Here is a 72,089-nt window from a genome sequence, read left to right on the forward strand (position 1 = left end):
TCCTATTTTTGATAGCTCATGGGTAAGGCCAGTTCAATGTGTTCCTAAGAAAAGGGGGATGATTGTGGTTGCCAATGACAATAATGAGTTTTTTCCAACAAGAATTGTGGTAGGATGGAGAGTTTGCATGGACTATTACAAGCTCAACAAAGCTACAAGAAAAGATCATTTTCCTTTCCCATTCATTGATCAAATGTTGGATCGCCTGGTTGGTAAGGAATATTATTGTTTTCTAGATGGTTATTCTAGTTATAACCAAATTGCTATTGCCCCTGACGATCAAGCAAAGACTACATTTACATATGTTTATGGCACCTTTGCTCTTAGAATGAATGCCATTTAGATTATGAAATTTACCTGCCACATTTTAGAGATGTATGATGGCCATCTTCACAACATGGTGGAGAAATGTTTAGATGTATTTATGGATGACTTTTCTGTCTTTGGAAATAATTTTGATGTTTGTCTTCTAAATCTTGCTAAAGTACTTAAGAGATGTAAAGAAATAAATTTGGTGCTCAACTAGGAAAATGTCACTTCATGATGCAAGAAGGTATTGTTCTTAGGCACAAGATTTCTAGTAGCAACATTGAGGTAGATAAAGCAAAAATTGAAACAATTGAGAAACTACCACCTCAAATAAATGTCAAATGTATTAAAAGTTTTTTTGGTCATGCTGGTTTTTATAAAAGATTTATTAAGGACTTTTCAATAATTTCCAAACCACTTTGTAATTATTGGAAAATGATGTGCCATTTAACTTTGATAATGACTGTCTTGTTGCTTTTGATGAATTAAAGAAAAAATTAATTTCTGCATCTATCATAATTAGTCTCAATTGGACTCTCCCCTTTGAACTAATGTGTGATGCAAGTGATTATGCGGTGGGAGTCGTTTAGGGACAAAGGAAGGATAAACTCTTTCATTCCATCTATTATACTAGCAAAACTTTGAATGAGGCACAAAAAAAAAATTATACCACAACAGAAAATGAGCTTTTGGCTGTTGTTTTTGCTTTTGACAAATTTCGTTCTTATCTCATGGGGAGAAAGGTGATAGTGTACATTGACCATTCAGTTATCAAATATTTGATTGCCAAGAAATATGTTAAGCCAAGATTGATAAAGTGGATTCTTTTGCTACAAGAGTTTGATCTAGAGATTTGTAACAGAAAAGGAATAAAAAATCAAATGGCAGACCACCTCTCAAGATTAAAGATTAAAGCTCAAGGTAAAGATTTAACCTTAATCAAAGAGACTTTTCTTGTTGAACAAATCCTTCAAGTTTGTAAGAAATCACTTCCTTGGTATGCTGATTTTGTGAATTATTTGGTAAGCAATATTATTCCCCATAATTTAAATTTCATCAGGTCAAAGAAAATTTTTGCATGATGTTAAATTTTTTAGATGAGCCTTTCTTGTTTAAGCAGTGTAAAGACCCGATTTTTAAAAAATGTGTCCCAGAGGAAGAAACTCAAAGCATGGTTCACCATTGTCATTTTTCATATTATGGAGGACACTTTGGAGGAACAACGACTGCTATGAAAGTCCTCCAATCAGTTTTGTATTGGCCTACATTATTTAAAGATGCTTATAATTTTGTCTTGCATTGTGACAAGTGCTAAAGAATAGGTAATATCTCAAGGTGAAATAAGATGCCTTTTAGAAACATCCTTGAGATAGAAATTTTTATGTGTGGGGTATTGACTTCATGGGTCCATTCATATCTTCATATAACAATAAATACATTTTGTTTGCAATGGATTATGTCTCCAAGTGGGTTGAAACGACAATCTTTCCTCACAATGATTCCAAGGTAGCGATGAATTTCATCAAGAAGAACATTTTCACTTGATTTGGCACTCATAGGGCAATTATTAGTGATGAGGGGAGTCACTTTTGCAACAAGTATTTTGATGCACTTCTGGCAAAATATGGAGTTAAACACAAGGTTACAACTGCGTATCATCCTCAAACTAGTGGCCAAGTAGAAGGGTCCAATAGAAAAATCAAGAGGATTTTGGAGATTGAGCAAGAAGATTGGATGATGCACTGTGGGCATATCGGACTATTTACAAGACCCCAATTGGCATGTCTCCATACAAGTTGGTTGTTGGCAAAGCTTGTCACTTATTGGTGGAACTTGAGTACAATGCTTATTGGGTTGTGAAGAAGTTAAATTTTGATTTACAAGCGGCGGGTGAGCAAAGGTTGTTACAATTAAATGAACTTGATGAATTTCGCCTTCAAGCTTATGGGAATGCCAAACTCTATTAGGAGAAAACAAAGGAATGACATGATAAAAAGATAGTCGAAAGAAGCTTTGAGTAGGGTCAATTGGTGTTACTTTACAATTCTCACTTGAAATTATTTTCGGGGAAGCTTAAATTAAGGTGTTTTGGTCCTTTCATTGTTAATGAAGTCAATGGACAAAGATTGAAGTATTATTGGGGAGGTGAAATTGATCGTCAAAAGTCCTTAATACACTTACTTGATATGGCCTAGAGTCCAAGTCAGTCTTGCCAAAGATTATAAATGAAGTGCTTTTTGGGAGACAATCCAAGCTCCTTAACATTACTCATTTTAATCTTTATTTTGTTTAATTTTTAAGTTACAATTTATTTCTTTTGATTTTTTTATTATTTTATTTAGTTTATGTTTTCTTTTGCAGGTGTTTGTTTTTTGCAAATAAAATAAATTTTTAATAAAAATAAAAAAATCAAAGCCACGACCTTCACATTTAGGGCTGCGACCCTGAAAAGTGGGACAAATAAGGAAATAAGTTGAAATAGATTGTTTTAGCACCGTGACACTTAAAAGGAGTTGTGGCACTGCATTGAAGGGTTAAACATCTTGTAAACAAATTGTTTGAGCGTCGCAGCTTTCAAACCTAAGCGTCACAGTGCTACAACTCGAAGTGGGCTGTTTCGGGTTCAAAATAACTGAAAGCCACAGCCCTCACAAGTAAGGGCCGCAATACTGGATCGGGGCCTAACCCCACCCCTATAAAACCCTTCCTTTTGGCTGCACCCAAACTCATTCTTCTTCTCCAGTCATCTCCCTTTTTTTTTTTTCTCTTTCAAGTTTTTTCTTCCCTCCCTCATATTCACATATATAAAAAAAATAATAGTTGCATTTTTTTTTCTTCTTCAATTAGGTTTTGTCTTGCATTCACTCCTCTATCAAGGTAAGTTCCCTCAATCTCTCTAACAAATATTTGGGTTTCCCTTATTTTCCGCTTTTGTGTAGTGAAAGAATGATTTTGTGTTGGAAAGCAATGCCATTGTGAAATTTTATAATCTTTGCACATTGAATCACTCCATTGTGCATAAATGTTAATGGGTTTTAAACTTTTCTCATTGATTATGTTTGGCGTGTAGTAAATTTTAGTATTTAGAGATAAATTCTTATTTCCAATGGGTAGGTTTTTATATATTTTTTTAATTTGTTGCACCTTTACTTGTCAAATGCTTGATTCATGTGAATGGTTTATAGTTGATGGGTATTTCCATGTTTATGAATATTTGATTAAGTACTTGGACATATGTCTAGGACATTTTGGTGCCAATTGCAATCATTGATAATTTTGGATGAGTACTATTTCATAGAATTTTATTTTTTTGGAATGATGAGTATGCGAAATTTATAATGATTAGTTTGGAATATGATTGTTGTAAGGAGTAGATAAATTCTTGAAGATGGTGGTGTGAGATTGCCAATTTTTAAGAAGCGGCTGTGGAATTGTTGAGTTGAGTTTATTGAATTGGAAACCAATTAATTAAATTAGTGCATTTGGATTTTTAATATTTTCCGTGGTTGTTGCACGTAACATTACTTGCTCACTCGTACTTTGGATTTGTTTTGATTGTTTGAATTTCTTTTGTAAGAATGGCACCAAAACGATCTAAACAAAGTTCTAGTGACGCTTGTGATCATTCCAAATTCATGTCAGCTGATGCATCTACAAGATATCATACTTTGCTGATCTACAAAGTGCTCATTCTTGAACATGGGATAAATATTCCCATCATCCATTATGAGGAGATTCATCATATGGTATGAGAAAGGCGTTGGCAACTATTTTGTGACCAACCTGAAGTTACAATTTTGCCAATGGGAAGAAAGTTTTATGCTAATGTGGTTGAGCATGTTGATAGCGTTGCTTTTGTACATGGTAAGCAAGTTCTATTTCACAGTCAAGCCATCAACATACTTTTCGAAACTCCTAATATTGAGAATGATGCATATGGGCAGTACTTGGGCGATCATTAGGATTTTAATGAGATTATATCGACACTTTATATTGAGGGAGCCCAATGGAAGACATCACATGGCCAGCTTGTTTCATTTAGATGAAATGCCATGAAAAAGGAGTTGAAAGTGTAATTGCACTTTGTGGCGGTGAGATTACTTTATTCAACTCATATTAACGATCTCACGAAGGATCGTGCAGTTCTCATTTATACCATCGTGACGCATAAATCAATTGACATTGGTAAGGTTATCTTTTATGCCATACTACATACGAGCCGAACTAAATGAGATGGTATAAGATTTCCTTCCTTGATAATTGCTTTATGTGCAAAACTTGGTGTGCATTGGAGCGATAAATAGAAGCTGCAACAACCGAAAGTCCCCATCACCATGGGCATTCTCAAGCGATTGGAAGAGTTTGCTCTGGTAGCTAGTAGTTCTTCACCACCGACCCCCCCACCTTCACAATTGGTTTCCACAAGTAGTGTTGCTCAATGGATAGAGCGCGTTGATCGTTGTTTGGATTGTCACGAGAGGTAAAACCAGGTAAATTTCCCAAATGATGCGAGCTTATGTAGAATATATTGGGATGGACATGACTACTTTTCCCTTATTGCCTACGGATTTAGACTCTGATGATGATTTTGGTGGAGATGATGAGAGGGCCCAATAGACTGCAGCTTCAGAGTTAAGGGAGTATTTTTGTCCTTTTTCTCTAATTTTCTTTTATCACATTGATGATAATGTTTTGTTCAAAGTTTGGGGGAGTCTTTTTGTTATGTTAGGTTTATTTAATTTTATTTGTTTTTATTTTAAGTTAGCTTTTAGTTTAAATTATGTTTTGCATGTGTTATTTGTGTTAAAAAAATTTTTTTTTGAGATAATTTGCACCTTATCCATGATTGTTCCAATCCTAGGATGATAATTTGATTATCTTGTAATTTTTAGCTTTTGAGAAACATATAGTTTGATTTAATTTTATGTGATAGTCTTATGTTAGCTTTATTTTAAAATGTGACTTATAATAATTTGAGCACCATATTTATTTACTTAGAATTTTTATGTGATTTAGAGAAAGTTTATGTTGATACAAAGTATAGCGAAGTCAAGAATTCTAAAATTTGTTTGATTCTCTCTTGATGTGAAATCTTAGATAACACTTAGGATAGGAAGTGATTTAAGCCATATTTGGATCATTTGAGCCTTACTGAGCTACCTTGTTATATATTTATCCTTAATCACCTGTTTTGAGCTTAATTTACTTTTTCTTTATATATACACAACAATATTAGCCTTCGTGTTTTTATTTAATTTCAACAATTTGAACATTTTACCCTTAAATTTTTTTATCTTTCTATGAAGTGTATTAAGCTTAAAGATAAATTGAGGGAGAAAGGTGAAAAAAAAGGTGATGGGTGCTTGAAATTTACCCATTTTTCAGAATTGTCAAAAATAAGTTGGAGGTGTAAAAAAAACGAGAAAAGAAATAAAATGTGTTGCACAAAGGAAATTTTACTTCAAGTTTGGGGTGTTATAAAATTTTATTGAGCTCTTCATAGTCCTAGATTGATTAAGTGTTTAGGGTGAATTTGAGTCTAAAAATATCTTTTATCATACCTTGACCCTAGCCTTACCATACCTTGACCCTAGCCTTACATTATAAGCTTAATAAAGACCTATTGATTTTTGAATAAGTGTTATTCTACATTAGCGAAGAGAGAGATGAAAAACAAACTTATGAGATCCTAGTACTAACTTATGCTTAGATTTGGCATAAACTAATCTGAATTGCATGATATATTTTGTAAAAGATTATTCACACACACATAGGAAGTCCTTTCGAAAAATAAGTTTTCACTTGAATTGATGCATGACTTTAAGGATTAATTGTATTTTACCTTAAGCTGGAATTGGGATAATTTCTAAGGGAAAAATTGAGAAATCATGATTTGGTAGTTCTATCTCACCTTCAAGTATTTTTATGCTCAGTTTTCTTTTTATTATTTTTTTTTCTTGAAAACTAGCAAAATCTTAAGTTTGAGGTTGTGATAATTCTATTTTGTAGAATTATTTTCGTCCAATTTTGTTATTAAGTATTAGCTAAGTTCTTAATTTTCAATTATAATTTAGTTATTTTTAGTTATTTTTATAATTAGTTTATTTTTAAGTGAGTTATTTTAATTTTATGTTTATTTCCTTTAATTTGGTTATTATTTATTAGTTTTTATGTTTTTGTAGGAATTAAGGGAATTAGGCTTAATTTTGGAAAATTTCATTCCCAGTATTTAATGAAAGCTTATTTATGACTTTAAAAATAACATATATTGTGCATATTTAATTATGAAGCAAACCAAGAACCACCTAAGCACCTTTTGAGTTTTTTTCCTTTTATTAAAAAATGATGTTTTGAATCCAATGTTTTTAGATAAAAAAAAATTATATAATTATTTTGAATCAAATATTTAAATATTTCTTTGAGTTACTTTTAAGTAAAAAGGAGTTTTATGAAATACATAACTTAAAGGAGGGAGCTTTTAACTTTAATTGAACTAGTTATATTTATGAGGGCCCAATAACCCATAAAGGAGTCCAGCCCATTCGGTTTACTTATTGGCCATTCAAGCCATTTAATTGACAATGGTTTTTTTTTTTCAAGAAAAAAAACGTAGGCATCAACTAGAGAAAAATGAGAGTGTTGCATTAAATAAGAAAAAATGAAGAATTTGTCCTTTGTAGTGATAGCAAGAGAAAAATAAATCGAAATATTGATTGTATTGTGAAGGAGTTAACGACAAGAAGTAAGAGCTCCCTAGGAGGGCTTCCTTACTGTAAGTTGCGAATGAGGGGTTGAGAGGTGAGGCCTTGTTGCATGGTATGAAGGCATGTGGTTGTCTTAGGAATGGAAGCTAATGAGAAGATAAGGTGAGAAGAGTACTAACGGTTGGGGAAAGAGGGTTCATGCTTTTAGGGAGGATCTTTTTGTAGGTAGTGGAAGAGAAAATAAGAGGAGGTGGAATTTATGGTATGCTTTTGATGAGGTCAAATGAGGTCTGATTGGCATGGTTAAGGGAAGAAAGAGTTGGAATGATTGAGAAGGTAGGGAAAATGAGCATATTCTCACAAGGCGGCATATGAGGTGTGTCATAGTTTTAGAAAGAAACTGTGAATCCCACATCGATTGTATACTAGAGTGAGACTGAGTTTTTAAGTATTTACACTATCTTTAAGTTATAAGGTGTCTTTTGTGAGATAAAATCATGAGGTTTAATAGGCCAAAGTGAAAAATACCTTACAAGTTGGTGAAATTTTCGACAATTGGTATTAGAGTCCACTTTATGGGTACTAGTGATGTGCTATTAATGACAGTGGAACTTTGTTGAAGTGGGGGAAGATGTGCACCAAATTGCTTTTCTTACTCGATATGGGCATTATGAGTTCCTTATGATGCTTTTTGGGTTGAAAAATGCTCTAATTGCTTTTATGGGCTTGATGAATAGGGTATCTAATCTTGATTTGGATAAATTTGTAGTTGTTTTTATTGATGCTATTTTAGTTTACTCATTTAGCTCAACAGATCATTTAACTCAACTTTGAGGCAAAAACAGCTGTTTGCTAAATTGAAGAAATGTGAGTTTTACCTTTTTAGTGTTGCTTTTTGATCACTTTATTTTATAGAGTTATTTGGTCTTAATTTTCAATATATTTTGTCTAAGTTCTTGAGATTTAATTTAAATATTAAGAGTTTTTAGCCATTTATTTTATTTTATTTTATTATATTGGGTTCAATTGTGATAAGTTATTTTATGATGTTTTATTTTAAGTTTAGTTATTATTTAGGTTAAGTTTTATGTTTTTGTAGGTGTACTTTGAAATGTGGGCCTATTTTGTGAAGGAGATACAATTTAGATGCAAACTTCAACTACACATGTTATGGTTTTTTGAGCATATCTTTCACTATAGAAGTTTAATTGATATGATTCTTAAACCATTGGAAATCTAAGAGGCATAACTACAACTTTTATGTTTACCACTTTGCTCAGTTCAACCTTAAAGGGGGTCAAAAATCATGTCAAATTCAAAATAGTGTAGTAGAGTCTGAAGAAGCAACGTACAGCTTTGAATGCTGTGGCCATGGAAGGAGTCAACGCCACGGTACCTTAACTAAGAAGAACGCTTCAAGGCATATATGAGCCTTGGTGCAGTGGCCACCAAGCACCCAGCACCGTGGCGCCTAAAAGAAGATTTTGAAAAAATATAAGAAGTGCACAGCGCCATAGCGCCCAAGCAAGGCAAGTTGCAACGTCCAATGAAGAAAGAAGAGTTTCTAAGCTATTTAACTTCTATTTTGCCTTGAACTCAAGCTTTATTTAATTCCTTTTTCAATAGAATGAGAAAACAAGTTTCAAGTAAGATTTTTCTAAAGAAAAATAGGCATTAAAGCTAGCAAGGAAGCAAAGAAAGCAAGAAAGATTGCAGATTGAAGATTTGATAAGTATTAGAGTTCTTTCTTTTCTTGTTATCTTTACACTTCCTTGTTTAGTTTTGATGGTTAAATTTCTTTTTGGGATGATGTTTACATACATTATGTTGAGCTAAGTTTTTAATCTAAAATTGCAATTAACTCAATACATAGTCCAAATTTTTAATATTCGTTCTTGCTTATGTTGATAATGTTTGAGTTGTTTATTTTAATCTTATTCTTAATGTGTTTGATTGTCTGATCACCAATTAGATTGATTTGGAAACCTAAATGGAACTAGAAGAAGGAGTTTAGAGTAAGCGATGGATGAAATAGCATATGTTCAATATCAATTGTATAAGATGATTGATTGGATTCACGTGTAGGGTAGGAATACACTTACATGTCATATGTTGCATTAGAGTCTAATCGTAATGAGCCTGTTTTCAGTTTGCATAAGAATATAGTAAATTGGTTAAAAAAGATATTTTTATAAGAACATCGAAAGAGACTTATAAATAAATTAGAACCCTAGGTTAACAACTCAACTATCTTGTAGGTAGGGAGAGAATATAAGAAATTCAGATGAAACATTAAGGGGATACTGTTGTTCTAGACTTTTGATTAATTGATTAATTGATTAATTAGTTAAATTGATAATTTTAGTTTTAGTTTTAGTTTTAATTTTAGTTTATTTAATTTTAAGTAGTTTTAAATTTGGTTGTTTGGACAAGATTGGGTTGTTTTAAATTTAATAATTAGCAAAAAGATTTGGTCAATTCTCTGTGGGAGCGAACTTTACTTTCATTACATTACTTATTAATGATATGTGCACTTGCGTGGTTTATCTAACAAACACTTTTCTTAGGTATGTGGTCTCAAAGGATGGGATTTTTATAGACCTAACGAAAGTTGAAGTGGTGTGGATTGGAAGAGATTGAATAATGTCTTTGAGATTTGTAGTTTTTTAAGTTTAACAAGGTACTATAGGCGATTTATGGAGGACTTTTTTGCATTGCCTTTGGCTGGATTGATACAAAAGGAAGTTCATTTTTAATGGTTGAATGATGGGGAAAAAAGTTTTGACGAGTTAAAGAAAATGTTAGTATCTGCTCTTATTCTTACTATACATGTTGGTGGGAAAGGTTTTAACATTTATAGTGATGCTTCTGAGAAAGGACTTGAGAGTGTTTTTATGTAAAATTACAAGGTGATGACCTATGCTTCTAGGCAATTGAAACCTTATGAGGAGAATTATCCAACCCATTATTTAAAGTTGGCAGTAGTAGTTTTTGCCTTGAAAATTTAGAGACGTCATTTGTATGGTGAGCCTTGTGAGGTTTTTACAGATTATAAGAGTTTGAAGTATTTATTCACATAGAGGCGTTGAATATGTGGCAAAAGAAATGGTTAAGTTGTTGAAAGATTATGACTTGACCATTAGTTATCACCCTGGTAAGGTGAATAGAGTAGCTAATGCCTTGAGTAAAAAAACTTTGAGGAACACGATTGTGACAATTACTTCCCAAAGATAGATTTTAGAAGGCTTGCGAAGAATGGATATCAATGTATGGGCACATGGTTTTAGAGTAATATTGGCTAACATACAAGTTTAGCCAACTTTAATTCAAAGGATGAAAATTGCTCAAGCAAATGATCCTTAACTCCAACACATGAAATTTGAGGTTAAATTTGGTTTAAAACAAAACTTTAGTTTTCATGATGATGGCTCTTTGAGGTTTACTGATAGAATTTATGTTTCGAATGATTTGGAATTGAAGAAGGAAATTTTGGAGGAAGCTCATTATAGTAACTATACAATCCATCTTAGTGTTACAAAGATGTACAAAGATTTAAGGAACACTTCCTTAATGTAGTGGTTAAAGAGCACATTTAAGAATCTTTATGATGTAATACCCCCACTTTTTTTAATCCATCTTGTTATATTGCAACTATGACCCTTGGGGTCTATTTATGAAGAAATAATAAAAGAAAGGGTTTTTGGAAAAAAAGGTGGTTATAACATTTATTTGTTTTCTTTCTATATCAATAGGCAAAAAAATTAGAAGGTTAGTAAAAGTTAAACCCAAGAAAAGAAAAAGAAAGGCAAATCTACTCAAGAAAGCACTTTTTAAGGTATGATTAGGTATCGAATCATGAAAATTTTGTATTTTTTATAGCTTGGATGCAAAAGCTCTAGATTATTTGATGTTTCTTCATTTGCTGTCCAAATTTGGTAATGTTCTGATGACTTTCTGTAAATATGGTTTTTGTGATAGGGAAAGGAAGCATTGCAAACAAGTGAAAGGATGTATCAGAGGTAACGAAGAAGAAGATCAGAGCAGTTCCTAAAGTACTAAGTATTGTGGAAAAAGAAGGAGAATAAAAAGAGAAACGGTAGATAATTAGAAAGTAGAAGATAATTAAAAAGAGAAGTTAGAGAGACAAGCTCTGGGTGAGAATCTTATAGCTTTGAAAAAAAAGATCCCTAAATGAATTATGAAGTTTCTATGTATAGTGCAAAAAGTGATGGTTACTCAAGAATAGGTTTTAATGCGCGTAATGAATGACATTATTATTAAGAGCGTTAATATGAGTAGCATTACTATAACCCATTATGTGAATATTAAAATGGTGATTTATTACACATAATGAGTAACGGTTAGAAACTCATTATGTTACCATTGAAGTAATTGGTCATAATAATATTTTTTCTCGAGTAAAAGGTAATCGAGAACAAGTTAAGAGAAAAAAGTATAGGTGAAAAGGTACAAGAGAAGAAGGTGTAAGTGAACATGTACAAAAGAACAAGGTAAGAGGACGAAACACTTATACTTCAAGAAAAAAATATAAGAGGAAGACCTCTTAACTACCTTTATATCTGAGCCACCAAACCAAACTCTTTAGAGCATCCCAAAATGAAATAATTCGTGAACCCTGCCACTTAGTTCAAGTTACTTTTACTGCTATCCGTGTGAATTGATTATTTTATGGTAAGTAGTTATTCCACTTGTATTAGCTGTTCCGCATGGAGTAGTGTTCCATTTATTCTAGTTGTTCAGTGTGAAGTAATGCATCACTTATTATTACTGCATGAAGTAGTGTTTTACTTATTCTAGTTGTTCTGCGTGAAATAGTGTTTCACTTATTCAAGTTGTTCTCATTATTCTCTGTACAACATTACGCTATAAAACAATTCTAAAGTGAATAGGTAGTAACCAAAATCAATTATCTACACTTTCTGACAGCATGATAGGTACCAATGGAAAGGTTTTCAAAAGATCTTTCTAATAATTTTTGTAGCACCCCATTTGGTTGAGTAATTAGGGAGATATAAATTTTTTAAATTTGTTGGAAATCCATTTTTACATATTCAACTACCCAACTTTGAGTCACCGTAATTCCACAATCCAGTGACGTTTTGAGTCCATTCTTTAAGGGTTTTTGTAGTATGAAATTGGTTTTTAATTTAGTGTCAAGGGCTTTTTGTGTTAACAAAATGGAAGGCTGAAAGTTGGTTCGTTGATATTGGAAACTTAAGAATTTGAATATGTTTGGGATGGTTTTCAAACTTTTGCCTTTTGGAACTTGTGAATTTTGTAATTTTTTTCATCAAAAAAAATTTTAATGTTATAGTATAACATGAATACTTCAAATTGGTCTTGCGTTTATCACTAGAAACAATTTGGATTAGTAGTTATAAGAGTTCAAAGTAGCTTGAATGACCATTCAGTTTCTGAAAATTTTAGATTTTTTTTATCAATTTGAAGTATTCATGTTATACTATAACATTAAAATTTGTTTTGATGAAAAAGATTACAAAATTCATAAGTTCCAAAAATCAAAAGTTAGAAAATCATCACAGACATACTCAAATTTTTGGGTTTCTAGTATTAACAAACTAACTTTAAGCCTTCGATTCTCTTAACACAAAAACCTTTCACACTAAATTAAAGACCACATTTCATACTACAAAAAACCAAAGAATGGACTCAAAACATCACCGGAATGTGAAGTTCCAGTCACCCAAAGTTAGGTCGTTAAATATGTCAGAATGGGTTTCCAACCAACTTCAAAAATTTATATCTCTCTAATTACTCAACCAAATAAAGTGTTACAAAAACCATTAGAAAGATTTTTTCAAGACCTTTCCATTGGTACCCATCATGTAGCTGGAAAGTCATCAGAACAGTACTAGATTTGGATGGAAATTGAAGAAACATAAAATAACCTAGGGCTTTTGCATTCAAACAATGAAAAGTACAAAATTCTCATAATTTGAAGCCTAATCATATCTTAAACAATGCTTTCTTGAGTAGATTTTCCTTTCCTTTGCCTTTCTTCTTTTTCTCTAGGGTTAGCTTCTTCTAACTCTTTTATTTTTATGCCTATTGATATAAAAAGAAAAGACATAAATGTTATAACCCCTCTTTTTGCCAAAAGCTCTTTCTTTTTATTATTGCTTCAAAAATAAACCCCTAGGGTCATAATTGCAATCTAATAAGATGGATTAAAAAAAGTGGAGTATTACATTTTCCCCTCCTTAAAAAGAAGTTTAATCCTTTAAACTCTTACCTTGGTCCTTAAAAAGGTGGGGATACTTCTCCTTGACATTTTTTTCGAAATCCCAAGTTGCCTCTTATTTTATGGGATTACTTCACTGTACCTTAACATAAGAAATAGTTCATTTTCTCAAAACTTGCTCATTTCTATCCACAAAGCATACAGGATACTCCTCATAAGACAAATCTTCTCTAAGTCTCAAAAGAACTAACTCTACTACATGGCTAGGGTCTAGAACATATTTTCTCAATACAGAAACATGGAACACATTATGCACTTTGAATAAAGCAAGTGGAAGTGCCAGTCTTCAACCCACACCATCGACCCTATCTAAAATCTCAAATGGACCCATATAACAAGGACTAAGTTTTTGTCACAGCCCAAATCTTGGGCCATGATCGATGCATGGGCCCAATGGGCATAGCCTACTAAGCCCAAGTAAGCCTTTTTTTATGCAATCCCGATCATCATTCCCAACCATCATTTCTAAACCACATATTGTAATTCTCTACTAAAAATAGTTTAGTAAAATTTTATAGTGACCCAATACTCACCATTTTATTATGTCAAAATAATGTCACCCGTTTGCCAACTCATAGTGGCATCAGTAATCAAATATATATATTTGACTTATAACATGAATCCTAGCGGATTACATTACATATATGTGTTCACAAGTAACAGACTCTTGACCGTCAGCGGAGTGACCGTGGGTGAAGGTACAACTACTGAGATGCCATAGTACCTACCAAGAAGGTGAGCATACGTGGACAACTCAATCTAGGTCCCAACTACCTCTGAATCTGAAAACATTAAGTTTAAAAGAGTGAGTATAAAAATCATTGAATGAACATAAGAAGGGAACAAGCAATCGATAAAGAGAACTTGGAAATCATGATGCACTTGTTTCAAAAATAATGCAATTGATTTAATTTCTTACTAAAAACCCTTCATTTCGAACTTTGATTAATAACCTCATAGTGTTACAAAAACCCATGATCAATCTATGAAGTTAAATGGGTGAAAATATGTCAAAATCAGGCAAGGTAGCAAGCATGACAGCAAGTTTCTCGCTGCAGCGAAGAAACATTCTCGGTTTGCATATGTTTTAGTTTTTAAAGAATATCTCCCACTACAAAAATCTAATTGATATGATTTTTGGACCATTAGAAAGCTAAGAGGCTGGGCTATAACTTTTATGTTTATTACTTTTCCAGTTCTAATGGGAAGGTAGCCAAAATCCATATCAAAGAAAAGGCACTGCACTAGAAAATTTTAGAACCACCCGAGAGTTTCTCGCTGCAGTGAGAAGCTTCAGTAAATTTCTCGCTGCAACGAGAATCAAGCCAGTGCAACCCCCCTCCAACCCAAGAGTTTCTCGCTGCATCGAGAATGAATCTGGCTGCAGCGAGAAATAAGGCAACTTAGTTAAAAAGGGTCTTGTTACATCAAAAGCCATTTTCTTGCTAAAATGAGAAGCAATTTTGGAGCAATTAACAATGCCAACATATAACACAATCACAATTATCTTCATAAACTTTCTATAACATATATATATTTGTACATACATACATCATCATGCATACGATCCCGCCACACTCAGCTTATGTGCAACCCCCACATCGCGCACATAGGTGGAGTCATCGTGTGCATCCCCCACATTGTGCACAACTAATACCGCCGTGTGCATCCCCCACATCGGTCACAGGCAATATCATCATCCACTCTCTTGCGCCTGTCATCACCGGTATGTGCTCTCCCACATCACGCACATGCTCGGTTATAATTACAAACAATATTACTATCAATAAATATCATACATATATATATATATATATATATATATATATATATATATATATATCAACATAACACAGGGCACATGGATTCATCACAATCTCATTCCACAACGCAAAACATTTCATTAAAAGCTTGTTCCCATGAATATTTTAGAGAAAAATAGATAAAACATTTCAATGGATTTAGTCAAATACATATGCCCTAATCCCAAAACATTTTAATGCAAGTTTACTCACCGGTATTTGTTGAATCTTTACTCGACTCCAACTTCGACTATTGCTCCAAATAAAAATGTGAGGTCTTGTTGGAACCTATCACACACCAACATCACAACCAACCCAATCTGCATAAATACAATTCTAAAAGTTATTTCTTAAATCAAGCCCCACTAGTTATTCCTAACTAGCTTCCAATTACCATTTGACTGGCTATCTATTCTCTCTACTCTAGTAACACTAGAAATAAATAAACAAACCTCAACAATAAAACAACTCACAACTTCAATTACTAGCCATTATCAACAACCTAAAATCAATCCTCATTCATTACTCACCTTGGTGGATTTGTAGTTGAATTCCTTCTCAAGAATACTCAAGCTATCATGGAAAGTCTCTCTCTTTCTGTCTCTCTCTCTCTCTCTCTTTAAAATGTCCAGCTAATGATGAAAAGTGTTAAGGAAAGACTTTTGAGGGTTTTAAGGTGAGAGAGTGAAAAAGCAAAAGGTTTTATGAAAAAGTGCTTAAAAGCATGAAAATTGAAGCTAGAGAGAGAGAGAGAGAGTTATGGAAGCTTTAAGGGAGGCTTCCATGGAAGATGAAGAAACATGAGATGGGAGGAAGAAAAAGAAGAAGCTGCTAGAAAAATGAGGAAACTGCTGGAGAAATGAGATATTTATAGCCTAAGCTTATCCAAACTTCACTTAAATTACGAAAATGCCCTTAACAAGTTGGCTTTGTCTTCCTCCAATCCTTTATGCAATCTTTTTACTCTTTTGACACTAAGATAAAGTCCATAATAGTCTAGAAGTATTCGGATTCATGAAAACTTAAAAATTTCTGCTCGAGATGAAAAATGATCATTTTACCCCTACCTTGGAAATCATCATTATTTCTATTTTCTTCAACATTTTATCCTTATTTTCATCATTCATTTATGTCTTAGGCTTACTTAGGCCTTAATAACATTAGAAAGCTACTTTTAGGAGCTCACTATGAGAAATGACAAAATTACCCCTAGTCAGTGATATCGCGTCTACTTCTATAAAAATCAAGGTTTCACAGTTTTTCTCTTATCCCAAATTGCATTACTCCTCTAGTCGGCGAAACTTGCAAAAGTACATTATCTTTAACCTCAAACTCTAACTTCCTTCTTTTATTCTTTTTACAAATTGTGATTTGGTCAAATACACAAAAAATTTTGGAGAATGGCATTTCATGATCTAGCATATGAATTTGAAATACTTTAGGGTTGTTTAAATATTGTGATCTTTGAACTATTTTAAACTAGTTTATTCAGACCTTTATCTTGACATTTTATCTTCACAGTTCATTGGGAACTTAATTTTGAACATTGTTAAATTATGACCTTTTGAACTCAGTAGACAGATTTAGTTTTTACAGATCATTACATTTTCAAATATTTTGGCTTTTTTAGTAAATTGTATAAGATGTATGTTTTTGAGCCTTAAATGTCTATAGGATTATATCTTATAGGTGTGTGGTGTCTTTCATGCCTCGGGGTCTGAGGCTTGACAGATTAGGAGCTAAGAATTCTACATCGATTGTATACTAGAGTAAAATTGTGTATTTAAGTGTTCACACCATCTTTAACCTACGAGGTCTTTTTCTTAAACAAAACCGTGAGACCTAATAAACCAAAGCAAACAATACCTATGCAAATTGCTGTGGACCTTGACAAGATGCATGGGAGTCTCTTATGAACAGTGCAAGTTGGTGTGGACCATGACAAGGTGCATGGGAGTCTCTTATGAATGGGGTAATGTTGTGAAGGCATTTAAAGTAAAGATGAATGTTTAGAGAAAAGGAGTTGCAGGCAGAGGTGAACTTAGGAATTTTTTTTAATAGTGTCATAACTAAATCTACTGACTTGGAGTTTTTGACTCCAATCTCTACAAAATTATAAAAAATTAATGGGTTCATTAGCATCATTAACTACATAAAACTTTAGCATTTGTAATATAATTAGTAGAGATTTTTGACACTTCAATGGTGTCATTTGACACCACTCCACTCTATATCTGTCCACCCTTGGTTGTAGGTTGACTGTAGAGATTTAAGAAGCAAAAGTTAAGTGAAAGTTGTCTCCACGACAAGCAAAGCCATCAAGGGGGAAAAAAAGGAAAAAAAATAGAAAAAAGGAAAAGAAATCATAAAAGAAAAATAAGAAATGAACAATAGTCAATTATTTCTATACGTGTGTTTGTGTTCTATAATTATGATACAACAAAAATAATGTTTAAAGTATATTAGCTGTAATTTAATAATTAAAATATATAACTTTGGTAAGCAATATTGATAACTTTTTCCGAACTTCTTGGCTTTCTTTTTTCTCTTTGAAACTTCCTACTCTGTCTAAAAACCATTTTTCTTTATTTCTAGGAAATGCATTCATTGTATTTGGTCATATTGCTAAAATTGTTTTGATGTTTATGAACATTGCTAGTATATGTATATATACACACACATGGACAATGCACTTAATTAATTGCAAACACAATAAGAGAAGGCCACATACAATCCCTTACTGGTACCTTAACAGTTAAAATTTTAAATTTCAATTTTAAGATTTTACATTAATTTGAATTTTAGAATAAAATAGAATTTATATGATAAAAAAGAATTATATTTATTATAATTCAAAATTTTATGTAAAAAGTAAAAAACACGAAAAAGGATACATATACCTCACAGGTGAAGACAGTCCAAATGGACAAATAATATGCCCCAAAACATTAGCAGTACATCCATATATGTCAAATAGGAAACACCTAAAGTGTATTGAAGTGAATCGATCATAAACATATATGTATATGGATAATGGATAATACTTAGTAGGAAGCTAGTTGACTAAGGGCGTTGCTTCTCCTTACAAAATACTATATGGATCAAGACGTATATGTGTCTCACGCAAGCAAATTAAATACTAATCCAAGTCGAGATCTGATACGAAACCTAATGCTGCTTCTTGAAAACGATTATTCACAATATTCATTATAGAAAAGACACTCTCTTTATACAAAAGTGACAAATGACAAATTAAAATAAATTACATAGATTACATATCTCCTTTATGTCGAACCTCATATTTGGTACACATCTGTGTAAACCTTTATACCCATAGGGGAATGGGGTCAAAGTACAGAAATTGATAATTAAAATTAAAAATTAAAAAGTTTATTAATAATAAGATATAGTCAATATTGCCCTCATTCAACATCAGTAGGTAGTGCCGCTGCCCCTGATTTTTTAAATTTTAATGTCTGTCCCCAAGTCCTACCCCACTTTGTGCTTCAACTCTTGCAAGGTGTCATGTGTCTTTTTTTAATTACTAATTAATACTTATTTTATTTTAATTTTTATTCTTTCTCTCTTGTATTTTCTCTTTACCTCTCACAAATCAATTACAGACAATATTTGGGTTTCATTGGTCTTATAGCAAAATGTGATCCCTTTTTCTTGAAAGATCACTTCCTTGCTTCTCCTTGTTGTCTTTCTTTATTTTTTTTCTTGATTTCTTCAGCTTCTGTTTGGGTTTCTTTATTTTTTTTTCTAATTGAAAGTCAAAAGAAAATCTAATCTTGCATCAATGAGGATCAGGAAAAAAAAAGGTTTCACCTTTCTATTCTATTTCACCTACCTCTTCTAGCAAATCCCAACTTTAATTAGTCTCCTGTGGTGCAATTCCTGCTACAGCAGCAGCCTCCTCTACCCACTCCTTGCTTTGATCCTCACCTGTCATCTGATTGTGCTAATCACCCGATCGAACAACTACCAACCCAAGGCCATTATTCATTTGTTTTTCTTGCTAGAACAACAACAAGCATAGGAAGACAAAAAGATTACCAACCATCTAATAATAAAGAAAGATGGTAAAAGATATGAGAGAGAAAGAGAAAAAAGTAAAATCAAAATAAGAGGAAGAAAAAAAAATTAAAACAAAATAAGTATTAATTAGTAATACAAAATAGACACATGATCCCTTGTGAGAGTTGGAGCACAAAATGGGACACGGATTGGTACCAGGGGATTTGGATTCTGATTTTTTATATTCAAATCTCACGTAATTAATTACATAGTTAATACTTAAAATAACATTGAAAAATTAAATGTAGAAAAAGCACAACAAAAAAAAGCCTATTTTCGACGGAATTTTCCTTTGGAAAAAGGCTGATTTTCGTTAGAAATACGTTTTTCCAACAGATTTTCAATGAAATAATTCGTTAAAAATTTCATCGGTAAAAGCCTCGTCGGTAATATTTTTCGTTAGAAATCCATTAGAAATTTTCAACGAAAAATTTCGTTGGAAAAAATATGATTTTTGTTGGTTATCTCATTGGAATTCCGTTCGAAATTCTGTTAGAAACGACTGTGAAAAGAATTCCTTTGGGAAAAAAATTTCGATGGAAAATTCCATTGGAAATAATTCTGTAGGAAATGAATTTTCAACGGAATTATGTTGGAATTTTTTTTATGACGGAAAATTCCGTTGGAAATAATTTCGTATGAAATGATTTTCCAACGGAATTCCAATGAAAAATTCCATTGGAAAAGCATTCCCAATGGAGAATTTCGTTGGAAATTTCCAACGAAATTTTCGTTTGGTGATGTATTTCTAACGAAAATTCTTTTACTAATTTTTATTGCATATCCTTTAGTAATGCTTTTCCATAAAAAAATTACCAATTTTCATTTCGATAATAAATTATCGATTCACATCCACATTTGACTTTCAAAATATATAAAACAACCACACATTAAAAAGCGAGATTCAAAATCAAATTCATACCATTAAAAATTACCTTAAACACATAATATCTAAAAAAGCTAAACACATATGAATATAAAGCTAAATGTGTTATTAAACAGCTATACTAAAAAGTATCCAAGTGTAGCACTGAAAAATAGACATCATATCATGAAATATTGTGCTCTTACTTGTCAAGATTTTAGCTTGAAGGTCCTGCATTTCTTTATTTTGAAAGTGCATTAGTCATGATCATGGTTTTCATACGTGCCATAAATTCACTCATGCTTTTCGCCATTGCATTCTTAATTTCTTCATGTATTTCCTCACATATCTTACCTAAGTTTTCTGAAAGATTTTCCACTTTTTCTTCCAATGCAATTACGAGACTGGTAGCGTTTGAGTTGATAGGACCACACGTAGACTCAGATGTTGCTACATTGTTGTGTGTTCTAGTAAGTAAAGCTGTAACAGGCACTCGAGAACCAAACCTATACACGTGAGTTCGTGTAGTCTCCATCCCTCCAATTGCTTTAGTCCAAGTATGCGAATTGAATTCTGGCTAAGAAGATGAATCCTCACCATACTTCTACGATAGTACAGAATTATATATTTCTTACATAAAAAATTAAATAAGATTATTATTCAACTAGATCGTCAACTTAATTAATTTTGTATGTACACTCGTAGACTTAGACTTGTTATCTATAAAATCACTATGACCCCCAAATGCTTATGAAAGTGGTTGAACACTTCCAAAAAGCTAACATCTTGTTTCATCTCAATTGTTTGCATTTGTTTACAACTATATATACTTAATCATAATCGATATATATAAATAACATGTAAAGAAAAACCAAAGTCAAATTACTAAACATACAATTTAAATTTAGTTTGGAAGAAAACCACACATATAAATGCGAAGTAAGATTAATTCATACGGTCCTTTTTGCATGAACCACAAATGGAGCTGAATCGCTAGTGTGCTTTGGAATGCTTCCTTTCTTTGACGTTAAACGATTTTACCTTGTTTTTCTCAATTTGTTTTGCCATTCTTCTGTACCCCATACCGTATCAATAACGGTATCCCAAATTTCATTTATGATCCATTCCCTTGACATGCCTTTACAATCCGTAATGTTGTTTGTTTTGGCTTTTGTCATTGCTTTATTCCTTTCTTTTGAAAGCATGTCTCTTAACCGATCGAAACAAATTTTATCCCATATTCGTCGAACCAAAACATCTTGATTTGCAGACCAAACACATTTTTCCTATAGCAAAATAATAGAGTAACTAAAAAAATTGATACAGATTAATTGAAAACAAAAAGTTATAATTTAATTGAATAACAAACATAGTACCTGAAATTTTTGAAACATTAACTTCTTTATATCATTAGAGACTTTCCTCCATGTCGACCATGGACCATGTAAGTGATTTTTGATAATCTTTGTCATTGTAGCTATAACCTCTCACTCAAAAAAGTACTTGTGGTATATAAAAGAAAATTTTAATATATTAAAATTTATAACAAATATAACAATTTCATTATAATACAAGATAACATATCTTTCCCCAATAGGAGTTATACGCTATCTATCGGATGGATCTACAAGAGTCTGTAATCCTACACTAAGCCCTTTACCCCTTGACCTTGAGGATGTATCATCCACACTTGCACCTAAATCAATAGATGGGGATCTACGAGAATCGTAAGTAGATGTCTCATTTTCTACTTGCTCTGCAGATGCACCTAACAAAAAAGGTGGCTTAGAGGGCACATCATTATTGATATTCTGCATCTGTGGTTGAATGGATAGATCAGCAAACGCACTAGCATTTATAGGCAAGGACATACTTCTAGAGGCATTTGTTGATCTAGGTCTCTGTTTTGAATGTTTCCCTTTAACCATTGTTCTTGTAATATTTTTTTGTTAAAATGCATACACTAATTATTTCCAATAAAATTGAAACAAAGTATAAAAATTATCAATTTACAACAATCACAAGTAATTTTTAATCATTTGTACAATCAAAGATGCAATTATATAGTATTAATTTCAACATTTATAAATATAAACTATAATTTATAATTTTTTAACATATCAAGATCTTTCAATATTATAAAATTAAAGTTAAACAACTATGTAACAAAAAATATAAAACCAATATCATATATGTCTACCATCATCAATCACTTTCAGAATAAGTAAACTCACGTTCTTCATTATTATCACTATCATCACTAAAAGTTTCGCAGTCGTCGTCTTCATCTTTGTTTTCATCTCCTTCCATGTCATCTTCTTCATCTTCATCTCTTTGCATGTCATTTTCTTCATCCTCAATCAAAAGATTAACCTCTTCATAATCACCACTTGCGAAAACTACAAAGTTATCAAGTTCTTCCGATAGAGTGCTATTAATTGAAATAGACACATCTTATTGGTATACTTCTTCATTCAAATCAATTTCATTTTCTCTATCTTCACTACTAGGAATGTGAAATCTACTCTTAGCTTTTGTTTTAAATACTGCCCACCAATTACGTCGATCTCTTTTGGTTGATGGATAACTACTATAATAAACTTGGGGAGCTTGTGCAGCTAAAACAAATGGTTCATTAGTGGCAAGTATTGAGTTGTATTTAATTTCAATAAGACCATGAAAATGATCTACCTTAATACCTTTTTCAGTGTCAAACCAATGACACTTAAATAGCATAGCTCTGTTTCTAATACCAAAATACTCCAACTCGATTATATCCACTAAAATACCATAAAAGTCATGCTCATAATCATTATAAAAACTCCCTTTTATGCAGACCCCACTATTTATTGTCTTACGATTTTAGCTGTAATCTAAGGTGTGAAACTTGAAACCATTTACAAAGTATCTTTTGTAACACCTTATCATACGTCCTGGACCATGGGAGATTTCAAGTATACGTGGGTCAATTTCATCTTTACGTTTTGCAACCTACGAACATGACATACAAGATCAAAAATTAATAATTACATAATTAATGCCTCAATGTTATTAAAAGTTCACTTCTAATTTACATAAACTTACATAATTTTTAAATCATTTCACGAATCTTGCATCACATACTTTCTCCAATTCATCTTCTGATATATGCACAACATCTCTCTTCACCATTTCATCAAATATCCTATCATATTCACAATTTATGGATTAAATTCATTCTTATGATCAATCAATTAAGTTTATGGTAGAATGGGAGTTACTTAATATATGAAAGCATCTCTTCACAATTCATTAAAACATATAGCTCAACAGTATAAAACTCATCATCATCTAAATATCGAGATTTATCTAATGGACCAAAAGCTCACCCAAGATAAGTGAAAATTGAAAGACGACCAAGAAAGTCCACGTTTCCCCCATCATCATTACGTGGCACTTGATTTAATCTTATTCGCATAGTAGGTTCAAAATACCATGAGCAAAACGAGAAGATTTTCTCGATAATATAAGCCTCACATATAGATCCTTTAACAAAGGCTTGATTTTTTACTTTCTTCAAATGTTGCAAAACCTAAAAATCACAATATTCATCAAACTTAAAAAGTACCTTAAACTCTTGTAATAAACTATTTGAAAACAAATAACAATTATAGTACCTCTCAAATGGATACATCCATTGATACTGGATGGGTCCACCAACCTTTGCCTTGTAAGGTAAATGAATCGGCAAATGCTCCATAGAGTTAAAGAAACCGAGAGAAAAAATCTTTTCTAGTTTGCATATAATTTCACATATTTTTCCTTACAAGGCTTCCATATGATCTACAAGTATTTCAGTTACGCACAAATCCCTAAAAAATGAGATATCTTAGTAATCGCATCCCAAATTGAGTGAGGCACCATATCACGAAAGACAATTGAGAGCAATCGTTGCAAAAAAACATGACAATCATGGCTTTTCATCCCATGAAATTTGCAATCAATCTCATTAACACACCGAGATATGTTCGATGCAAACCCATCAAGTAATCTCAATTGTTTCACCCAAGCATAAACATTTTTTATTTTCTCCTTATTTAAGGTGTACGCAGCTTAGGCTTGAAAATTTTTCTATTATTTTTCACTAATTCCAATTCTGGCCGCTTGCAATACACCTTCAAATCTTGTCGTGCCTTTAAGTTGTCTTTCGTCTTTCCCTTAACATCCATCATTGTGTTGAATATATTCTCAAATACATTAAGTTCAATATGTATCACATCTAGATTGTGACGAATTAGAAGCGTATGCCAATAAGGCAGATCTCAAAATATACTCTTCTTCACCCAATTATGATTTACACCATAACTTGAAATCTTCTACTCACCACATTTTGTTCCGAATGGGAGATGAGGAAGTGAATTCAAACGTGACAATATTTCCTCACCTGATAATCGAGGAAATGGTAAGTCATGCTCAACTCTTTTTTTAATAAATTTGTCTCTCTACCTCCTAAAAGGATGATTAAGTCACAAGAATTGCCAATGACAATAAAAAAACACGATTTCCTACCATGATCCAATATAAAAGACTTAGAATGTTCCATGCAATAGAGACACGATAATCGTCCATGAGTACTCCACCTTGACAACATACTGTAAGCAGGAAAATCATTAATTGTCCATAATAATGTTGCCCTCATATGAAAATTTTGTTTCCTATATGCATCATATGTGACAACACCTTTGGTCCACAATACTCTCAGCTCATCTATCAAAGGCCTCAAGAAAACATTTATGTTTTGACTTGGATTTTTCTTCCCCAGAATAACCATATTAAGAAACATATATTATTGTTTCATACACATCCATGAGGATAAATTGTACACACAAAGCATTACTGGTCAAACAGAATAAGGTTTCGCAATCGATCCAAAAGGATTGAAACCGTCAACACATAACCATAGTTTGATATTTCAAGGTTCCATTGCAAATAACTCATATGTGCGGTTGAAGTGTTGCCAAGCCTCACCATCAACAGGGTGTCTGAGGACTTTATCATCACTTTGGTTTTGCGCATGCCACGTCATATGTTTAGTAATTTTGCATGACATATAAAGCTTTTAAAGCCTGGGTATAAGTGGCAAGTAACGCAAAATCTTGTAAGGTATTTTATTTTGCCTTTTCACACTTGATTTCCTCAGTTTATACCGAGGATGCCCACATATCATACAATGCTCAAAATTAGCAATTTCCTCATAAAATAACATGCAATTATTTTTGCAAGTATGAATTTTGATATATCCCAGTCCAAGTTTTGCTACCTTTATTTTCATTCTATAAAAGTCAATAGGTAAAGTTTCATCTAATGGTAACATATTCTTTATTATATCCAACAGCCGATCAAAACATGATTCACTCAAATTAAACTCTGACTTAACATTTAGAAGTTGCGACACAGCTGAAAGCGTTGTCTGCTCTATGCAACCTAACCACAAAGTTTCCTTTGCATTACTTAACAAAGAGTAAAAGCTAGTTGCATTTGGATTTGGATCTTCTTCCACAAACCTTGATTGATTATCATGACTATAATTGGAAACAACTTCTGGACCCATAGCATCCCTAACCATTCTAGTATATGGATTTTCTATTTCCTCTTCATATGTGTGTTCACCATATTCCCCATGTTCATCATTACTAGCATATGATTCAACTCTATCTCTACATCTTGATGATTATCCAATATCATGTTCCCCATGTAAACTCCAAATTGTGTAAGCATCAGTAAAACCCTTTTTAAGGATGTGCTCTATCACCTTATCCGAATTCAGAAACTTGTTATTACTACATCGAGAACAAAGACATCTGATTTTATTCTCCTGCATAAATGTTGAGTTAGAACGTGCAAAATGAATGAATTCATTTACTCCATTTACAAATTCATCTTTAATGAATCCATCTGAAGTTAAACGACAGTACATCCAAGATCGATCTCCCGTCATTTTGTAATCCTAAGTGTCATAAAACATAACAATCAAGAATAATTTTCACTGTTGTTTAAAATAAAATTTGTTAATAACTACATTCTAATATGAAAAACTAAGTTAAACATTTTAAATATAAATTTAAAAAAGTAATCACATGTCAAGATAGTAAAAATGATTCCATACAAGAATAATAAAAAAAAAAAGACGCTATATAAGTTTAACTTCATAAACGAGTAGATAAATTCATATTCACAAGCTTTTCTATATATTAATGAGTACAAAATCCTATAAAACCAAGTGATTGAGAAATGGCCAAAACTCTTTTGCTTTTCCTTTTGGATTAAAAATTAAGAACTATGAATTTTTAAAGCAAGGATTTTTTATATTTTTATTATATATATTTTATAAAAAATAAAAATATTTACATACAAAAGTAAATAGTAAATTTGCAAAAAAAAGTAAATAGTACATTTTTTAAAATTTATATATATAATTTTTAAATTTTTCATATTTTATTTGATTTACATATTCTTCAGTTCAAAGCAGCTTAAAGAGAAGTGACCAATTAATGTCATGACTTGACCAATTAATGAATATGAAAATAAAAAGTCTCAAGTCTTCTTTGGTTATCATGGAGACAACACGTTTGGCTTTATTACATCTCTTTGACCATGGCTAAAAGATAAATAAGCAATCAATTCTTACTATTTATGGGAAGCAAAAATAATGAGGTGGGGAGCGGGGTAAAAAGTACTTGTGTTGAGTAATAGTGACAGAGAGTGTCGGAAGATGTTGACAATAACAGCACAAGATGCAGAGATGAAAGAACACAAGCCCAAAAAGTGATTTAACCCTAAAAATCAACATTGAAAGAGAATATTGACAAATCAAGACCTTAACAAAGGTTAAAAGTAGTATGACAAGCTAAACCAAATTGACCAACAGAATCAGTAGTTCATGATTACAAACTCCATCATCTGGGAAGCTACTACCATGAATGAACGTGATCTAGGCACACCGAGAATTAAAGGCACTTGGTGGACGAAACTAGATTAAAAAACAGCTCCAATAAGAAGAATAATAAATAGATGCAGGGAAAATAATTGAAGATTCTACAATATAAATGGTGGTGTTAATTGTATCAGAAAAGAATATAAGAGTTAAACTCCAAAACTCTGAAAGAGCTGAAACCTAGAACTAGAGGAAAGAATACATGTAAGTGCAAGCAAGACAATATAAGAAAAAGAAAGTACTCTGCTTGGTAGCTGAGGGAACTTGTTAAATATTATATTGTGTCTATTGGTTATGGAGACATAAAACCTCTTAATTCCAAGTAAATCATTTAGACTAATGGGTCTGATGCCATTTGGAGGCTCTTCAAACTAATGCTTTGTGTCCCTGCCCGTTCCAAATACTTGGAAACTGAAAAGCTTAAAAACTGCTTTTACATAAAAATGTTCTTTACACTCATTTTGAGGAATTGACTTCGCAACATGCATATATGTCTTCGATCCTTGCCCTGTTACGATACTTTCTTATATAGCAATATTGTGGCTCAATGATCCATCATTTATGTAAAAGCATGCAAAGAATTAATTACATGTCATCATCCAAAACATTTCGGTGCTTTCAAATTTGATGGCTAAAGCCACCCAACTCGCCAAAAAAAAAAAGCAATGCTGATGAGATGCTGAGTCAGATTTGTGTAGGGACATTCAAACCAAGCCTTGGTCAAAACCTGGTTTCAAAAGGGATGGGTAACTTGTAAACTCTGAATAAATAATATGTTCAACACATTTTTTTGAAAAGGCGAAGAAAGAATTATTTATTATCAATTCCTTTACAAAACTACTAGGCATGTAGCAGTGAGCAAAAAATAGAAAACAGCCTGTAGTCTCGGCATAAGAAGGCTCGATTTGGGGAAAGTGAGCGACACACGGAGAAGGGTAGCAAACAGCCTCTATTAGTTCCTCTATTACTCATTTATTCAATACTGCATTAATAGCTTGATAGAATAAAAGTTATCCTCTTCAGATGCCAGAGACCAAACCCATGGGTTCTTCAACAACAACGAAGTCATCTTGGCTCAATGGAACAAGCTCCACTTGTCCTTTAATAGGTCCTAATTATACTAGTTTGATTGGATAGAATTGTCAGGGGTACTTTCAACCTCTATGTATTAGAATTATCATAGATCTTTAGCTTTAAATTGGGTCTCATTCCAAAATCTGTTGATTTTATGCACAGCATAAGTTTGGTGTTTGCCTATTTATATTTACTCTTGTGGAGAATGTAGATTTGGATTATCAAGAGACAATCTGTGATTGAATGATTAAATAGCTTCTCTCGTTCTTTTTTGGTCTTCTTATATTTCTGCATCTACAAGAACTCGTATTTTTCACTCATTTCATTATTTGCATCTATAGCAGATCAAGTTACTGTCACAGCACAAAAGAGCACTTGTAAACCTACTCTACTCTACTTTGCTACCACTCACAACTCACAGCAAATAAATTTCTCAATTCATGCCACTCTATTGTTCTTTAACCGTAACTAGTAATGGAGGAAAATAGTAATTCAATTACTAATCCTAAACACCATTATCTATTACCACAAACCAAAGAAAAGCCTGAGTAGACAGACATCCTTGAATCTGTCGAATCTCATCAGCATTCAAAACCTCTGCAATATAGGCAAATTACGTTTCTAACAATCCCCAGCTATCAACATAAACAACAACCATAAAGAAATAGTGCAGGTATCAATCCATAATTTTGAGATGTTTTACAACTACTGCAAGTTTTTTTTTAATTTTTTTAAAAAAGATTGCTACCTATTTACAACTCACCACAACAAAACAGATTTGGGGAAAGTGAGCGACGCACGAAGAAGGGCAGCAAACAGCCTCTGGTCTCAGCACAAGAAGGCTCGATTTGGGGAAAGTGAGCGACGCACGGAGAAGGGCAGCAAACAGCTTTTGGTCTCGGCACAAGAAGAGAGATTTGGGGAAAGTGAGCGACGCAAGGAGAAAGGCAGCAAACAGCCTCTGGCCTCGGCACAAGGAGGCTCGATTTGGGAAAATTCAGCGACGCACGAAGAAGGGCAGCAAACAGCCTCTGGTCTCGACACAAAAAGAGAGATTTAGGGAAAGTGAGCGACGCACGGAGAAGGGCAGCAAACAACCTTTGGTCTTGGCACAAGAAGGCTCGATTCGTTTAAAATTAATTTGGGGAGTTTTAAAATTGGTTTGTGCAGGTGATAGACTTGGTTAAAGCTTAATTCATTCTTTCATTTGGTTACAACAGGTTCAAGTTTTTGTAGTAACACAAATTTAAATATTTTTAATTTTATTAATAAATTAATTTTTTTATATTACTTAATATAAAATATAATGTTATATTATTAAATTTATTATATATATATATATATATTAACGACACGTTATAATTTGATGTATATTACAAAATTTGTATAATTACTTATCAATATAATTTTATAAAAAATATGATGATAACTAATAAAATTAATAACTATAATCATATAAATAAAATTTACTATAAGCTTACATATAAAACATATTAATATATATATGTAGGATATTTTAATATCTCATATACATACATACATATATATATATTAGCTTATAAAGTTATATCAATTAAATAATATAACTTGTAGTTTCATATTAATACAATAGGTTATATATTTTTTTTGTGAATAATGCAAGTTTATATATATATATTCTATAGCTATGATTCTAATTTGTACATAGATATAATAAACTAATGTATTATTAATATATTATATTAATAATTTTATTATATATCTATCTTCTTAATTTATATATATTAACTAATTAATATTAAAACGTACATAAAATATTATTATTATTTAATTAATTTATTATTATATCTGATCATGTATTTTTATAAAATTAAAAAATTTATTTTATTCTTTTTATCAATTTTTTAATGTTATAAAATTAATGAATTTGAAATTATTAATTTATAATGTCACGTCCCGAAACTTCCCTTAGGCCCATGACAACCGCCGCGATGTCCCGATTGACACTCATTGTTCGGAATGCCAATTGGAACCTCGCAAGGCTTACATATCAGTTTTAAATAATTTTCAATCGTTTTCGGTTCAAGTAAATCAAAAGATAAAAATATAGTATTTTTATATAAAACAATATTTATAGAAACACGTGTAAGTAATCTTTTGTAACTTAGAAGTAAAATAAATTCATACATACAATAATTTACAAAGTTATAATGTACAATAATAATTACAATGACAAGTGGCCCCTAAGTACACCAAGTGTTGGTGATAGTAACCTACTATCCGTGAGATAGAGGGGTCAACTGGAATCCTCGACAAAATCGGTATCTACAAGCTACCACAGACTTGAAATATTTGTAAAAAAGGTGGGTAAGATTTCGCAATCTCAATGAATAAACAGACATTATCATAAATATCTAAAGCCGAGTAACATGAAGGTAAGTTTGAACAACAAATTACAAACCATTTCATAAGGTTTTCAATTTATTTCTTAAACTATAAAACATTTGTAATTTACTAAAACAGTTGTTAAGACTTCTGACTTTTATTAAAAACAAGGCTTAAGAAAACTAATCCTTGGAGATACCTTAGCCGAGGCATCTAACCGAGTCTGCCAAGGTTGTTAAGATATTTACATGTGAAACACATTTTTTATTTTTAAAACAAGTCGTTCCTTGGCGTTAGCCGAGTTACAAATTCACGTGGGGGTTCGACGTGAAGTGAGCTCTAACACTACCCCGGGAGTTACCCTCATCGCCTCTACTACCAGAGTAACTATATAACCGGGTTTACCGTGCCCCTCTAATAGGCAATCCATGAAAACCCGTCACTGTAGTGACTAAACCCACCAACTTTAATAAAATTTCGACAGTATAACGTGACTTTTATTTATTTACCCAACCTATATAGCAAAAGACAACTTACATAAATTCCCAATATAATTATCAAATATAGCCACATATATACTCATATATCATAAGCCATTCATAGGAAAATATATTTTTCAAGATAATTAGTAACCTCTAATTACTCAATTTCATGATTAAAAGTTTCTTATTTCAGATAAGCAACACAATGAATTTATTTGGCACATTTATTTCTAAAACATCAAAAGTCTCATTTTAATCTCATTTTCGTTTCATAAAATACATAAAGATCATTTAAAAATAAACTCTAGATAATTTACAATAATAATAGGTTTGCTCACCGTTTGTACAAACTAATTGTTTTTTAGGTGCCCCGATCACTGTTCGTCGGGTAAGACTTCTTTGCCTTTACCGGAAGGCTCTCCTCCTAGACACATTGCAAAAATTACACAATTCACCACATTGATGCTAAATCACTATATAATTTACTTAAATCCTATACTAATGCATGGTATGAAATGCAATAGCCTAAAACGGCTTAAATGCAGTATTAACCTATTTTTGGCACTTTACCCGATAAATTGCTAACGCACTCCATTTTAGCTCTAAATTGTCCTATTTTTTCTCCAACATTTCTAGCCATTAAATATCAGCCAATAACCTTCTAAAATCATCAAAATCAGCTCACTTTCTTCCTTGAAAAATTTGGTCAAAAACGAGACATTTACTCGGTTAATTTTCCACTTTGTTTTTCTATCACATTTAACCATTTTTCATCATTTTCTCTTCATTTCTCTTACAATAAAATCAGTTCATCATCATTGTACATCAATGCATATTCTGCCAAGGGTGGGTATTGTGAAAATTTCATGCTTTCTTGCCTAATTTGATTTCTATACACATTTAACTAACTAAAACTATCAATTTAACTAAAAATCAAAACATAAAAATTTCAAATTCCTCCCCCTTGAATTTCGTCCAGCCCTTGATATCACTTTTTGATCTCTCTCCTCAAGCATGCTAAATGGAAACAAAGGCATAAGAAAGGTAGAAATCAAGCTAAAGTTGAAAAATCTTACCGTTAGATACGTAAACGGTCGAAAAACGTAATTTTTCCTTTGAATTTTCTAGTTTTCCTTTGGTTTTTCTCTTTTCTTCCTTTCCTCTCTATTTTTCTCTCTTGTTCTCTCCTTATGGCCTGCCATCACTTAATATGGGGTTTAAATGGGCTGACTTGTCATTAAAATAATATTAAATCATTAAAAAAATGCCATGTGTCAATTTCCCGTTGGCCGATTTTTAAAATTGTCTTTTAAACTTCAATTTTTCACCACTTAAAATACCATAATTATTCATACAAAAAATAAATAAATCCTATGATTTTGACAAGTTTTGGGTGGTGAAAATTACGGTTTTTACCTCGGGGTGACAAAATTACCGTTTTGCCCTTATGTTCCGAAAATTGCCGAAATTGAAAATTTTCACTTCCTATCATTAAATTATACTCCAAATAGTTAATCTTGGTCAAAAATTTCACTCCACGATCAAATTATTATTTTAGGTGTCAAAATAACGATTTTGTCCCTAAATATCAAAATTTTCAATTTTTTTCCAAATGAACCCTCGAACTCCGAACAATCATTTTTAGTCATTCCTGGACTGTAAAATATTAAGTTTCATCCTACGATTCCTATTTGAGCTAGTTCGAGATTAAATCAACTCAAGTGTACCGTTAGGTACAATATCGAGTTTCGTCTATTCTTAGGACTTTCCTAACATAATAACATGCTACTCAGTTCATGTATGTCATGACATATGTTTATAGAGTCGGGTTTTATATATAATTTATGATTCAATAAATTTTTCAAAAATGTAAAAAAATAAGCAAAGGAAAGCATATTTAAACATTTAAATATTATAAACTTCAATATGTATATATATGCTTTTATTAATATCTCTTTTTTATAAAGGATTAATAAAATTTATAAGAAGTTTAAAATATTTGAAGACAAAAAATGCACTTCTACTATTTCCAACGGAATTTTTTAATGGAATGTTCCGTTGGAAAATTTCCATTAGTAACAGCTTTTTTCAATGGAAAATTCCGTTGAAAACGTTAGCGGGCTTTCAAATTTTTTTGGGTCCTTAAACTTTCCAATAGATAATTTTCCGTTGGAAAATTGCAACGGAAATCTGTTGAAAATTCCGTTGGAAAATTTGGTGGGAGAAATTTTTTTTGGTGCTAAAAAATTCTCCAATGGATTTTCAACGGAAATATTCCGTTGGTATATTTCCGTTGAAAATTTGTCGGAAATCGGTCGGAAAAAATAACAACATTTTTTGTTAAAATTCCGTTGGAAATCTAACGGAATTTTTTCTGTAAGAAAAAATCTGTTTTCTTGTGGTGAAATACACTGAAATATAATACAACTTTGAATAAAGAAACGTTGTTTTACAATTTGTTTCCATAATTGAATTTATTCTCAATCGTTTTTATTAGTGGTACTACATCAATTTTCTTTTACAATTTTACAAATTTCTTTTGCAATGGGATGATCCTAGGTTGAATTTCGAGTTTCTGTTGTACAGTGACGAAACAAGACTGATTTATGGTTTTTGGGGGTGATCCTGATGGTAACCAGGCCTTGAGTAGCTCTTGTTTACATGTGGAACAAATCATGATAGGGTTTTCTTGAATCCTGTTGATATTTTTATGTTTTGCTACCACGCCTGGATAGTACTTTTTGTAAATCATTCATCAGTAATGAAACCATTACAAATACTTTTCAAAAAAAAAATTTATCTCATATCAATTAAAATAGTATAGTACAAAATGTTGCAAGTAGTTCAAGTAGATGGATTATACAATAATTTTTTTTAACATAATACTTAAAAAAAATTCTTACACTATTTAATAAAATTCAAATAAGTTCTTATTTTTTTATTATATTCAATCAAATTTTTATATTTTTATTTTACATCAAATAAATCTTTATAGCTAATAGTTAACAAATTATTATTAGTTACAATGTCACTTGTCATTAAATGTTTCTTGATGTTGAGTTTTTTTCTAAAAAAAATCACATTACATTGACGTAACATACTGACATATCATAATGAATAATAACATAACATTTTGATATGGCATAATGACATAATCACATGATATTTTTCACCTTCTACATCACTATATGGATATAAAATGATAAATGATATTTTGATTAATGACCAAGAGCGGATGGTAGTATATTTATGGGCCCTCAAAATTTTTACTATATACTTGCTACATTGTCAAGAACATTTTCTAACTTTTGATAAATTAATTGATTGAATGATGCTCAAAGTTGGGCACCATAGTCTGTCCTTTCAAATTAAGGGATCTAGGACTTAAAGCTTGTAATATAATTTTTATTGGTCTTTGATCATCCTCCTTTTTAGTTCTCATTTAAGGAATTAAACAGTATATAGTTGAATAAATTATTCTTGACTTTGTGGATACAGTATATAATTTGATCATGAACGGTCATAGATAATTGTGTTCTAATAGTTATTTTACATTATGCTTGTCGTGTAACATATTGATGTTAGTGAACATGATATATGATTTGTTGGAAGACAATTTTTTGTAATTTTGTTAGAGTACCCCTTTCTCAATGCTATATGGTATTTGTTTATATGAAGTCTTCTTTGTCTTTGGCCCCCAAACAAAATTGATTAACTCTGTCTCTACAAATGATAATTACTTATCAACCGTTAGTTATAAAAACATATTTAATCAAAAATAAAAGTATAAGAATTTAATTAATTATAATAAAAGAATAAATGTTTATTTGAATTTTTTTGAATGATTCATTAACTTTTTTAAACATTATGTCATTGATTTTCAAGTAAGAATACATTTGTACTATCAAGTAAGAATACATTTGTACTATCAAGTAACTATCTATATATGAGATAATTATTACAATTAGTACAACAAATCAATGAACAAAATAAACTAAAATTTATATACTTAGAAAAATATTTAACAGAAAATTGAATCAAATTCACATGTAACGTATATTATAGCAATAACAAAAAAAAGTATAGCTCGTAGGTGACAATAAAGTGAAAAGAGAGAATTTCAATAAGTAACAAACTAAATTTTTAATTTTTAGAAGGTTATAAATGCGATTAATAAAACATCACTATAAATACATGTAAAAAATTCTTTAAACTCAGAACGTAATATATACCCTTAATGAAAAGAAATTACTAAAACTTGTCAAGTTAAAATGTAAAAGTGAAGATGAAACTTATTATTTGACTCTCTTCTTAATTAACTTGACAAATAATTTTAGTGGTGTCAACATAAGAAATATACTATTTTTTTTATTAATACATATATTTTATATATATTATTCATATTCAAAAGTTGAGTGGGATCAATTAACCCCACTCATCATAACATTCCATTCTAGAGATTTTCTACTGCCAATTTTTGGTTTTTTGGATGATGCTTGCTTAACATGATATTAGAATCCAAAATTTTCATGGTTTTTTTTTTTTTTTAAAGTTTGACGTGTTTGTCCACTCTACTTTGTTGCCCTTGAGAAACTTTGCAGTTAATATACACTAGAGTTATACCCCGTGTGTTGCACGGACCAAAAATCCACTTGTCAAAAGATGGAAAACCCAACAAACCTATAATAAAACCCCTCTGACTCCCAACCCATCACATGTCAAGCACCTTCCTAGAGTTTTAAAACTCCTTCTTCAAGTCTCGGCATGAATACCCTCTTAACTGACACGAGATAAAATGAGAAGAGTTTTCTTTCAAGTATGTAATAGATATAGTACAATTATCGTTCTCTCCAGAGGCATGAAACAAAATAAAAAGTTGAGCAATGAGATGGTCGTTTTCCGTTTTCGTTGTTTCAATTCCCAGCTGCCTGGAAAACAAAATCCAGTTAAACTCCCGGGGCAATAATCCTGTTATATATTATCCCTCTTTGCTATACAGGGTACCCCCTACCTTGCTTCTCCCCAGAGCTCTAACTAATTGCTAATAGCCAGCCTTCGTTTACACGCTATGGCAGGTACCGCGTGAAGCATAAGCTAACCTTATAACATAATTATACACCAACAGCTAGGGGAAAAAATTTTGTTTATTGACGACTTTGACTTTTTTTTTTGTAATAATTTAATCAAGTGGTTTGGATAACTTATAGTATTACTTCCGTCCCAAAAATTTTATCATATTTTGAATTTTTTGTTGGTCAAAAATTTTTAAATTTGACTTCTTATATAATTGGAGCGGAGAGATTGAAAATTTACATTCTAAAAAGCTTTATCGAAGTTATCTGTTGGAGAGAGACTTGCATATATATTAAGTGATGTAGCTGTCTTGCTACCAGGTCTATATAAGTGCAGTAGCCTTGGGCAACAGGGCCTTATTCACGATTTAACATAGGCCAAAACATGAAGCTCGAGGTTGAAGTCATATCCGAAGAGATTATCAAGCCATCCTCCCCAACCCCTCATCAATTTTGCCATTATCAACTCTCTTCACTTGATCAATTAGCACCCCAAGTTTATAACCATCTGGTCCTGTTCTTCCCGACTAGAAGCGATGTCCAAATCGACAAGATCAAAAATACTCTTGACCACCTTAAGCTGTCCGTATCCAATGCCTTAACCTATTTCTACCCTATAGCTGGACGCATTAAAGATGACTTGTTCGTAGACTGCAATGATGAGGGAATCCCCTTTAAGGAAGCCCAAGTCAAGTGCCAACTTTCATAGTTTCTACAAAATCCAGTCCCTAGAGAACTCAACAAATTGTTTCCTTTTGCCCTTAATGATGCTGTGGAACTGCCAATGGGAATCCAATTCAACACTTTTGATTTTGGAGGAATAGGAATTGGCTTGTGTATTTCTCACAAAATTGGAGATGCCCTATCATACTTTACGTTTCTGAATACTTGGGCAGCCATTGCTCGTGGGGATCAGAAGAATGTAGTGTCACCAGAATTTCTATCAGCTGTGCTCTTCCCCCCACGGATCATGTCATCACTACCTGAACCAGAGGTTGACACAAATAAAAAAGCATAGCGACAAAAAGGTTTGTGTTTAGTGCCTCTAAAATAGAGGAAATTAGAGAAAAATATGCTGACAGCAGAAGCTTAGGACACCAAAAACGCCCTTAACGTATTGAGGCCCTGTCAGCTTTCATATGGAGCTGTTTCATTGCCACCATTAAGGAAAAATCAAACCCCGACAACTTCTACATGATTATTCATACAGTAAACTTACGCACAAGATTTGAGCCGGCGCTGCCTCAACAATCTTTGGAAATATTTACCGACTCGCAATAACTGTTCCATCTATGGACACGGAAAGAGATTGTTATAGTAATCTTGTTAGCCAGATGAGAGACTCTATAAGAAAAATCGACAAAGAATACGTGAGGAAACTTCAAGTTGGAGAGGATTTATTTGACTCCATCAACGAAGTAAATGAAAGTTCAAATAAGGAAGAGACGGTTCCCTTTGTCTTCACTAGTTTATGCAGGTTTCCTGCATACGAAGCTGATTTTGGTTGGGGGAAACCTATATGGGTCAGTTCTGCTAGCTTGACTACCAAGAATCTAGTTGTTTTTATGGACACTGCATCTGGTGATGGCATAGAGGCTTGGATTAATCTAAAGGAGGAAGACATAGCTGTATTTGGAAGCGACAAGGAACTTTTGCTTGCAACACTTAAAAGCTGCTAAATAAGATAACTGCCCTCAATAATTTTTCTTCTCTTTTCCCGCCTTCTCCCATTAATTCTACTTTCTTTTTTCCTGATGGGTACAGGGTTCTTTTTGTTATTAATGGTTGGATATCCCCTTTCGTTATTTTTCTAATTGCCCTATAAGTATGAATTTCAATTTTACATTTTAAATTAAATTTTAATCTAGAAATTTACCACTTTTTTATTGAAAGTAATTTCCCTAAGTTTTATCTTTAAAGGAAAATTACATTTACTACGTACATTATAGGAAAAACAAGCTTTATCAGTATTATCTTATCTTCAATGCTTAAGCAAAGGTATCCTTGATCAGAGCTGTTTTTTGTTTCTTTTATTATGAAGATCTTATCATGGATTGCCCGGGGACTCTATACATCATCCAAATGCAGCATTCTGAGGAAGCTTATTTTGAAACACAAGGCGGAAATGCTATTAATTCAAGCAAAGAAGCTTGAAAGGCTATGCAAGATTCAGATGAGTAACTTGAGTGTAACAAATGATTAGGAATGGTTTTTGGGCCCGTTAAATGGCTCTTCATGGGGCTTGTTATGTATTTGGAATAATAAAAAATGGTGGAGCAGCATCTTCAAGTTTGTTATTTCAAACTTTGCAAAATTATATGCTGTTAAGCGCTTGTGGTCAATTAGAAATCACTCATTATCATTTTTGTGGATTTTGATTGGTTGGTGGAATTTATCTTGTCTGGATTGTGGTTCCTTTTATGTTTACTTTATTGTGATCTTTTGGGTTACAGGTGCTGTGGAGTGTTTTTATGAGATTTTACAAGGTCATCTTTTGTGTATATGATGTAGCATTAGGAATCTCCTGATGTATAGATATAGATTTTTGATTGGGTTTATCTATGAGATTGGGAATTATACCTTTATTTTGGGTGAGAGGCATTCATATCAAATTCAGGGACTTGTTTTATAAGTATTTTGACGGGGTGATATCTCTTCCTCCAATGAAATTCTATTTTTTTTTTTAAAAATTCACTCATTATCGAGTCTGACTCATTAATTGTTACCACTTGGCTCTTGAATCCAATAAAGTGACCTTGGAAACTTTGGAGAACTTTCCAATTGATTGATGAGCTGTGTGAGATCATTGGTTGTATCTTCTTTTGGCACACCCTTTGGGATGTTAAGTGCTAACCACTGTGCTGTCACGTTTGCAAAGCTTGTGGTTGATAAAGATGGAATGCTCATTGCTTGGATATGAATAGACTATTTTCCTAGCTATTCGATTCTATTTTGTACATGATTGTTGTGTCAAATCTGAAAAATTGGGTGGTTATGGTTTGGATTTCAATCTCTTTTAATCTCATTGGGCATGTGGAGAAGTAAGAAGTGGAACAAGCCTGCAGGTTATGTTTGTCTTTCTTACTTTTCTTATTTCAAAGTGAACTTGCGAACTGCTTTTGAGCCTGATTGTTTTGTGTTTCCCAAAGTTGAATAGATTTTGAGGTAATAGGTTAGATTTTTTGAATCCTGTCTCCTTTCACTGGTTCTGCTGATGGCTGTTTTTTGTAAGCCATTTTGAGGTTAGTAACTTGGCTACTTTCTTTCCAAATGAGTTTTACCTCTCTTTTCTGAATGTAAGGATTTTCCTTCTTTGTAATGAATCCAACCTAAGTTTTTTTTTTTTTGTTTTTTAAAAATAGCTTTTCTACGCTGATCATGGTTGTTAGTTAGGATTGTTAAAGATGAGATGCTTCTTTCTTAGATTTGATTAGGTCATTATCTCGACCTATATGATTCTATTTCATGCATGATTGTTGTTGTAAGCTTCTATGGTTTTTATGCATAGTGTCATGAGTCAACCTTGTATAGGGTTATGATAGGGTAGAACTGCTTAGGTGATTAAGTCTTTTATACCCTTAGGAGGGATGTCCCCCTTTTAAATATTTTAATGACACTTGGTGACATCTTTAGAAATGCTTGTTAAGTCCTAAGGGGAAAAGCCCTTAAAGAAATGAATGTCCCCATCTCATGCCTTGTAATGGTTCTCAGTGAAATACTTGTAAAACCTCGTAAATTTTTTATAGAGGATGAGCAATTAGCAAATTGTTGGGCTACCTCACTAGTAAATGTATATTTGTAGCTAACCATCTAGGGCCGCATTTATGGCCCGATGATGGCATGTCTTGGTTCCTTTTTACTTAATTCGATATTAATAAAACATTTTCTTTATGTAGCTCTAATGGTTGCATATATGGCATTCGTTATGCCCTATGATTTCGATGTTGCATTGCCTTAAACTAATTTGTGGCTATTATTGATATTTGTTCAAATATAAATGAGTCATTGGCTAACTTGTGTGGAAGCATTCATTCAAGCACCACACGGACTATCGCATACTTAAGCGAAGGAACATAGTTCATAACAATTGATATCATAACATGAGCAAGATGTGCTAAGTGAAAGAGTAAACACGATGACCATGCGAAGTGGACTAGAGGGCATCGGAGAATTGATGAGTTAGAGGCCGCAGTGGCCGTAATAAAAGCTTAGATGGTGTTATGTGAGTGGATAGATGAAATTGAGATAGTCTAGTAAAAACTGTCCAAGATAACAAATAACTTAAGTGATGAGACCAAGGATATGTTGAGCAGCACTCTTCAAGGCAAGTTTGGAAAACTGAAAGCTCATGTATATTTCTTAATTATTGTTGCAAGTTCTACTAGTGCAAACTCAGGAGATAGAGGGAAAGGGCGCTAAAGTTCTAGAGCCCAAGTGATATGAAGGGGACAAAGATGCAAAAAAGTTAGAGAACTTCCTTTTTGATATTAAACAAATACTTCCAAGCTGTGCATACGGAGTTGGAAGAAGACAAGGTGGCAATTACCGCAATGTATCTTGTAGGGGATGCAAAATTATAGTGGTGTTCTAAATTTGTCGATAGTCAGTGCCACATCTAAACTTAGGTGGACTTTAAGCAAGAATTGAAGAATCAATCTTTCCATGAGAATGTAGAGTACATGGCTCGGTGGAAGTTGGAAGAGTTGACGCAAACCAGATTAGTATGGAAATTTGTGAGAAACATCTCTATCTTAATGCTAAATATTAGGGACATGATCGAGAAAGATAAGTAGTTCTATTTTCTCAAAGGTCTGAAGCCATGAGCGACAAAAGATACAAGACGTCACTTCAACAATAGTGGTTGCTAAACGTCTTATTGATTATAGTGATAACTCAAATAAACATGACTCTCTTTTAAGAATTTGTAGCTTGAGCTCCAACAGTGGGGCAAAATTTCCAAAAGTTAACAAAACCTCGAATGAGGAAGGAAAAAAAAGACCTCCTGTTAGGGACACACCCCAGCCAAGAACAACTAAGTCTTGAGACTTCAAACCTCAAGCTTTCTCTACAATGAACCTCATTGGGTAGTTGATTGCCCTCATCGAGTAGCTTTTAATGTGATATGTACTATTAATGTGGAAACACATTAAGCTCAAACCCCAAATGAGGAAGTTGAGGAAGAGCCAGCCGATATGGGTTCAATTCGGTTCCTTAGTGCCTTACAAGCGCAATTAAAAAAGATGAAGAAAGAGTGTTAACGAGGTCTCATGCATGTGGATGTGTTGTTGGAAAATAAAAAGACCAAAGCCATGCTCGACATGTGAGCCTTTGATACATTCACCACCCTAAGAGAGCCAAAGAGATGTGGTCTCAAGGTTAAGAAAGACTTCGGGTAGATGAAAATAGTCAACTTGACAGCCTCTGCTGTTATGGGGAACTCTAAAGACGCAAAAATTAAGATTGGTTCTTGGGAGGGAAATATGAACATGACTATGACCACTATAGATGATTTTAATATTGTTCTGAGCTTGGATTTTATGACGAAAGCACAGGCCATCCATTACCTATTATGAGTTGCTTAATGTTTTTAAAAGAACAACCTTGTGAGGTACTAGCTATAGTTTTATTGAAAAGTGAGAAAGGGATTATATCAACTATCTAGTTCAAGAAAAGGATTACAAAGGAAGAGCCTTCCTACATGGCTATGCCCATCTACAAAGACGAAGATAGCACAAATCCAATAGCCGATGAAGTGAAGTTGATTTTGGGAGAATTTTAGGATATGATGCCAAAACAGCTATCTAGGGTTTAACCACTTCGACTGGCTATTGATCATGAGATAAAATTACTCTTGGGCGTCAAGCCACTTGTAAAGAGGCCATACAACATGGCTTCTTTAGAGCTAACGGAGTTAAGAAAACTATTAGATGAGCTAATAAAAGCAGGATTCATCCCACCTCAAAAGCACCTTTTAGGGCTCTGGTACGTTTCCAAAAAAACCAAGATGGGAGTTTGTAGTTATGCGTGGACTATAGGGCTCCGGACAAAGTCATAATAAAAAATAAATATTCAATTCCCCTTATAGTAGATCATATTGATAAGCTAAGTCATACAAAGTACTTCTCTAAATTAGATATGAGATCGGGCTACCATCAAGTAAGAGTTGCCGATGAAGATGAATTGAAAACCACATATGTAACATGGTATGGTATGTTTGAATTTCTTTTTATGCCTTTTGGACTAACCAATGGTCTTGCCACTTTTTGCACATTGATGAATCAGGTTTTCCATGATTATCTGGACAAGTTCGTGGTAATCTACTTGGACGATATTGTGGTGTATAGTTCAACCTTAAAGGAGCATTAAAGGCACTTGCGGTAGGTTTTTCAAAGGTTACGAGATAACCAGTTGTATGTGAAAATAGAGAAATGCGCATTTGCATAAACCCGAATTCAATTCCTTGGCCATATAATTGAACAAAGGCATATCCGAATGGATATGTAGAAGGTGAAGACTAGGCTATCAAAGAGCCATAAGAATACAATTGTACTTCGCTCTTTCTTAGGGTTAGCCAACTATTATCGAAGATTTGTGAGAGGTATTAAAAAAAATGATGGTACTTACAAAGCTGCTTAAAAAGGGACAGAAATATGATTAAACACCTTAATGTCAACAAGCTTTCAAAGATTTGAAGAAAGTAATGATGACGAATCTTGTCCTGTCACTCTCAGATATTAAAAAACCTTTTGAGGTATAGACAAATGCATCAGACTTTGCTCTTGGAGGGGTGTTATTGCAAGAGGGACATCCAATCGCATTTGAAAGTCAAAAGCTGAACGAAGATGAAATTAGATACACAATATAAGAAAAAGAGTTCTTAGCTGTGATTCATTTCTTACGATGTGGCGACACTACTTATTAGTGTCTCAGTTCATGGTTAAGACAAATAATACTACAGTTAGTCACTTTCTCATTCAGTTGAAACTTACAGCTAAACATGTGAGATGATAAGAGTTCTTAGCCAAGTTTGATTTCTAGTTCAAACACAAGTCCGAAAGGCTAATTAAGCAATAAACGCCCTCAGCAGAAAGGATGAATTCGTAGCTCTCAAAGTTATAGCTCCGATCATAGCCAGCAAAGTAACTACGAATATTCACAACCTTATTGAAAAGAACTTAAAAAGAGACCCCTAAGCCATTGCCATCATGAAATTAATAGAGAATGGGAAGTCTAAATATTTTTGGTAGAAAATGGACTTTTACTAACAAAAGGACCACGGATATTTATTTCGAGAGTTAGAGAGTTAAGACAAAAATTGATGTGGGAACGTCATGACACTCCGTGGGCAGGACATCCAGGTTAGTAGCACATGGTGGCATTATTGAAACAAGGTTATCATTAGCACCATATGCGGCAAGATATGATGGATTATACCTACACATGCCTTATTTGCCAATAGGACAAAGTGGAAAGACAAAAATAAACAAGAATGCTTGAACTGCTACCAATGTCGAGCAGGTAATGGGAAAACATTTCTCTTGACTTCATAGTAAAGCTCCCTAAAGTGGGAGATTCGATAGCAATTCTAGTGATAATGGATTGTTCTTCAAAGTATGCTACATTTATCCAGTGTGAAAGTTTGGCTCAACAAAAGAAACAACCTATACAGTTTTCAAACATGTGGTAAAATACTTGGGCGTACCTAAGAGCATTATCAACGATAAAGATCCACGGTCTACTGATTTCTTTTAGAAAGAGCTTTTCAAGCTATTGGGTCAAAACTCAACATCTCCTCTAATTATTATCCACAAATAGATGGTCAAACAAAACGCTTCAATAGATTGTTGAAGGAATGTCTACGACACTTCGTACAAGCAAATAAGAAGAATTGGTCTAATCTATTAGATGTGGCTTAATTATGTTTCAATTTGCAAAAAAGTTCAACCACAAACAAAAGCCTTTTTAAGGTTGTCACTGGGCAACAACCTAGACTTCCCCACACATTAGTGGAATCTTATAGCGAGAAGGGCCCTCAAGCATTTAACTTTGCTAAAGAGTGGAAACAGAATACTAAGATCGTTGAGCATATTTAGAGAAAGCCTTTAGTCACATGAAGAAGTGGGCAAACAAAGGTCAAAGAGAGCAACACTTTAATGTGGAGGACTTTGTGCTAGTGAAATTGCGACCCAAACAACTCAGATTCTTAAGAAAAAGAGATAGATGACTAGTGTGGAAGTATAGAGGCTTCGTACAGATTACGGTGAAGGTGGGGAAAACCTCTTACAAGATTGATCCACCTAAGTGGATGAAGGTGCATCCAGTGTTTCACGTTAGCAACCTGAAGCTGTTCCATGCAAATCTAGCAGATGCAAGCAAGAGTCAAGCCACAAGAGCTACCATCACCACTAAGCCACCATCACAATACCAAGCAGAGGAAATTCTTGCAGAGAAGATTATCATAATCAATCGACAACCAACATAGGAGTATTTGGTGAAATAGAAACGCTTGGGAACAGATGAAATCACTTGAGAGAAAGAAGTTGATCTTCGTGTCTTCAAGTAAAAGATTGACGAGCTCCAAGTGAACCAGTTAATGAGGACATCGACAAATTGAGTAGGGGAGAATGTCATGAGCCAACTTTGTATAAGGCTATGACAGGGCAAAACTACTTAGGAGATTAAGTCTTTTGTACCCTTAAGAGAGATATCTCCCTTTTAAACATTGTAATGGCACTTGGTGATATCTTTAGACATGCTTATTAACTCCTTCAAGGAAACACCCTTTAGGAAAGAAATGTCCCCATCTCACATCTTGTAACGGTTCTTGGTGAAATACTTGTAAAACCTCGTAAACTCTTTTTATGGAGTGAGTAGGCCACGAATTGTTGGGTTGCCTCACTAGTAAATGTATGTTTGTAGCTAATCATCTAGTGCTGCTCTTATGACTCGATGATGGCATGTCTTGGTCCCTTTATATTTATTTTGATATTAAGAAACTATTTTCTTTATGTGGCTCCAGTGGTTACGTATATGACATTTGTTATACCCTATGATTTCGATGTTGAGTTGCCTTAAACTAATTTGTAACTATTATTTATATTTGTTCAAATATAAACGAGTTATTGGCTGACTTGTATGAAAGCATCCATTCAAGCATTGTACAAACTATCATATACTTAAATGAAAGAACGTAGGCTGTGACATACAACGTAGTAGCTGAAGGAATGTTAAGTGATTTGGAGGTGAATTGTTTTACTTCAGTTTTGCTAATTTTTCTGTCTATTTTGAAACAAGTCTCTGTTTTTTCAGTAGCTTGTCTAATTATATTATTGATCTTTTATTAATAAAAATTACCTACTGGCTTTGAAAAAATTTAAATAGCTCAATAAATCAAAGATGAAAAAAACAAAGACATTATCTTTCCAACCGATACAGGGAATCCTGCCGTTGCTCAGTAAATCAACGACTGAGATGGGTGAGTCCCTCTGGAGTAGGAATGCGGTTGGCATGAATCTTACTGGCGTGTTTGAATGAGACCCATGCGGGCCATGCCATTATCCAATGTGATTTGATGTCTGTCTCTTTACCTGCCCTTTGGGTTCTCCTACAGGTACACGACACACGTGAGATTCAAAATTCAAGATTCAAGCAGACTTCGAGTATGGAATTATTGCGTATAATAAGGTTTTTTTTAGTTCACATGATAAGATTACAAAAAATTGATAAAACTCATATGTGGGATGGAAATGCTATAGAGATCAGATGGTAGGAGCTATGGATTGGAAAAGGCTTTGTTTCTCCGCACAAGTTACGAATCATTGGCCAGACATGTTGAATTTTTCAGCATTTAAATTTCAGTACCACCGATAAACAAATGCAATAAAAAGAATATCAACGTCAGATATACATACGACGCAACAAGTCAAGACAAAAACCAATGTTTCTGGTTGTCCATTCCTCTGTTCTCTTTCAATACCTGTATAAGTTTCGAGACAAAAACAACAAGTCAATTTCAATACAAAACAACAATTCAATTACAATTTCTTGCATTATTACTTTCTTTTTAATTACTTATAACTACCATTGATTTTCTACGTTTCTACCAAATTGCTACATAAATTGTAGGACTAATTTACTCGACAGTAGCAACTCTGTATAAGCATGATTGCATGGTCCACTGGGCAACACAAAACCTCGTTTTTAGCTTGACTTACATCATGAAGCTTGAGGTTGAAGTGATATCCAAAGAGATTGTCCTGCCATCCTCTCCAACGCCGGACCGGCTTCGTCGCTACCAACTCTCTTTCCTTGATCAACAACTCTCACAATTTATAACCCTTTGGTCCTGTTCTACCCGGAAATATGTGATTCCCAAGCCAACAAAATCAAGACTTCTGATCAGCTTAAACAGTCCATTTCCAACAACCTAACCTATTTCCACCCACAAGCCGGACGCATTATATGCAACTTGTATGTTGATTGCAACGATGAGGGCATACCTTTATTGGAAGCCAGAGTCAAGTGCCAACTTTTAGATGCCATAAAAAATCCTGTCCCTTATGAACTTAACAAATTACTTCCATTTGAAGTACATGATCCTGAAGAATTTCTTCTAGGAATTCAATTCAACATCTTTGACTGTGGAGGAATTGGTGTTCGTGTGTGCATTTCTCACAAAGTCGGAGATGCCCTGTCATTTTTCACGTTTGTGAATATGTGGGCAGCCATTGCTCGCGGGAAGAGCAAAGTGATGGCCCCAGAATTTGGTTCAGCCTCGCTTTTCCCACGACGGAGCCTTTCAGGGGGTATAGCCCAAGCATTCCCCGACCGAAAGAAACAATCATAACAAAAAGGTTTGTGTTTACTGCCTCTAAAATAGAGGAAATCAGAGGAAAAATATGCCGATTATTCCAGCTTAGAAACCCAAACACGCCCAACTTGCATTGAGGCCTTATCAGCTTTCATTTGGAGCCGTTTTGCTGCTGCCACTGACGTAAGATCAAGGCCTGATACGCTTTGCGCAATTTTTCATATGGTAAACTTACGTACAAGAATAGATCCGCCTCTGCCAGAGTATTCTGTTGGGGAATCTTTATAGCTTTGCAATGCCAGTTCCATCCACGGACAGTACTGGAGAAAGCTGTCATTATCTAGTTACCCAGATAAGAGACTCCATCAAAAAAATCAACAAAGAATTCGTGAGGGAGCTCCAAGGTGGATATGATCACTTGGACCATATCAAAGAGATGGCTGTTAGGTATACCAAAGGAGAGATGGTTTCCTTTACTTTCACTAGCTTATGCAGGTTCCTCTGTACGAAGCTGATTTGGTTGGGGCAAACCCGTTTGGGTAGGTTCCGCTGCTCGAAATATTAAAAACGTAGTTACTTTCATGGATACCGTATATGAGAATGGAATAGAGGCTTGGATTAGCCTACAGGAGGAGGAGATGTCAAAATTTGATTCTAACGAGGAATTGCTTGCATATATTGCTCCAAAAAGCTTGTAAAGGATATTATAACGAGAAAATTGTGAGAAATGGACCTTCTGATATAGTGATTTCAAAAATAACCATTCATATAAAATTATTTGTTTCTAGTCAAAAAGAAGCATGAGTAGACCAAAATGCCTTTAAAAATATCATTTCAAATTAGGGTCCCGATATCTCCCTTTCGCCAGAGAGAAAATAAAAATAAATAAATAAATACTCAGCTGTTTGAGCTCGCTCATCTTTCTCTCTCAGCTCTCTGAACTGTCTCAACTATGTCAACTCTCCGTTGAGCACCATCGTCATCAGCTCTCTCAGCTCGCTGAACTGTATGAGCTCTATCAACTATTTGTTGAGCACCATAGTCATCGAGCTGTAGTTTATCTCTCGGCATCTGGCCATATTGTCGTAGATTAACAAACCCTATAGTAGAGATGACATCAAGGTATGTTATTGGGTTTATTGCTGCAACACTTAAATTTTTGAAACATTTGGTGTAAATTAGAACATGGATTAGAAACATTGCTCAGAGTTGTTACACGCCATGCATTTATAACATGTGTTAACATTATTTTAGCGTGTCATGACATTGGTTATTTTAGGCAGTTCGTGTAACGAGTCAGTAATTACACTGATTGACGTATCACACGTCATGGGTATTTTAGGCCAATTCGTGTAAGGACACAGTAATTATAGTGATTGGCGTGTCAGCGTTGGCGTGTTACAACATTTGACTTGATACGCATGGTGTGTTACAACATTTTATGTTATACGCATGGCGTGTTACAACATTTTATGTTATATGCATGACGTGTTATAACATTTTATGTTATATGCATGACGTGCTACAACATTTTACGTTATATGCATCGCGTGTTACCATATTTTACTTTATATGCATGGCATGCTACTATTAAGGACGATCAGGATATTGCATTAATTTTGCTAGAACAAAGGAATGTTTTGGCTGCATATGTTAGCATCAAGGGACACCAAACAAATGTTATATCACATGAAAAAGCTGAACAACATGGTAATTAGCTCAATCAAAATGAGATATACAATGCTTCACATATACCACAATATTCGATCCGTAACCCACAACAATGGCAATTGACGTATGCACAAGAGTTTGTGTAGCCTGGTAGACACATGACATTCACAGAACAGTTGGCTGCACAATTTCGATCAAGATGTGCATCGAACCAATTAGTTACTTGTGTCCAACAAATGCAACGATCGGATGAAACTGTACAGGGTGTAATAGCATTTTCAAATGAAAATGTGACACTTGAGGATAACACTGCGACGTTGGAGGGTGACAATGCTACGCTCGAGGATAATACTACATTTGATGAGCGAAATGAGGATTTGTTCCCTGCCGGTGAAGATAGATTTGATGACAATTCGGATGATGGGCTTGATGAATGGCATGATGAGAGTTCAGATGAGGCTAGCTTTATGACAGTGACATTCCAATTTGCAACAATGTTGAAGGCGAAACAGAACCTGTTGGAGGTGTTGATGTAGGAGATATTCAGTGTGATGACCCCATATACAATAATGCCATCGCTGATGAGAACGGAGATTCGTTCCCCTGGTACATTGCTCCATGATAGTTATCAAGAAAGGGGAAATAGAGGGATATCTCATACGTGGGTAATTCTAGGTGCAGAAAGGTTTTTTTTCCAAACAATTATAGCTGAGGAGTTGACATGTGCCGATGATCGCTTATACAAAGGAAGAATATTTTCCTCGAAGACCAAGTTGAAACGAGCTTTGAATATGTTGGCTCTAAAAGAGCAATTTGGGATAAGAGTAAAAGGTCATGTAAAGCTCGTTATGAGGTTGGTTGCAAGGACAAGGCATGCAAGTTTAGTGTGAGTGCAACGAAGTTACCTGAAGGAGGAGAATATTGGCAAGTTCGGATGCTCCACAAAGTACACACGTGTACTGTCGATGGTTTGCAAGGGTGATTTGCAACCGCGAGTGTGAAGATAATTGCTGAACTTATGTGACACAAGCTTCAGGCTAATGGAGTAAGCTTCAGGCTAATGGAGTAGCATTGAGACCTAAGGACATAATTGGTGAGATGAGGGTTCAGTGGGGATTGGAATACTTGTATGGTAAGGCTTGGCAAGCGAAGGAGTATGCGAAGAGGCTTGTTTTCGATCCCCCAAAGGAGTCATTACAACTACTACCCTAGTATTTTTATATGTTGGAACATGAAAATCCCGGCACAGTCACTACAGTGGCTACTGATGAGGCAGAAAGATTGAAATATTGTTTCTGGGCATATAGGGCTTGTATTTGGGGGTTTAGGGATGTAATACGTCCTACAGTTGCAATTGATACGACACATCTGAAAGGCAGGTTCAAGGGTGTTTTGCTTGTCGCTGTATGCAAAGATGTGAACGAGTGCGTATATCCAGTTTCGTTTGGTATTGGCCATGTTGAGGACGAAGACTCGTGGACGTGATTTCTTAGCAAGCTGCGTGATGCGGTTGGTTGTCCTAAAAACACTATGTTCATTTCTAATCAGCATCTCAGCATTAAGAAAGCAATCCAAAATGCATACCCAAAAGCACACCACAATTTATGCAGGTACCACTTGAAGAAAAACTTTAAAAACAAGTTCAAGCGCGATGACGTTTCTATGATTTTCACCCTTGCTTGAGATTGCTGTAAGGTTTCTGATTTTAACAGACATATGAACTAGCTCAAGCAGATTCACGCCGGAGCCCACGCTGACCTTATGAGAATAGGCCTTGAGAGATGGACATGTGCTTGTTCACCAACAAGGCGATACCAAATGATGACATCCAACATTGCGGAATGTGTTAACTCATGCTTGATCGAGTACATCAGAGACATGTTCCAGCGTTGGTTCCATGACCGGTACGAGGAGGCTGTCAAGGTGACCACCCCCTCAACCCTTGGGTTGCCAAGCAATTGAGCAAACGGTTCAATGATGCACATCGCTTTGTGGTTAAACCTATCAATCGAGTGAAGTTCGAAGTTAAAGCCAAGAAGATGGATGGACTTGTAAACCTATCCACGAAGACGTGTTCATGTTGTGAGTTCCAAATAGATTTACTACCATGCAGCCATGCCATTGCAGCAATAAGGTCAAAATATTTTTATTTCTTATTTGAACTCTAATTGACATAGTATTTACATTGTGCTTGAACATTGAGTTCATTGTATTTCTCAGTAAATGCAAATGTGAAGCCATTGAATTCTGCATTAACTACTACAAGACAACCATTTTGGTGGAGGGTTATGTGGGATCCATTCGCCCGGTAGGGCATCCTAGTGAGTGAGACATCCCCCTTCATGTGAAACAAATTGTCGTCTTGCCACCACCTTAGCGAGGCCAAGTGCGAGGACCTAGGGGGAGAAGGATTCCATCAACCGATGAAGGCAATTGAGCATGGAGATGTTCGCAATGCAAGAGGTACGAGCATAACAAATAGAATTGCCCATCCTCATTTACAGTTCCATCCACAAATCTGGCACCATTTCCAAGTCAATCGGTGCCTCCACGAGTGCGCCGACCGAAAGCATGTTCAAGTTGTAGACAAACAGGTCACACACGCAACAACTGTCCAATACGAAGGACAATGTTTGAAAACGTAGGGTGTCTTGTGGATGAAGATAACTTGTCGGCCTAACTAAATGTGTAACCCATGTGCAATACCTTTGTCACAATTTTCTCTTGCAGTATGTTACATTCATTCATATTTGGATTTTGTATTTGTTAGTTTCCTCTTGTAGATGAGTCTTTATTTATTTTTATTAATTTTGTAGATATGTTATTTAATTATTCATTTCATTTTGTCCGTAGTTTTGAACACTGAATAGACTTGCGAAGTCCTTATACTGTTACTCCCTTTCTCACATTTTATTATGACTTGTATTAAACAATTAATGATTTAATTTAATTCCTTTCTATTTCATTTGATTTAACCTTTTATGTTCTTACAATCAAATCTCTTAAGAGATATAAAATTAATTCATCTAACTTTAGTAGCTTTCTAAATCCTCATATTCAATTTGTTTTTGTAATTTTTTAATTACAACATTTATTTTATCATATTAATACCTCTATATAAAACTTTAAGCCAATCACTTCACAAAATAATAATAATATTGTACCAAGGAGTTTACTTCAAAGGATGCAAGTCTAGAAAGAGAAAATTTTGGACTAATTAAAAACATATGATATGAAATTTATGATTAAAACACATGACTTGACCAAACAAATTTAAAAAATTTATGGATCATCCAATCGAATTTCATCTATGAATCATCATAATTATTTTTTATTAAATTAAAATATTTTAAAAATAAAATTAAAATATAAAGACGAAAATTCTTGAAAAATATATTATGCTAAGCTGACACGCTGAGTGCATGCAGATTTCTGTGGTGACATGCTGAATTCTTACATTATTGTGGGGTGACATGGCATGCCCCATCTTGTGGTGACATGCTGAGTGGAAGTAGATAGTTGGAATGACACGCTGAGTGCATGCAAATTTTTGTGGTGACACGCTGACTTCTTACAGTATTGTGAGGTAACACGACGCACCCCAATTGTGGTGACATGCTAAGTGGAACCAGATAGTTGGCGTGACACACTAAGTGCATGTAGATTTTTATGGTTACACGCTAACTTCTTGCAGTATTATGGGCTGACATGGCATGCCCCATCTTGTGGTGACACACGGAGTGGAACTAGATACTTGGCATGACACACGGAGTGCATGCAGATTTCGGTGGTGAAACCCTGACTTCTTTCAATATTGTGGGATGACACGACATACCCCAATTATGGTGACACGTTGAGTGGAACAAGATACTTGGCGTGACATGTTGACCTGTTCCAGTTTTCAAGGGTGAGACGCCATGCCCCAATGGGGTGACACGCCACGTGGTTGCAGTATTAATTTAAAGGCACTGTGTTTGAATTGAGAGAGTAAAAGTAATGTATAAAATGTACAAATATTAAAATTACTAAAATTAATTGTATATACAAAAAATGTACAGACAATGGTCGATATGTTCAGGGTTCGCTCTCACAACTGTTGGAAAAAATTTCTAGAGCGTATTAGCGACGCATATTTGTAATCATATTCTGCTTAACTCTTATCGATTCTGATTGCAAAATATCATCAATGTACCTTATAATGAACATACCGCAGTTGACAATATCATTTTGCCGATGCATTTTAACTTTTGGCAAATGAATTTTCAATGGCATCGGCTTCAAATCCCATGTCTTCTTGCGTGTTTTGTTGAAATAACTAGCTTGGTGGCATATGATTGGCATAATTATCGTAAGGGGTGTCATCTGAGCCACTCGCACTCCGTTATCCTTAGCATCCAAAGTTCTTGTGGAGTCCACCACCTTGATCGTCCACCTCACCAAGTCGATCTTCGCTACCACCTACTGCCCACCCATATTGTAAGGCACAAAGATGAAATCGACATCTTCTTATTTTTTGCCGTATGTCTGCTTTTCACCCTCCATGTACCCCATAACTCATCTGGAATTTCCATATTCGACCGGGCATCTTCAGTTGGAAATGAGGTGTGTAGCATATAGATGGTGTCCTGTGAAGCATGTATACATTAGCTTACACTTAATGCAATAAAAAACTTAGTATTTTCAGAATTGAAAATTTTTCAAATAAACTTACAAAGAATATCGTGTCAACCACGCATGCACGGGTAGTGTACAACTTCGACTTCGACCTTGTCATCCACTTACAAAGTACACTGAGGCATGCATTTATATGTTCACTAGTCATTTCTTCTTTGGGATCCTCTAATGTTGTGAAAAAGTCAGCCCCTTGATCCCTTAAGATCCCGACATTACGCCTGTATATGTAATAGAATGAGTTTGAAAAGCCTTGGTGGATTAATGTTTCATTAAAAACCAATATTTGCAATGTTATTTATGAGCTTACCTCGCACACTCGTCTTTCTTGAAAGCTTTGTATGTTTTAACCGTTGCCCTCTTTACTTCTCGATAACCCAATGAAGGGTAGACATACGGGCTTACCTTGTGGTTACTCGCCATTTTCACCCATGCTTGCTCAGTTAAGCCTGAAATTTATGTTGCACGATGATGGACATCAAATGACTTTGGTGATCACAACTGTGAGCCGTTGGCTTCAGGAGTGCTCTGAAGAAAATGGTCCCCTCCTACTGTTGCCTCGACTAATGCATCGGTTTGAGGAAGATGCTCTCCTTCAACCACGATTGATTGAAGGTCCCCCTTCCCTCCAGTAGATGCATCAATAATCGAATCCGCTTCAAGAACAGGGTCTTTTTCGGTATCATCTAATTGAAGGGTCACATCCCTTGCCATAGCATCATCCGGATCAGCCTCAAGAACAGGGTCTCCGTTAGCATCAGCAACGTCATCGTGAATGTGGACACCAGGTTCATCATGCTGCCCATCATTAGCATCATCGTGGTTCTCACCAGCACTGTGAGATGAAGGACTGCCCTATAGAACAAGACAAATGGAAAAATTCGTTAGCTCATATAATACCACAAACCATAAACCGATAACAAAAAATAGAACTACACCTACTAAATGTAAACGACCAATATATGAGCGAAGATAGAATAACGTACTTGTGATTTTAGGCCGTCTAGAATCCGAGCAATGACACGATCCTTAAATGTCTGCATTGCTAGAGTCAACGATTGAATTGAAGCTTTGAGCTCCGACATGTCTTTTTTATACCGATGCATGATTCGTCGTAGTTGACGCTTCATGACTACTTCGTCATTGACTCTTGTTGAATGGGTCAACTGCAATAATGTACATTACTGTGTTATTCAATAATCATATATGGAATTATTGAACATTACCCGTTAAAATTTTAATATCCTTACTGGTGACTCTTTACCACTTTACAGTTAAGCAGGACAGATCGGTGGTTAATATTATCGCCTCTCTCAACTGCAATAACAGAAATTACTGTGTTGCTCGATAAACATATGTGGAAATATTGAACACAAATTGTTTGAACCGATCTTATCGACAAATCGTTAGCACTGTGCGTTTGAGGATGACCTCTCAATGGTTGAGGAACTGTCGTCGCATGGTCCAACTGCAAACACAGATATGTTATTCAATAATCACATATGGAATTATTGAACACAAATCGTTATAACCGTCCTTACCAGCTTATTGTTAGCACTTGAGTCTAAAGAGGACCTTTCGGTGGTTATGGAGCTGTCATCGCAGAGTCCAACTGCAAACACAAATATGTTATTCGATAATCACATATGGAATTGTTGAATACAAACCGTTAGAATCGTCCTTATTGGCTCTTCACTGCCATTGTCATGGTCATCACCGTCCTCCATAAACTCGCAGACTGACAACTCATCAACGATAGTAGCAGCGGTGCACCTTCACTTCATGGCACTGTGGCTCTTTTATGCTTCAAGTTTCCCCCTTTTCCTTCGCACCTAAGCCCCAGTCCGTCTAATCCTCCATGTGCCTTATTGGCATGTATTGGTGGCCCTCAGATAACGAGACATCGATGTCCACAAAATAATCCCGACTAGCCTCATTAGGGGTGGGCTCCAAGGTCTTCATTGCCCACAACTGCAAAATAAGGATTGTGATTAAATTTTAGGAAAAATTTTTATACAAATTCACAATAGAAATTAGTAGCTGTTCACTCACCTGTTGAGATGTTAGGATGACTCTAACATCTCAGCTGCCTTGTAGAAGTCTTTTGGCTTCTGGTTGCATTACCATCTGCTCATACTTGGGTAGACGTTGTCATTTGGAGTAGAGGGGGCAACTATCTTTCACAAGGTCGGAATTGCCTCCATTGCCTAGAACTGAAAGTCAAATATAACCATTATCAGACCGTAAACGATTGCAACCATAAATTATTATGTCAAAAGAAAAATGAAAAATGTTACGTGACAATACCTGTATCACCCACGCGAATTTGTAAATGTTGTATCGTAAACGATCCTTCTGCACGTTCAAGGAAGGCACTTCAAACCCCTTCAAAAGGTAGTCTAAGGTCAGCCTCCAAACATAGTGATCCCATGGGAAGACATTCCAATCATCAATGTCCTCCACCAATGACAAAAGCCAAGGCGTCACTCGTCTATGGTAGTCTTGAGCAAATAAAATGTTATTCGCGATCAAGATGAGTGCCATCTTGGTTGCGTCTCCCGATCGCTGAAAGTTGCATTCGCGAAGCGTATCAAGTAAGGCATGCAGCTTAAAGCTCTATTGCCAGTTCCAATATCGCGCATGAATTTCGTCCACAATAACCTCGTATGGTCATGTGAACACATCGGGCACTAGACCAAACTTCAGTTCGGTGATAAGGCAGAACTCTTGCTTTGATATGCGCGCCTTGCTTTTGCCAATGGCAAACCATAACTCATGCTCCATTGAATTTGTCACAGTGATTTGACGAATCATGATGTTATGTAGGAGACCAATGGAAAAGTAGCCTTGTGCATATACATCCAACAGCATTCCGAAGCACATACGCTTCATTGCATCGTACTCCCCTTTCTCTTGGAGAGTCTTGTTGATGTAATGTAGTTGTAACCACTTACAGTGGGTGTTAATAGCGACATTGAATGCCCACTTCTCCCTCGGCACAATAAGCAAACTGTCAAGATCTTCATACTGTCTGGACTGCATCTGCAAAACATGGCACACATGCACGAGTGAGTTAACCCATAATGTGGTAACACGCCATGCATATAACGTAAAATATGGTAACACGCCATGCATATAATGTAAAATGTGGTAACACGCCATGCATATAACGTAAAATGTGGCAACACGCCATACATATAACGTAAAATGTTGTAACACACCATGCATATAACGAAAAATATGGTAACACGCCATGCATAAAACGTAAAATGTTGTAACAGGGCATGCATATAATGTAAAATGTTGTAACACGCCATGCATATAACGTAAACTGTTGTAACACGCCATGCGTATCAAGTCAAATGTTGTAACACGCCAACGCTACCACGACAATGGCTATAATTACTGTGTTTTTACATAAACTGGCCTAAAATACCCATGGCGTGTGACACGCCAATCAGTGTAATTACTGACTCGTTACACGAACTGCCCTAAAATAACCAATGTCATGACACGCTAAAAACCCTAAAAATCAGTTTACCCACTACACTTCATATATGATGTAGTTCAAAACTTTAGTACAACCGTAAAACCGAGAAGAAAACAGTTTAAACATAACAATTGAAAAAGATTGAAAAAACACTTACATATCACACAACCCTAACAAAAAATTAATGAACAGAAGAAAGTTTTAAAAGTTTTATTTTCAGACTAACTGACCTTTTCACTGATAAATGACATTGTTGTTGTGGTGTCGTCAAGCTTGGAAAAAAGAAAGTTGAACACTCTGGTATCTTTGGGAATGAGGAATGAGGAATGGGGAATGAACCTCTTCACACAAACGTTTGTGGTTTCTAGAAAATATTTAATTAAAATGAAATTACCTCACAATTTCCTTTATAAATATTCATTTATTCATTGAATTCATTCAGTTGAAGTCCAATCGGTTTTCTCGTTATTTGCCCACTTTTTTTTCTCTTTCAAACCATGTCGTGTCACCCATAAATTGCCATGCCGTGTCACACACTCTAAACCCTGCCGTGTCACGGATCTTCATGGAGTCTGACAAACTTTGAACCCTGCCGTATCATAGATTTCGTCCATGGCGTGTCACAAACTCTGAACGCTGGTGTTTCATAAATTTCGTCCATGGTGTGTCACAAACTCTGTACGCTGGTGTGTCAAGATTCCCCCCATGGCGTGTCACAAACTCTGAACTCTAGCATGTCACAAATTCCCTCCATGGTATGTCACCAACTCTGAACACTGACTTGTCACAGATTCCTTCCATGGCATGTCACAAACTCTAAACTTTGATGTGTCACAACTTCCCTCCATGGCGTGTCACAAACTCTGAATGCTGACGTGTCACAGCCGTGTCACACATTCCTACCATGTCGTGTCACAAACTCTAAACTCTACCGTGTCATAGCCGTCTCACACATTCCCACCATGTCGTGTCACACATTCCCAACATGTCGTTTCACAAACTCTAAACCCTGCCCTACCACAACCGTCTCACATATAGCTTGCTGTAGCACGACCATTTCATTCTTTATATTCACATTTTCTCCTTTCGATTCACCACCATATCAGGGATTTCTGGTTTTACATCATTCTCCAAGCTTTCGATTCATCACGATCGGTTCCTCATTTGGTTTAATATCACTCTTCTCTTATTATCTGAATGCCATGTACCAAATCTCTAAAAGACCATCTCATGCAACATTATTTTGTTTTGCACAAGCTTCGAGAAAAAAATTGGATGTTTTGCACAAAATTAGATGTTCGCAAATTCTTTGCATATTTATTTTCCCATTTTTCGCTTGTTTAAGAGTGCGCGTCAACGAAGATGGCTCATTAAGGGCATTTTTGTTCCAAAATCTATTCTCATGGTTAAAAACAATTAAAATTATCTGGATGCTTATTTACAGAAACAAATTATTTTTAAGGGCTTAAAAAATTTCCCCTATTATAACTTCCTGTGTTTGTCTCCCAACTTAAAATGTATGATGCTGTGTTTGCTGACGCAATGGTTTCAATTAACATCTGCCTGTATGTTTTTTATTTCCAATTTGATTTTTTTTGTTCATTTTTGGGTTAAAAAGAGTTTGAAAGTGGATGGAGTTTATTATTAAGACGTAAGACTTCATTGTTGTCATAAGAAAGAATGAATCAAACTTCCTCTTGTTTTTGGTATCACTCTTGATACTGGAAAGAAGTGACTGATTATGGCATGTTGCTCATCACTAGCTTTTCCTTTACAACATGTTCGGTGGGGAATGGAATAGATATCTCCCTATTCCTATTACCAACTTATGCAATAATTTGGTTCAATGAAATGATTATTTTTCAGAATGTCCATTCCAAGAGAACATGGAATAGCCATTATGGAACCCTTGGTAATTACTATTCCAAGCCAATGGGAATACAAAAAAATTTTGACTTGATGAAAATGTCTTTGAACAATTTCAAAAATTACTCTTATATAATATATATTTTTTTCATTTTCACATTTTCTTTCTCTTTCTACCTATCTTCTACCTCACTCTACTCTCTCTAAATTCCCTCAACCATTAAAGAAAGGTAGAAGGTAGCAACGATGTTAGCTACGAGAAGTGCTCTAGAAAGCTTATCCGTTTAATAACAATCCTTCTAGTTACTCCTTCATAAAAAATGGTTGATCTTGATTTAAACCAAAAAATCGTTATTGACCCTTTACCTCTATCATTGAAACTCTCAATGTAATTCACCGATAAACAGTCAATGGCGACAGCAACGCATTCATCTACTTTTCAGGCCACGTCAAGCGGTGATAGTAATAACATCAGTGTTGCCTGAAAAATGAAAAATATATGGAAATGGTACTAAATTAATTGAAGCTGTAAAGGGAGGAGCAAATATGATAAGATTCCATTAATTAGATGAAAAGAAAAATAATTAGATTACTAGGTGATTAGGTGAAATTCCTCGTTTTGCACAGATTAATTGTTATTACTTAGTGTCTGTTTAGTGCGATTTTTTTTTCAGCTTATCTACTTCTTAAAAGTAGAAACTAGGCCAAACAGGGATTTTGAAAAGCTATTAAAAAATGTAATCTTTTTAAAGAACAAATTTTTTTAAAAAAAACTTCAGGAAAAGCTCTAGAGAAAAGCTTTCTTTTCTTTTTTTTTTTTTAAATACGTCTCTTTTTCAAAAGAATTTTTTCCTTTTGTTTAAAAAATGTCCTTATCTGTTAGAAATGATTCTATCATTATCGACTTCTATTTTCATATGATTTATTATTAATTATAAATTTTATGTTATAAAAAAATACTTTTTAAATTTTTAAAAATTTATTTTAAATAAATAAACAATAAAGTTAACTTTTTTTCATTATGAACAAAGGAATTGGTGATTAATAGAAATTTTTATATAAATTGTTTTGGCAAACAACTTATCCATAAAAAAAAGCTTATAAAAATAAATTTACCAAACAGATTTAAATTAATTTTAAAAACTATTATTTTTCATAAAAGCTTCATATTAACTTTTAAATTAAAAAAAATCAGGCCAAACAAACTCTTAATTAAAGGAGCGGTCCAAAGAAAGTGGGTGAGTCCTTGTCTTTGAATTTGAGGTGCATGGTATTCTTGTTCGGTATGTTTGATTCTTTTTCATGGGTGAAATGGAAAGGCACCAAGTAGCCTTCTTTGTTCATTTCAGTTTGGTGCTTTTTACGAACTTAGACGAAGTAAATAAAAAAATATTTGGAACTTGTTGCTGCTCTTTGTATTAAGATCCGCCATTGTTGTTTATTGGTTATCCTTGTAAGAATTTGTTGTTGGTTCTACATGTTTGTGTTCTACAATATTATATTGTTGGGTTCCAGAGATTTCACTTTTTTTATTATGGCAGGGTTTTTCATACAATTTTCCTTAGAGAACAAAATTTGGTTTCATGGTCTTCATGTAAGTTTAAATTCTGTGATTGCTTGCTTTTATTTCCATGTCTCTTTTCTGCTTTGGCTAAGAATGTTGGTGAAGAGATAATTTTCTTATGTATTTGGAAACTAGTATAATTTGGTTGTCTTCTTTTGAGGTCCTTTCTCTTTTTCCTTGCATAAATGTCGTCTTCTTTTGGAGTAGCTCATTCTCTAGTTCGTTGTATTATCATGGAAGACTTTTCTATGGTTTTCTGCTCTTGTTTTATTGTATTATTCAATTTTTGTGGTCCCAAAAATTTTTTGCAATTTATTTCTATACAAATCGATGGTTTCCTTTTAATTTAGTTGGTCTTATTTGCATAAAGATGTTAATCTTTTGTAAAATATTTTGGTATTTGGGTAAAATTATTATTTAATTAAGCTTAATCTACTCCTTAGAATATTTCTCACACTCTAAGTAAACAAGAAATAGAGAAAAGATGACGTACAATTAATCACTTAAGTGATCTAAGATGAACAAAGTTAAGCTCAAATACTTTTTCAAATGATGAAGTGAAAAACAAGTGTCAATAAAAGGTTTTTGGTCTTATAAGCTTGAAATCACTTTGGATGGCTTCTCTCTATTATTTTCGACTGTTGGAGAGATTTTAAATACTTGGTAGATTGATTCTAACTGTTAAAGACAGTTTCTAGACGTTTCTAGTCATTATTTTGTCTACTAACAATTAAATTCAAATAGCCAGAAAGAATGCTGTTAACTAGTTACAAGTAAGCTCTAACCGTTTAGTCCTTTTCTGACTTGCACTATTTGGTAGCTCTATTCACTAGGTTAGCCAATTAACAAAGACTCTAACCAATTAAGAAATATCTGTTTTCAAAGTCCTCTATCTAGCAAACTTCCTTTAATTGGTTAACCTGCCCTTAACTGATTGAAGCTTCACTTCCTTCAACCTTAACCGATTAACATCAGCTTTAATCAATTAAAAAATCTTTGAATTTAAATTTCTCCATTTTGACTTCCTTCAATGGTCAAGCTTGTTTCAAATTTGGATTTTGGTGCTTGAAGGTACTAAGGTCTTGTGTTCTAACTAATTAGCCCAATTCCTTAATCGATCAGTATGCCTCTATTTTCAACTTCTAGCACCTTTTTAATTAGTTAAGCTTGGTGCTAACTAATTGAAGCTTTTCTATCTTGTTTTTACCTAGTGCCCAGTTATGCTTTAACTAGTTAAGGCTCCTTGTTAATTAGTTACTGATGTTCTGTCTTCACTATTCATTTATTCTTTCTTTAACTGATTAACCCACCTTCAAATTTAGTAAGCTTCTTGACTTGCCTTTAATTAACAAATATATTAAAAAATTTAAGCTTTCTCTGGAACATTTAAATAATATAATTAGACATCAATGAATGAAAATGTTTTGTTATCTTAAAAAACACATGGAGTTAACATTCTCTCTTTTATTTTGATGATGACAAAACACTTCTAGATTAAGAGTGCAATGTCTATGTTTAGTATGAATGCTTTAAATCTTTACGCATAATAAGGATTGCTTCCCCTCAGTTAATGCATCTAGTTTTCTTTAAAGATTTGCAATAAAATATTTATAATATCCATAGTGGCTAAATAAGATAATAGAATATCCACAATAGCTAAGTATGATATATTGGATATCAATAATAACTAGCACACAATATTCAACAAAATTATAACTAAGCATCACACACATAAATTGAACATAAAGACCTATCAAACTCTATTTAACTTAGTTTTCCTTCTTCTTTTTTTTGTCATCATTAAAAGGGATATTTAAAACTCTTCCTTAATGAGTGCATCTAGATTTTTCTTTAATGTTTAAAATAGACTTTAATGAATGGGAATCATAAGCACTCATACAATTAAGTCATACAAGCTTATAGATACAGTTCAATAACTTCAAAAGTCAAGCTTGTAACTATGTAAGAACAAATGTATGAGAATTAAATCATTTCAAGAACTTGTTAAGGATCACTCAAATAACGTTTAAGAAAATTTAATCATTTTGTCATAATCAAAACTATAATAATTTTAAAGTTAACACTAGAGGAAAGCCATGAATCCTACATCAGTTGTGTATTAGAGTGATACCAAGCATTTAAAGGTTCACACCACCTTCAACTTATGAGGCATCTTTTGTTGGATAAAATTGGACAATAACTCACAACGGATGGTGTGGACCATGACAGATGGGCTCCTAGTAAGTAGAGCCAAAAAGTTCCACATCAAAGAGAAACTTCCTCCACATTGAAGAGAAGCTCCCAACAGGGAGCCAAAGGAGGATGTCCTGGTCCTAAAGGGGAGCAATAAATCCCACACGAGCTATATACTAGAGTTATAATATGCAATTAAGGGTACACACCACCTTCAACTTGTGAGGTCCCTTTTGTGGGACAAAATTATAAGCCAACTAGCCAAAGTGAACAATACATTGGTGTAGAAATCACTTATTATCTTCACGTTTAGGATGTTCTAGAGAGTTCAATTTGGTGGCTCAAATAGAAATCACTCATTATCAAGTCTGACTTATTAATTGTTACCATTTGGTTCTTGAATCTAATAAAGTGACCTTTCAAGCTTTGGAGAACTTTGCATTTGATTGATAAGCTGTGTGAGATCATTTGTTATATCTTATTTTAGCACACCTTTTATGATGTTAACCATTGTGCTGTCACATTTGCAAAGGTTGTGGTTGATATAGATGAAATGCTCGTTACTTAGATATGAACAGGTTGTTTTCTTATCTATGTAATTATGTTTCATACATGATTGCTGTTTTAAAGTTTCAATAGCTATTCTATGCTTACCATGGTTGTTAGCTAGGGATTGTTAGAGATGAAATGCTTTTCACTTGGATTTGAACGAGTGATTGTCTCGATTATATGATTCTGTTTCATGCATGACTACTGTTACAAGTTTACATGGTTTTTATGCATAACATAGTAGTTGAAGGAATGTTAAATGATTTGGGGGTGAATTGTTTTACTTTTATTTTGCTAATTTTTCTCCCTGTTTTAGAACAAGCCTTTATTAATAAAAATTATTTGTTGGCTTAAAAAGGAAAAATTAATTAGCTTAATAAATCGAAGATGAGAAAAACAAAAACAATATATTTGCAACCAATGTAGGGAATTTTGTCATTCTATTGCTCAATAAATCAATGCTTGAGATGGGTGAGACCCTCAAACTAGACTGGGGATGCAGTTGGCATGACCCTTACTCACATGTTTGAATGAGACCCATGCGAGCCATGCCATTATCTAATGTGCTTTGATGTCAATCTTTCACTAAAGCCATCTGTGAGTTAACCTATTTTATCTTCACAACTCCATCTTCTAATCTCTCACTAAAGCCATCTATGAGTCAACCTCTTTTATCTCAAGCTCTATGCTAGGTTTGTTAATCCATGTCATAATGATTTCTTTGGCCTTAGCTATACGAGCGTTAAGACATTTAATTTGGCAATCAGATTTGAGGACATCTTCCATGAGATGCACCATTTGCTTTAATTCCTCAAAAGAGATGTTTGCCCATGGCTAGGAAGCAATCTCTAAGGCACCGCCCAATATATCCATAGTACTTTGTTCAAGATTCTACTATTAAAAGGCCAAAATTCACCTTTTACTTTATAGATATGCTTTAAAAGCACCAAATATTACAATAGCACTAGAATGCCATGAAAGTCTTTTGTATAAGTGTTAGAAGCATTATCTCTATGTTCCATCACTAGAAAAAATGATACACAAACAACTCCGAGAGAAGAAGTCTTGTGAGTTCTATTCGAAACACCGTTAAGAGAATAAGAAGCATTACGAGTTCTATCTAAAACACCTCAAGGAAAAAAAAACATTATGAGTTGTATTTGGAACACCTCTAGGAGAAGAAGAAACATTAAAAGTTATATTTGGAACACCATCCGAAGAAGAAGAACTATTATGAGTAGTATTCAAAACACCCTTAAGAGAAGAAACATTATGAATGGTATTTAGTACATCTCTAGGAGAAGAAGAAACATAGATATTCCAACTACCATTAATAAAAAAAGAAATGTTGCAAGTAACACCAAGGGTAGCATAAATTCTCCATAAGCAGTAACCATAGCATGCAAAAAAGTACTCCACCATGCAAGAATAGCATGCTATACTTCAATTCTAATCTCCCCATGAATACGGAGTTTAGAAGTAACTCTTACAACATCAAACATTCCATCATTATTGAAAACAGTCACATAAAGAGAATTCTTCAAGACTTTCTTTACCCATTTATCCCAACCTTGGACTTATTTATAAGTTACATCCAAATTTAGTGACAGAAAGTGGGAATTCACCATGTTCCAATCTAAACTTTAATATCGACACTCTTGGGATGGAACACCTTGTATAAAGTAAAAGGTGAGTTTTGGCCTTTTAAAGAGAAGCTCCTAAAAGAGGGTAGAGCCATAAGTCATTCATCAAAGAGAAGCTTTTAAAAGGGAACCAAGAAGGATGTCATGGTCCTAAAGGGAAGTCATGAATTTCACATTGGTTATGTACTAGAGTAATATTGGGCATTTAAGGGTTCACACCACTTTCAATCTATGAGCCATCATTTGTTGAACAAAATCAAATAATACTTCATAAGGGATGGTGTAGACCATGACAAATAGGCTCTCAGCGAGTAGAGCCGAAAAGCACCATATTGAAGAGAAGCTTCTAGCAAGGAGCCAAAGGAGGATGTCAAGGTTCTAGAGAGGAGTTATAAATCCCACATCGATTGTTTACTAGAATGATACTAGGTATTTAAGAGTTCACGCCACTTTTAACTTGTGAAGTCCCTTTTGTGGGACAAAATCATAAGCCAACGGGCCAAAGCAAACAATATCTTAGTATAGAAATCAATCATTATCTTCACGTTTAAGATGTTTTAGAGAATTTAACTTGGTGGCTCAAATAAAAATCACTCATTATCGAGTCTAACTCATTAATTGGTACCACTTGGCTCTTGAATCTAATAAAGTGACCTTGGAAGCTTTGGAGAACTTTTTAATTGATTGATGAGTTGTGTGAGATCATTAGTTCTATCTTCTTTTGGCACACCATTTGGGATGCTAACCACTATGCTGTCACATTTGCAAAGCTTGTGGTTGACATAGATTGAATGCTCGTTGCTTAGATATGAACACACTATTTCTTGGCTATTCGATTCTGTTTCATACATGATTACTATTTTAAAGTTTCAATAGCTTTTCTATGCTCATCGTGGTTGGTAGCTTGGGATTGTTAGAAATGAGATGCTTCTCGCTTGGATTTGAACAGGTGATTATCTCGGCTATATGGTTCTATTTCATGCATGACTGTTGTTATAAGCTTCCATGGTTTTTATGCACATCGTGGTAGTTGAAGGAACGTTAAAGTGATTTAGAGGTGGAGTGTTTTACTTCTGTTTTGCTAATTTTTCTCCCTATTTTGGAACAAGCTTTTATTAATAAAAATTAGAGTGCTTTTCTTAAATGGGCCTCAACCATAAGGCATTTTTTAGAATGGTCTTCCTTATAATTTTAACTATTTTTAGCCAAGAGAAAAAAAAATTAGACAAAATTATCCTTAATGAAACCAACCCATTCGCTAGGCTCCGCACCTCAACCCGAAACCTATTAACGGGTCAAGTATATCCTTTATGTGGACCACAACTCTTCGATTTTCATCGAAAGACCGTACATATCCTCAGAAGCAAGTCTGCAAAAGTATTCCTCGACAGTTCAACTTTCGAGCATTTTGGCAGTGGTAGGAGCCTTTTGGAGTGGTTATTATTCACACAAAGGTAGTTCACATATTAAGCAGTGTGAGAAAGTTGACATTACGCTGAGAAAGGTATAATATTTTTTTTATGAATTATTTTATTTTATTTTAAACCATGTGGAGGTTTTTGACAGAATAGTTATTGTTCTTGTTTAGGGTTAAGGTTTTTGAGCATAAACCTATACATATTGCACGTTCATATTGATATTTTTGTTGTTGGAAATTTTTGAATATAAACGTGAAGGTGGTGTTGTTGGTGTTGTTGGGGTGGAAAGGTGACCGACCATGCGTGACTGGTTGATATGTATGAGTTAGGAATTCGGTTGATGGTTTAAATATTGCGTGAGTGAGGGGGTACTTAGGTGGTTGGCACCTTTTACGTGAGTGAATTTTGGCATGGGGTCACGTTGGGGCTGCATGATTGAAAATGGGGTTTAACTTAGCATGCCTGATTGATAGGTCATTACGTGATTGGTTTTTATGTTATTACGTGAATATTGTTTAGGCATGGCGTCAGTTAGTGTGTGCGTGATTCGATTAGTTGTTCTTAGAATTGCGTGACTTGTTTATAAATCATTGCGTGATTTAATGTTAGTAATTGTGTGACTAATTGATTAGGCATTGCGTGACTATTGTTGTAGGAAATTGTACGAGTGTCATAATTGTATGAAATTTATCTACATGGGTTCATTCTGTATTATTTTGGGTCAACTGTAATGCTTTAATGTGTATATGTTGATTTACTTAATAATCCATGCTCCATACTTGGATTAATTATTCTGTTTCAGGGATATCTAAAAATAGTTAAAAATATTGTTAGGGTTATTTTTTGAGTGAGCTTATAAGAAGGGCTATTTCTCAGAAATTCCTCTAGTTTTTTTGTTAATCTACAATGATGGTATTGACATGACTAAAATGGGAATGTTATATGTTTTATGTTGTAGATGGCCAGCACAGGAGCAGAGCAGGAAAACATGGAGTCCTTGCTTTGTGTGTCGAGGCATCGGTGGGGGTTCAATGCGAGCATTAACATCCACTGTAAGTGGTTGCATCTGCACATGATACGTGAGATGCTGTGTCAAGTGAACGAGCTGGAAAGCTTTAAGAGAACATGCTTCGGGCACATGATGGACATTGAAGCAGACAAGAGTTTATTCTGCGCCAGTCTCGTGCACAATTTAATGCTACGCAGAATCAACGAACCTGACACCACAGAGGTAAAGTTATGGTTCGCAATAGGGAAAATAAAGGCCTATTTTTCAAAGAGGGAGTTTCGTCTAGTGACAGGACTGAAGTTTGGTCCCCTACCGGCCTTAATTGTCAATCCATACAAGGCCCTCCCTCGAGGAATTCACCTACGATATTGGGGACTTGAGAAAGAGGTGAAGATCCAACAAGTTTTAGACACGTTCAAGGGAAGGCTGTTTCAGTAGGAGGTAGACGTGAGCAAGATGGCCCTCGTCTTGATAGCGACCAACATTTTATTCGGTCAAGACTACAGAAGATCTGTCGTTCCATGGTTGTTGTCGCTGGTCGAGAACATCGACGAGTGGAATGCATTCCCATGGGGCACATACGTTTGGAGTCTTATCGTGGATTACTTGCTAAGGGGTTTTGAACCTCCTGCTGCAAGCGAAGCAGATAAGAAGCGCTATCACCTATACGGATTCATATGGGCTTTTCATGTAGTCTGCCATAGCCTAATGTTTATCATTATCATTATTGTTTTCGCATAAGAATTTATGAGGTGACTAAAAATGTTACACAATTAATGTGCAATTTTGGACGTTGGAAGCAATACTTGTAATCAGAAGCTTGTTCGGAAGGCAACGATAGTCGAAACAAGTTTGGCCAAGAATGCTTAAATGGCATTGTGAAGAGAGGCCTACAGGGTTCCACGCCAATATTGCAAGTTTTGAGAGAGAAGACAAGGTGAGTAAAGAAACCATATTTTTTTGGGGCTTGATTAAATTTTATTTTTATTGTCATAGGGTAGCGAGGGCTATACCTAATGGCAATGTATGTTTTGGTGCAGTTGTGGGCAGTGAGGACGTTAGAGCCAATGACAGAAGAGATGTTGATCACATACTAGGCGGACATTGAGGTTAATATCTCCGAGGGGTAACAATACATTCCATTATGGAAGTTGAAGGGTCGCCCAGAATTCGATCCCCAACAAAGGAGGAAAATAACGGATCGCAAAGGGAAAAGTCTAGTATGATGAGCCGTTAAGCGGAGATGCACTGCGAACAAGGAGGTCCATTCCGATTTCAGTGCTACTTAGGCACCTCATTCTCCTTCTACAGCTATTCATGGTGCTTTTCCTGTTGCTTCTCCTCTTGCTTCTGCTGTTGCCCCTTCTCCTACTTCAGGTGTTGCCCCTCATGTTTTGTCATGCAATCAGGTGCTGCTTTTACAGATGACTACTAACATTAAGCGAGAGCTGCAAAAGATGCAGACACATGCGAAGAAAGACCTTCAGTCATTGCAAATGAATATGCAGATGTAGATGCAGTCAATGAAGTTGGAGATCCAGCAGTCAATGCAGTTGGAGATCCAACGAGCGATATAGATGCAGATGCAGATGCAGTCAATGCAGTTGGAGATCCAACAATCAATGCAGTTAGAGATCCAGCGGGCAATGCAAATGCAGATGCAGTCAATGCAATTGGAGATCCAGAGAGGAATGCAAATGCAGATGCAATCACTGTATGAGCATATCTAGCACTCATTGCAAGGGTTGAAGGATCGGATTGTCGGTCGACTGATCAACCGTTTTGAGGTATGAGGTTTTATGTTATTAATCGCGTGAGTTATAACATGTACGATGTATACACTCTTCTAATGTGTTTGATTTTTTTGATCATTTAGGGTCGAATCTCACCTCCCGGTAGCCCGATTGAACATCATCCTGCGCCTATCCCATCTCCGATAAAGGCAACCCAACATTCTCAGCCCACACCTTCTCTTAAGGCTCCACCTCCTCCGTTTGAGGTCGAAGAGGGACCTCATCCTGCAAGTAGTGTAACTACAACTTTCGCACGTCCTGCTCCTATCCAACTCTAGTAGAGACCCCCCCACATGGTGAGATCACACCTTCTACTGAGGCTCCACCTCCACCAAAGCCCAAAGATGCACGTGTGATCTTGGCTAGTAAATACCTTCGAAGCCCGTACGTTAACTCTCTATTAGTCGAGCGCAAAGCTAAAGATTATTTGAAGGACAGATATGAGTCCTTTCTAAAAAATGACCAAGCTAGGTAAAATGAAAACAGTAGACCATATTAGAGTTAACGGTTCTAGGGTATTTATTACATACATAGACCTTTTGACATGGGTATTATCATGTGGAAATTGACCTTCATAGTAAGGTAACTTCACTATAAATTTAATTTAACTTTATTTTAAATATGTACGGTTGACATTCTGGGCATCGAAGGGCAAGAGGGCCCTGATTTTTTTCGACAATTGGAGATGCCAACAGAGTTGATGGACACCCAATAGATTGATGCATGCATCAGTGTGTTGTGTAAACGGGCACTTGAACACCATCCACAACACTACAAGCAGAGAATATGCATCGTTGACTCTACATTCTATGTAAGTATATTATATTTTACTTAGTTGTAATTATTCAAATGTATGGGGTTTAAGGTTACTTAATTGAATCTAACTATTGTGCATAACATAATTGATAGCTTATTTTGCTCCATTTGAGCCAAGAAATGTGGCCTTTCCCCACCGAGAAGACATTCAAGCCGAGTAAGGCAGCTTTGCCAGACGATGTGCTTGCCTATGCAAGGGGTGGGAGACCTCCCTAGGGTTTGCCATGGCATAAGGTTGACTCAATTCTCGTGCCATACTTATTCGATGGCGACTGGGTGGTAGTGCAAGTTAACTTGGTGAAATGAATTATGATGTTAGTGGACTCATCGTACGGTTGGAAAGAAGCACTGAAGTCTGACTTGTGTGACACGCAGATGAGTCCACTGACATAATTGTTTCCCATTATATGCCACTGTTCGGGGTACTTTGACAGCTCGTGTTCGTCAAAAGCGAGCTTTGACGCGGATTAAATATAGGTTAAATGAAAAAACCCTGATATAGCAAGATTCGCACAGTTGCGGGATTGGGTTATAGCCTCGTTGCAGTAGTTGATCAGCTCGGAGGATCAGACACTGAAGACAAACGCCATAGAGGGCATTCGAATAAAGTTTGCCCTTGAGATTTTTGCCAATAGCTCAAGTTGTTAAATTTTTTAATTTGTTTATTCTTTTTCAATCTGTAAATAACATTAACATTATTCTGTATCATTTTCATATTATTCTTTGTTGTATCATTTACATATTATTCTTTTTATTCATTCATGTGATAAGCATACGGGTCCAATAAGAACAACATTCTTTCATTGCGTGACATAGGGTTGTAAGCAGTTGCTATTGAATTGCATGAATGGTGTGGATGGAATCGCGTCAGTAGTTGATATTGATTCGTGGGAATATTTGTTATGGAGTCACGCGAGTACTAAATTTGTAATCACGTCAGTAGTTAATATGGAAGCGCGTGACATGACTTCTCCGTGGAATCACGTCACTAGTTTATATTGACTCATGTGAGTAATAAATGTGGAGTAGAGTTACTAGTTACTATCGAAGCTCGTGACATGACTTCTTAGTGGAATCGTGTCACTAGTTTATATTGACTCACGTGAGTAATAAATGTGGAGTGACGTTACTAGTTAATATGGAATGGCATCAGTATTTATTCTAAAATCGCGTGAGTAGAAAAATGGAGTCGCATGACTAGATGATCTGGGAGTCGCGTGACTAGATGATCTGGGATCGCATGACTATTTACGCTTGCATCGCGTGACTCACCTATTCTGTGTATTGTTCTTCAAATAAGGGTAAGCCAATTATCATCGACAATATCAAACCATAACTTAACCCCAAGCACCATCATAACAAAATATCGAGTTAAACACCCTAAACCTTCAACTAGATGAAAGTTAAAGCACATGTTTATGGAATTTAAAGAAAACAAAATACCACAAGTCAATTATGAGAAATACAAACTACAGTATCCATAATCCAGTTATACAAACAACTCTGAAATATGAATGTTCATCTAGTATGGTTGACTCAGCCAGAACCAATGACAACTGACTTCCTTTTTCTCTAAGATTAATGTCGGATAAACTTATCTAAGGACAGTTAATTCTGTCGTGCTTCTATTGCCGGAATAGCTATATCTGTTCTTTGCATTAGAAGATTCTCAACATTTTGTATCCTCAATTCCAATGTCTGCATTGTAGCAGTTTGATTACTGAGTTTCCCATCAATCCTCAGAAACATATTATACATCACATAATTGGAAACAGGACCTCTAGACAGTTGTTTGGATGGAGTGTCATGGGCAGGATGAACTAGGCTGCCTTTGACAGAGTTCAATGGCTCATCAAGACTGAAGTCATATCCCATTTTCACGAGCCATCGAAAAAAAAGAGTACGAAGCCTGCGACTGGTCCAATCAGCTAGATACCTATTGCTCCATATCCCTTTTTTCTTAACTAGAGCCGATATGATGTTCCCGTATGGAAAGGTCGTCTCTTCCCGCATGGCAATGTCTCTCATTCTCATGATTATATATTCTACAATATTAACACAAAACTCACTTCCAATTATTTCCATCATCCATAGATCCTCAGCACTAACATGTCTTAAAAGACTGATCCTTCCCTGTACTGTGGACACTAAAAAATTATGTATCAGCCTATCTGGTGCATAATTCAAACGACGAGCAGAACATGACTCTGTGGTGTATGGTTCTCTTTTGCTTGTCACCTGAGCCCACATGCGGGCTAAGTCATATGATGGGGGAGGTTTGTATTGTTCGTGTTTATACTCCGTTCTCAAGAGCTTCCTAATATCAAAGGGGGTCACTATAAACTCTATTCCTCTAAAAAACACGTTCAACACAAATGGGTCAAAATCTATAGGATTTTCAAATTCATTTTCACTCCGGCAAATGCTGGAGTAAAATTCCCTAACAAGGGCTATAATCAAAATATGAATAGGTACTTAGACCCTTAAGTTTACCCATGTCGAGAAGTTAAAGTAAGTCACCCTAAAGGTATATGTTTTCGTTTAAGCTTTCCCAATCTACCACTTTCTCGCATGATATCATGGCATTC

General features: G+C 34.5%; 3 long non-coding RNA genes and 2 pseudogenes across 3 annotated transcripts; 3 read left to right on the forward strand and 2 right to left on the reverse strand.

Moving 5' to 3' along the window:
• Positions 1–9,689: 9,689 nt before the first annotated feature.
• LOC148764313 (uncharacterized) lies at positions 9,690–11,089 on the forward strand. Its single transcript, XR_016024830.1, has 2 exons — positions 9,690–9,813; positions 10,992–11,089. It is a non-coding gene; the product is annotated as an uncharacterized LOC148764313 (long non-coding RNA).
• A 9,800-nt stretch (positions 11,090–20,889) lies between these two features.
• LOC148764314 (uncharacterized) lies at positions 20,890–21,542 on the reverse strand. Its single transcript, XR_016024418.1, has 2 exons — positions 21,420–21,542; positions 20,890–21,329 (listed from the first exon to the last, which is right to left on the reverse strand). It is a non-coding gene; the product is annotated as an uncharacterized LOC148764314 (long non-coding RNA).
• Positions 21,543–27,447: 5,905 nt separating this feature from the next.
• LOC18609670 (uncharacterized) lies at positions 27,448–29,279 on the reverse strand. The gene is made up of 2 exons (XR_001926325.2): positions 28,854–29,279; positions 27,448–27,743 (listed from the first exon to the last, which is right to left on the reverse strand). It is a non-coding gene; the product is annotated as an uncharacterized LOC18609670 (long non-coding RNA).
• A 7,114-nt stretch (positions 29,280–36,393) lies between these two features.
• LOC18609671 (stemmadenine O-acetyltransferase pseudogene) lies at positions 36,394–37,766 on the forward strand (annotated as a pseudogene).
• An 8,373-nt stretch (positions 37,767–46,139) lies between these two features.
• LOC108660803 (stemmadenine O-acetyltransferase pseudogene) lies at positions 46,140–47,516 on the forward strand (annotated as a pseudogene).
• The last annotated feature ends 24,573 nt before the right edge of the window (positions 47,517–72,089 follow it).

The sequence above is a fragment of the Theobroma cacao genome, chromosome 2 (assembly GCF_053813885.1).
Source record: "Theobroma cacao isolate CCN51 chromosome 2, ASM5381388v1, whole genome shotgun sequence".
Taxonomy (NCBI): domain Eukaryota; kingdom Viridiplantae; phylum Streptophyta; class Magnoliopsida; order Malvales; family Malvaceae; genus Theobroma; species Theobroma cacao.